The following is a 72,089-nucleotide window of genomic DNA, read 5'->3' as shown; positions in this document are numbered from 1 at the left end:
AGCTGGCAGGAGGCAGATTCAAGAGCAGCAGCTGAGAGAGAAAAAGCTAGCCGTACGGAAAATATCCAAACGTGTGATAATGACAGGTCTAATGTGCGACAAGCCATAGGTATCATCGGTGTGATCCAGGAGGTGACATCCGCAAAGCATGCAGTGTGAATGAGGTCCCCTGACGCTGTGAAAGGTGGTACTGGGCCAGACGTGGAAGGGAAAAAATGAAGAGAAATGAATGCAAGCAGATAGCACACAGGAAGGAAAGAGACATTTGAGAGCCAGGCCACAGCCACCCACTTGGTATTCAACATCAGGCCCCAGGTCTGTGACAAACAGGACACCAGTGCTGTAGGACACTCAGGTCTGGAGAGAAAATAGTAGGTGTCCTGTCATCAGAAATGCAGGGCATGAATCTCATCAAGGATGGTGACGTTGTGGCACAGAGTATGATCTTGAATCTGCCTATGCCTCACCTGAAAGCAATTTTGGAATATTTCCCTAGGCAAGATCAGTAATATCAAGTAATTCCAAGATGACTGAACCCTTAGAGGCTGGGAGCTGTGGGAAGAAGCAAAGAGCAACGGCCAGAAACCTGGCTTTGCTCCTGACTGTGCCACGTCCTCGATATGACCTTGGAGGTCACATCACTCTCCTGAGCCTCAGTTTTCTTCTCCACAATATGGAGACAATTATGAACAGACCTAAGAGGGTTTGTATGAAGATAAAATGAGGAAACATAACATGCAAGCTACTGCCAAATATACAAATATGTAAGTTGCTATTATTATTCTTACCAGTGATTTGCTCGGTGATCAGGAGAAAATTAGTGAGTTTTATTAGGCTCAGAAAGAGGAAGAACTAATAACTTCTTTGCTATGAATGAGAGGGAAAAAAACAAATGTTCTTAAGCCCCCAGGAAGATGATACTGTGTGAGTGTTCTATGATGGGTTTCTGTGCAATTCTCCCTCACTGCAGTCTCACATTCATTAAATTTTAGAGGTCCCCACGGGAGCGACTTGGTAAATGAAGAAGGTCAGGCCTGTGCCAGGAGCCCCAGAGGTTCCTAGGCCCACCAGGACCTCCATCTTCAGGTTCCACTCCTGGACCACCCATCATTGGCCTCCTGCTTAGTGTCTGGGACCATCCGAAATGAGATAATTCTTACAGGACCAGATGGAAAGGCTCAGCCAGAAGCCTTCCCAGGAAAGAGAGCTCCAAGGGGCTTCCAGGACTGTCTGAGAGCACCCAGCCCTGGAGCTGGTCCCAGGCACCCAACACCACAGGGAAGGAAAGTCACTCCCAAGAGTCTCCGAGAGCGGGGCTGGGAGGAAGATGCTTCTCCGCAGGTCCGTGCACTCACAGGTGAGCACAGCCTCCTAAATGTCCCTTCTTTGCTTTCCCTCGTTTGCTGGTGTGCAGGTCATGCTTTGGAAATAAGGTGACAAAGATCAGTGACCACAGCTTGTGAGCATCTGTCACATCTGACTAGGAGGGAAACAAAAAAGAAGCAAGAGAAAGCCAAGCAGAACCCGTCTGCCAGTCACCTCTCATCTTCTCCCCAAAGAGAAAACACTGAGGTCCAGCAAGCCTGGAAGCTCTTTACCTGAAAGACAAGTCAGAGGCCGCACACTAATATTTTTACTGTGTGTCTCCATGGCTCTAGATTCCAAACTGCTGTAACCCAGCGGTGCTTTCTGACAGGTGCTATTTTGTTGGGAACTGCAAGAGTGGCAACAGCCTACAAATTCCACATTAGGGGACTGCTTAAATGGGACATTCATACAATGCAGCATTGTGTGGACTTTGGGGGGGGGAAATCAGCAGCACTTAATTTCTGACATGGAAAGATCTCCAAGATAAGGTATCAAAATTTAAAAAGCAAGGTGCAGAACAGTGTGTATAGTTTGTTACCATTTATACCCTGATATTGTTGAATCATTTAAAAGGAAGAGAAGAATGTATGTGTATACCTTTTGCTTACATAAGCAATGACTAACCGTGGAAAGATATACAAGAAACTGGTAGCTTCTGAGAAAGAAAAGGGTGGGAGGACAACTTATTTTTACTCTGAATTTTATACCATAGAAACATATCTCCCATTCAAAAAAGCAAAAACTAAAATTGAAAAATAATGTCCTTGTTCTTCTTTCTGTGCTCCCAGCCACCCAAAATTTTAATGGACTTGATTCATTCAACAAACATTGTTGAGTAGTCTCCTGGTGAGACCCCAGCAGAGTTAATTCTTGGAATAGAGATTAGAACAGCACTGCCTTTTGTCTTGCTGGCAGCACCAAGAGTATGTTTTTAGAAGCTGGAGGCTCTCAGGATTCCTGATTTCCCTTGAGGAATCCAAGAGACCTGCCACTAAGGAAAAGAACTGCCCGAGTTGCAGCTCGAAGAAATTCTGCACACCTGGATCAGGGTGGCCCCTCGGCAGGTGGGTAATTGGGGGAGGCCTAGCAGCCTCTCCACTTGGATAGCTGAACCGGAATCTGTGACCAGAAACTTAAGGTGGAAGAACAATGACTTCCCCTAATAAGTCTTGTAAGGACTTGTACTTCCCCTAGGACATGTTCCCTTCTCCTGAGTTATTTCTGGTTTAAATATCTGACTTTGGCTGGCTGAATTACAGAAGTTCCCTCTTATCCACAGTTTCAGTTACTCGTGGCAACCGTGGCCCAAAATATTAAATGTAAAATTCCATAAATATTATAAGTAATTCATAAGTTCTAAATTGCTCACTGTTCTGCGTAGCATGATGAAATCTCACACTGTTCCACTTTGTCCTGCCCAGGACATGACTCTTCCCTTTGGCACCTCCACACTGTGTACATTAGCTGCCCCTCAGTCACCTCATAGCCGACTTGATTGTCAGGTCAACTGTCGCACTGTCCCAGTGCTTGTGTTCAAGGAACCCTCATTTTACTTACCAATGGCCCCAAACCTCAGGAGTAGCGATGCTGGCATATTGTTATAATTGTTCTATTTTGTTATTTGCTATTCTTATTAATCTCCTACTGTGCCTAATTTTTTTTTTTTTTTTTTTTGAGACAGAATCTTGCTCTATTGCCTGGGCTAGAGTGCTATGGCGTCAGCCTAGCTCACAGCAACCTCAAACTCCTCCTAGGCTCAAGCAATCCTTCTGCCTCAGCCTCCTGAGTAGCTGGGACTACAGGCATGTGCCATCATGCCCGGCTAATTTTTTCTATATGTTTTAAGTTGTCCAGCTAATTTCTTTCTATTTTTAGTAGAGACGGTGTCTCATTCTTGCTCAGACTGGTCTTGAACTCCTGACCTTGAGAGATCCTCCCTTGGCCTCCCAGAGTGCTAGGATTACAGCCGTGAGCCATCACGCCCGGCCCTAATTTTTATGTATAGGTATGTATAGGAAAAAACATGGTCTATATAGGGTTCAGTACTATCCACAGTTTCAGGTATACACTGGGAGTCTTAGATTGTATCCCCCACAGCTAAGGGGGTGAGGACTACTATATTGGGTTTTACTGTATTACCCTGGTTACTATATTTCTTAGCCCATTTTCCATTGCTTATAACAGAATACTTGAAACTGGGTCATTAATAAAGAAAAGGAATTTATTTCTTATGTTTACGAAGGCTAAGAAGTCCAAGGTCAAGGGGCCACATCTGCTGAGGGCCTTCTTCTTGCTGGTGGGGACTCTCTGTAGAGTCCTGAGGTGGTGCAGGGCGTCACATGGAGAGGGATCTGAGCACACTAGCTCGGGTCTCTCTTCCTCTTCTTACAAAGCTACCAGTTCTACTCTCATGATAACCTATTAATTCATTACCCCACTAGCCCATAACTTGATTAATCCATTCATGAGGTCAAATCACCATTTAAAGGCCCCACCTCTCAATACTGCCACATTGGGGATTAAATTGCAAGTTTTGGAGAGGACAAATATTCAAACCACAGCACCACATGGAAGCTCTTGGTTCTTATTAAGTACTTTCTCTAGCTTGTGTCATTTACTTTCTTTCCTGAGCCGCTACCAATGAAGAGGGGATTATGCCAACAGCTCTCCGTATGTTCATCCGGGTTCAAATCTCAGTTCATTCCTTTACGACCTTAAGCAGGTTACTCACTTCTCCACTGGGGTTGGGGGTGGGGGAAGCACCTGGCCTAGGGAATAGCACAGAGCAGCGGCTGGACAGATATTTGTTTCTTCCATCATAATATTTCCTCCTCACCCCACAACCACGCAGGATTATTACAAGCACTTCATTCTTTTCGAAGCACTTCTGTCTTCACCATCCCAGTCCCCCGAATCCCAAAAGCCCAGCCAACAGTTGTCTTCTCCACCTCGCAGATGAGTACCTAGGATTCGGCTTTCTTGAATGAATTGCCGAGTGACACATGACAAAGCACAAGAAGAAGGACTAGAACAGTGTCCTCAACCCTGTTCTTATGGCTCCTTCACGTTCCTCCCCTCAGCAAATTCAAATCCACAAGTGTTTGGGCTCCCACAATGTTCCATGTTATAAGTGATTTTTTTTAATTCAAAATTCCTTTTGTGCATGGAAAGGACTATCTAAAGCCATTTGATAATTGGTTATAATAATAACACTTTAAGTTGTAAACTTGAAACTTTTTTCTTAGACCATTAAATGCAATTTCCAAATATACGTTTACTTATATATCCACTAATATTTGTGTTAAAATTTAAAACAATCACAATTTATCTTTTTTTTTCTTTTAAAATATTATGGGGCTACAAATGTTTAGGTTACATATATTGCCTTTGCCCTGCCCAAGTCAGAGCTACAAGCATGTCCATCCCCCAGACGGTGTGCACCGTACCCATTACGTGTGAATACACCCATCCTCTCCTCCCTCCTCCCACCTGCCACTTTATCTTTGATTAATATTCTCAGCTCAAAAATTTAACAGATTAAATTCTCCCAGTTAATTTAAACACTGTTTAAAATCAAGTTCTCTTATTTCAAAGTAAAGTCACACACAAACACACACACACACACACACACAATCTAAGGAAGCAAATTCTGATAAACATTTAAACACTGTTTATAAACATAAGTAATTAAATTCTCCCAGCCACCCAGAATTTCAGTGGAATTGATCACAAATTTAATGTACCTGATTTCTCAAGCCCTTCAAATGCCTTCATAATCACTTAAACAACTCTTGAAAATCTAGCAAATTAAAATGTAAACATTAGTAACATCAAATGTTCTGCATTTCAGCAGAGTCAAATCAAACATAAGTTTAGCTAATTCAATTTAGCTAATCATCCTCAATATTTCAAGCCAAATTAAGCAGAGACTCTTAAATGTTTTAAACACCTTAAGTGGTATGCATATTCAATATGTATATATTCAAATATGTATTCAAATTCATATTTAATGGTATAATTATTATAAAAACTTGAATATCTATATAAATAGATCTTACAGAAAATTACCAATAGAGAGTGCAAAGCATACATCTATCTGAAAAGAATTATCTCAAGACATCTATAGCATCTGAAGTTATAAATTTATGGTTATCAGAGATTCGGGACCAGAGTTGTGAATTCAGGGATTTGGGCCAAAAATTCAAGACTGGTAAAGGGGGGAACATGGATGCTCTTCCCCAGGGGACTCGGCCCCCACCTTGCACATGAACAAGCTGAGCTCCTCCTGCAGTCAGGTTCTGCTGTTATGACAACAGGCCCCAGCTTTCAGCCTGTAGAGTTTCACAACCCAGTGAAACTGGGTTTCAAGATCTACTCTACCCCAATTCTTATCATAACCATTCTCTAATTTTTATCACCCGATTTGGGCAAATGGAATTCTTAACTCACCCGTCTGTATAGTAATTATCTTCTTTACAGCCTGGTTTGCTTTGAAGAGATTCTGTATCTTCGTTACAGCTTTCGCTCACCCATTCAACAACTGTTTATGGAGTGCCTACTATGTGGCAATCACTGGAGATACAGCAACAAATGAAACAGACTAAAATGCCTGCCTCCTTAGTCCTTGCATCTGTATGTCAGGAAAGAGATCATAAACAAAATTAATAAGTCAGGCAAGACACAGTGGCTCACGCCTGTAATCCCAGCAATCTGGGAGGCTGAGGTGGGAGGATCACTTGAGGCCAAGAGTTCAAGACCAGCTTGGGCACCATCACGCTGATATTCACTCAGCCAAGCTCTCGCAGTCTCAAGGTGAAGGGCTAAACCCTGTAGTCCCACAGCAAGGTGGAGCCAGAACAAGTTATCAGGTTTTGGAGAGCACAGTGGTGACTCTAAACCAAGGACGAGCCAAGGGCCAAATACCAGGAGAAGAAGGGTACAATTTAAAAATCTAAGTCAAGATGAGAGAAGCAGTATCGTGAATGAAGTCGGGGTCAGACCAAGTTACGACAACAGGTAGTGCTTTTGGCAGAAGCACAAATATTGGATTTCTTGTCCTTGAGTTCATTGGAGGTCAAAACTGGCTCGTGAGGAGCCAGGCTGAGGGTAAAGAGGTAATTTCCAGATCCCTCCAGACTCCTGCTTGTACACAGAGGTTATCTGGAGTTAAGCTTCTTTGGAAGATTATTCTCATATCCTGGTCCTACCTTGGCGTCTCTCCTCCACATCAGTAAGGAGCAGTGGCCAAAGACAGCACTTCTGAGGCCGAAATGAAATCTACTATTTTCCAACACCTGCTCTTTCACCTGTCTCTGTTCTTTACGAGCTCTCCACTCCCAGGACCAACACACAGGCGTAAGCACATTTGTCACTGGGATAGTGCTGAATTACTCCTGCAGAGTCACATTCCCACAGCGTCTGTTCGCTGCTGCTATCTGGCTGTGCCTCTCACCTCCCCAACTACACCGTAGCCTCTTTGTGGCAGGAATCAAACCTCATACTTCACGTTATCCGCCACTGAGACCAGCACAGTGCTAAGTGTTATACTTAATCAGGGATTAAGGGATATTTATTTACATATATTTATTTCACCTCTTCCTCTTTGGATTTTAAGCTTCCAGGCAGCAGATGATAGAAAGAATACCCGTTGTTTTTATTCTATAAGACTTAGGGCTTTAATCAAACACAGCTGCTACCTGGAAAAGGTCCTTTCCCAATTATGATAATTAATCGCTAATATTTATTGAACGCATGTCATGTGCCAGGCATTCTGTGAAGCACATTGTGCATACTATTTGATTTAGCTTCCACAACAATTTTATGAGTAAATTATGCCTATATCACATATGAGGAAACTGAGAGTCCAAGAAACCAACTTGCCTAAGGACATACACAGTTCACGATTGGTAGAACCAGGTCCAGCTGATTTCAAAGTCCATGCTCTACTATACAGCCTCAAACCTCTTGAGATTTTGCACAAAATTACATAACAAATTTACATTTCTACTGTCTCTAAAAAATCCAAAGTGCTGCTCCCATATTTTCCACCAAGGCCCAGCTTTCCGTTAATCCCGTAAAGCCTTGACTCCTACCAGGAGTTTTCAGTTTCTACACAGCGCCTGAAAGGCAACTTGAAACAGAAAAAAAGAAATGGACTAGAAGCAGCAGAAAAAAATCAGAAAACGAAAGGGCCCCTGGTGCTTCTGCCTTAGCCCCACCCCTCTTGCCACCACAGGGAGCCTCAATTCCATCCTAAGCCGGTTATCCCTTCCTCAGCCCCTTCCCAAGTCCCACCTTAACGCCAGCAGGGAGTTTTCATTGTGAGTCACAACAAATACTGAGACCACTTCTTCCAAGACAAATCCAGGCTGGTTTTAAGAGTGAACAAGATTTCTTGATTAAATCACAAATTCAGGGCTAGAAGAAACGATGTCACTTATAGTAGCCAACTTTAGCATCGTCTCCAAAGCCAGAGAAAGATTTGTTGCCCTAGGATCTCAATTTTTCCTTGTGAAAAAATGAGGGAGTTAGAAAAGGTGATCTGTGTAGGACACCTTCCCGATCTTGCATTCACGTGCAACCTGGACCCTCTTGGCAGCACCAGTGAACCTGTACACTGATGTGGTAAACTCCATTCACAGAAGCAAACATAACTCTGCTTTTCTTCCCTATCAGCATCATTAGAGAAATAAAGGTGGCCCAAACAGGAAGCAAAATGCCCTCAAAAAACCCTGGGGCCCTGGGGAAAGAGTAGATTATCAACTGGTGGCTCTTCAAAAGACCACCATTTGATCCAGCAATCCCACTACTGGGCATTTCTCCAAAGGAAGAAAAGACATTCTATAAAAAAGACATCTGCACTCAAATGTTTATAGCAGCACAATTCACAATTGCAAAGATGTGGAAACAACCCAAGTGCCCATCCATACACGAGTGGATTAACAAAAGGTGGTATGTGTATACCTTGGAGTACCACTCAGCCGTAAAAACAATGGTGAACTAATACCTCTTGTATTAACCTGGCTTGAACTGGAGACCATTCTTCCAAGTGAAGTATCACAAGAATGGGTAAACAAGCACCACATGTACTCACCATTAAATTGGAACCAGTCGGTCAATGCTTATGTGCACATATGGAAACAACATTCATCAGAAATCAAGCAGGGGAGAGGGGGGAGGAGGGGATGTGTAAATTCACACCTAATGGGTACAATGCACACTATCTGGGGAATGGGCACACTTGTCACTTTGACTCACATGGTATAAAAGCAATTTATGTAACCAAAATGTATCCCTGTAAAATTCTGAAATTTAAAAAAAAGAAAGATTTTTTAAAAGGCCACCAGAAAACCTGTTAATCAGCCAAAGCTACATTTATTAGGCCTACTGTAGTAAGAGAACGTATCACCTTGATAGAATCTTAGTAGTGTCTCCAAAGGCAGAAGTCAAGGGAAGATATTATAAGGTATGGGGGTCTGGAATCCAGTGGTTTAAGGTGGATCTTTCAAGGTAGGGAAGTAATCACGACTGGACTAAGTTTGTGACATTATAGTTTAAGATTGGCAGGCATGGGAAGAGAAAGTCCTAGAAGCAAATCTTGGTAAGTAAACTATTGTTTGTTGAGCAAATTGTTTGTCCAGGTGAATAATCTATTGTCCTGATAGGAGAGCTATTGGCCCAGAGGACCAAACTGTTTGTTCAGATAAATTGACTTGTTTGGATCCCATGAAGCAAACAGCAAGGTTATTTATTGGTTTACAGCCTTATCTTCCTAGGCCTCAATTTCCTGGAACAATTAGTCAAGTCATATTGCCACAGTAAGTCTCAGTTCTCAGTCCCAATAATTAAGCTAGGTAGATATAGATGATCTCAATTCTCAAGTCCAATTATTTTTAAAAACCACTATACTGTTCCCATGGAAATAGAACTTCACTTCCTCCCACCAGTAACACTGTGCCCAGGCTATAATGTGGGATATGTCTGCCACCCCACCCCACAGAATGAGCAGAGACAATTAATAGGGAAATCATTTCAGCTAGAAGGAGTTCACTGCCCTGTATAGAGAGCCCACCCATGCCCTGGAAGGTTCATGAATCATCAGTGCTATGGTTTGAATGTATCCCCAAAAAGCATGTGTTGAAAATTTAATTCTCAAAGCAACAGCGTTGGGAGGTGGGAATGAATGGGAGGTGTTCAAGTTCCGCCCTCGTGAATGGATTAATGCCAATTATAAAAGGATTTGAGGCTGTGAGTTTTGTCTCTTGCTCTCTCTCCCACTCTCTCACCATGTGATGCCTTCTGCCATGCTATGACTCAGCAAGAAGGCCCTCACCAGATGCAGGCCCCTCGACCCTGCACTTCCTGGCCTCCAGAACTGCAAGAAATAAATTTCTTTTCTTTATGTTACCCAATCTTGATATTCTGTTATAGCAACACAAAATATACTAAGACAATCAGCATTCTCCCCAAAGATCCAGGACACCCAGAGGAACAGGGGACAGCAATACAGTACTATGGTAATGTCAGATAACTTCAGGATTTTTTCACTGAGTAGAGACCAGGTCTAGTAGAGACCAGGTCTCCAGCCCCAAATTTCACTGGCTGCATATAACTTTTGGCAAGCACCTTCCCCTCTTTGGGCCTCTCTCCCTACTCCCAAACACTGTGAGCTACATGTAGCCCAAGAGTTCTTTCAGCTCCAGCTTTCTGCATTATTTGACATGGCTCCACCAGTGTATAGCTACACCTTATCCAAAAAGATACAAAGGCAATAAGGGACATTGGGCTGCTTATATATCCTTTACATGGGTTTTCCTTCAGATCATGGACTCACACTGCTCAGATCTATCACAATGCCGCAATCACAAGCAAGCACTCAGGTTATTGTCTTACCCATCTACCACCAAGTAATAAGATGCATAGCCCTTTGATTCTGCATCTTTCCACTTTCTGGAGGATCCTGCCGGCTGGTCTAACTGGTAGAACACGAATATTTTACTTCTAAGTGAGCTTTTCATTACGGATTTGCTGGCCAGTGTGCCTGAGGGCAGAGAGAAGAACTACTCCCCTATTACAGACAGGTGTGTTGACTGCTTGCGCTTGTTTACTAACAAGCAACTTAGTTTGGCAGAGTTTATAAATTGGGAAGAATTTAATCCAAGACTTCCATTCATTGCAACATATCACCTGTCAATCAGGTTTGCAAGAATGGAGTCTTATAGAACTTGCCTCTAACAACTAGAACCTTATCATATTTAAAAAAACAAATGATTGCCGTAGGTCAAATGGCTAGATACAGGTTCAGTAAGTGCAAGGAAGCTGCTCCACAGGGGAGGCAGGAAGAACCCTTACCTGAGAGGCATAGATGACCTGAGTTAGGATAGATGATCTAGAGCTGTGACCATAATAAGAAAGGAAGTTTGCCCTTGAAGAATATATCAGGCAGCTGAGGCTGCCGTGTTAACAAACACCCACATCTCATTGGCTTGCAATAGCAAAAAGTTTATTTCTCACTCATGCTCATGTCCATCATGAGTCAGAGATGAATCTGCTGCTTTTCACCCCAAGACTCAGAAGTAAGAGAAGCCCCTGTACCTTGGGCTTTCCTGGTATCATAGCAGAGGGAAAAGAGAGGAGGTGGGAGACCAGAGGATGGCTCCTAAGGCTTCTATGCTCAGAAGTGACACAAATCACTTCCATTCATACCGGGCCAGACCAAATCATGTGGCTAGGCTTAATTTAAGTGAGAAGAGAATGTATTGTCTTCTTATCCAAGAGCTGCAGGGAGGAGGAGCACTGATTGTTAGGCATCATAGTAAACTACCACAAAGAGGCTGAAGGAGGCTATTGCATATTCATGAGCAGAGGATTGATATTATTTAAAGAAGATGCAACAGACAACTTAGGCAGGTTGGAATGCGGTGGGGGAAGGTGAGTGGACACAGCACTGCTTCACCTCTGCAGGTGAGATTCAGCAGGTCTCTCCCAGGTGAATAAAAGCCGCTCTTACCTGCAGGAAACATGGCAGTCCAGTCCCTCTTCTACTGAGACTCCCTCCCAGACCAGTAATGTAGGGACTGAATTTCTTTTACACAAACAAGTTGTTTGCCTAATGAGGCCCTTTGCTTTGCCTGGTGATTTCCCCTAGGAAGGTGCCAGCCTCCCCAGGGAAGGAACCTACCTTTCTTCCTGCCTGGGAGAAACAGTCTCTCTACACCATGTTCTCACTGGACTTCCCCCCCGCCCCCATCTCCCACACCTCATCTCAGAGGTGTCTATCAGAGAGTCATTGATAACAGTGAAAAGCTAGAAATACCTATTCTCAACCAATGGAAACCAGTTAAGTAAATGGCGTCACACACACACACACACACACACCCCTCAAAACAATAAGCAGCCATTAAACATGATGATGTAGGCTATTGTTTATTGACATGGGAAAATGCCCAGGACATCCTGTTGAGTGGGAAGGTAAGTGGTAGAATATAACTCTGTGTATGGAAAATTATAATCATAGGCACACTGAGAGATTTATATCTAAAAGAGCACTCACCAATTCCCATTATCTGCGATGATGAGATTTCAGATGACATTTTACTTTCTTTTTGTCTCTTATCTATCTTGCTTACATTTTTTTTACAACTTGCATGTGTAATTTTTATAAAGACAATAAGGCTATTTGGGGAGGATGGAGAATAATGTTTTTTGAGATAGAGAAATGTATTTTCAATATTGCTAAGTGAATTAAGCAATTATAGTATAATTTTAGACGTATATCAAAAAATACCATCAATTATGTTTCCCAAGGAAATAACATTTGGAGAAGACACACCTAGATGTTCAAAGTGTTGATTACTGAGATTGTCGCATTTCCAGTCACTGTCTGTTGAGACTTAAGGATTATGTTGACACATTCCCTACATACCTCCTACCTGGACAGTCTTTGAGGCTCATTAAACTGAAAGAGAAGCCATCAGGGAATGGCTGCTGTAAATGAAGAGGCTGTGTCCTGGTATTGGTGAAGAATCCCTGCTCCTCAGGGGTTCCCAGACACCTGTAGCAAGATCTCTCTGGCATTCCTTAGGGACAATTTGCAGCTCTGGGTCTGCCCCTGGGAGAGCCAGTCACAAATTCCCACCGGCACATTTCTGAACCCTAGGGGCCAGCAGGAAGAACAAATGCCAGATGAATCTTAAGACAGGTGTCTTCCCAGCAACAAAGACTCTCAAAACTTTGGTACAACAGGCTGAGAAGTGCTCTTGAGAAAGCTGGTCAGAGACAATCAGTGAAAAGGGGAGAGAAACACCCCCCCCCAAGAGGTCTCCGACAGCAAAGCTCACGAGTGAAGGGTCTCTGTTCAGCCACAGGTAAGTGGGCTGGGGGGTGGAATCCCAGCACCAATGGGGGCTCAGCCTCCTTTATCCTCCCTTCCTCATACGTCATGCTCAAAGTTCTTCAAAACCAGTCACCAGCCCCAGCACACAGGTGAATGGGAAAACAAAATTGGAGCTCAGAAGCAGTGTGCAGTAAATTTGAAATTAACTTCCTTAGGGTTCTGTCCTGGGGCCTCTTGTATTTAACAGCTCACACTCTCCCCAGCACATCCTAACCTCTCTTAGCTTCAACTGCCAGCTCTATTTTGTACACAAGAGACCTTGGAGTCCACTGTGACACTGTTCTGCTCATGCTGGCATCTTCAGCCCAACTCCTACATCTCTCAAGTTCACTTACCCCTGGCTGCTTCCACCACCCCCACTCCGGTTTAAGCTACGAATCCTTCCCAGATCCACTGACCTTCTCCAGTCATTTCCCCACAACTGTATTCGGAGTGATCTTGTCAAACAGCAAATAGCACCATGTCAGTTCCCTGGTGAAAACTCTTTAATGGTATCCCATGAAAAGACAAATCCTTTAACATGGTCTAGGGTTCCGGACAATAGTTTTGGCTCTAGAACCTGATTACCTGATTTCAAACTCCAGCTCTGCCACTTCCTAGCTGTGTCGTTGGGCAAGTTACTTACCTTCTTTTTGCCTCAGTTTCCTCATATGTAAGAAGGAGATACCAGTAGTGCCTCCCATAAGGTGGTTGAGAGGATTAAATGAAATTAAAGGTATTTGGAACAGTGCCTGACACGCACAAGCTCTCAATAGATGTTACAAAGCACTGCCTGCCTGCTCTCCTTGCCTTCTACCTACCCCGGCCTTTATTCAGCTCCTCTTCCCCACCAGCATCCCTCAGACCTCAGGGTCTTTGTACACACTGTTCCCACTCTTCCCTCTGTGGAAATATCTTCCTAGGAAAAACCTTCCTTGACCTCCCTGAGTCAAATCCCCCAGTTTCAGGCTCATAGCATTGGATATACCTCTACTTCTGAGCTATTGTCCCAGTTGTAATTTTCAATAACTTGTATAATTATTTCATTAATGTTTGTCTCTCCCTCTGAACTTTAAATGCCACAAAAGTGGGTGCCTTGTCTGTTTTTTCCTTATCATTGTATCCTCACCTCCTACATAGTGCCAGGCACACAGTACATGCATGATAAATACATTGTGAATGACTGAATACATGCCAATGACCCTCAGACCTCCATCTCTTATAGAAAACTGCCTGCTAAGCTTCAGAACAGTATACCCCCTGCCTCTTGGACCTCTGTGTTTGACTCTGCCAAACTCGCCCTATAAGAAATGGAATTCACCACACCCTTCCTCAAACCTGTTACCTGTTGGAGTAAATGACACCACTGTTTAGGTTGTTAGCCAGACCAGGAACATGGAAGTCATCCCGGACCCTCCTTTGGCACATGCATCCAATCAATGAGCACACACTGATAAATCCATCTCCTAAATATTATTAATATTTCCTCAATCTTTGTAGCCTTAAACTGAGGGCAAAGATCATGTCTACCTTGATCACCATTGTGTCTCCAATACTAATAATAGGACTTAAGTATTTGCCAGTAAATAAAACAACACAACCCTACTCCCTGCCTCCTCTCTGGCTTCCCTCAAATTCATTTTCTCAGCTTAGTCTCACCATGTCACAGTCCTGCTTAAAACCCTTCAACAGCTCTCCACGTACAGGAGTCTGCCTTCAAAGCCAGTCCTCCAGAAGCTGGACAGTTTTTTCTCATGGTTAACAATGACCTGGACTGATTAACAAATGTTTATTTTAAAAAAGGAAAGAAGAGATAGTGACTAGATGACCCTGGTGGTATGAAAATTTCAGTTTCTTCTCCCATTCACTAAATCTCTATCAAAAGAAAAATTATTTATGAAAACAGCTGATACCACAAACTACTAATCACTGTACTTTATACAAAAATATTAAAGAATACAAGGTATAGCCCAAACTGGTGAGCTCCCTTCCAGTGCCCAAGGAAAGAGCAGAGCCATCAGAGAGAGAAGCGTAAACCATCTGTGGTTCTGTAATATATCCATGGGAACAGGAGATCTTCAGAAATTCTCGGGGACCCTCCCATCTTCAGGTGGCCTCCACTTTCATACACCTCCCCTCTTCTGGCCTTGGTAAGGCCCCTCTCTTCTGTCACGTCAGAGCACCTCAACATTCAGCCCAAGTGCATTCTCGTTGCCATGGCAGCCCCTCGCCAAAGTCTCAGCAGGGGAACTGGAGGAAGTTGCCCTCCTGCTCCTTCAACCAGAAATTATTACTTAGGGATCCTAGAGTCCTCCAAGTCTTCATCACACTCCATCGTTACATCCAACTCACCCCTTAACACAATGGTGTCAGTTGGCTAGAAAGCTGCAAGCCCAGCTCATGGAACCATAGAAGAGAAAGACTAAGAGAACTGCCCCTGCAACTTCCTTATTTTCTCTCTGCTCAGGTCTTAAGGACCACAATACATAGCATCTCTCTTCCCCATGCAAATTCTGAGCCAATTAAGAGATAAGATGTGGCATCAAGGCAGATAAGGGGGCAAAACATCACTTGCATCACTAATGAAACTTGGTAATGCAGAACATGATTCATACCTAGGGATGAGTGACCTTCCTCAAACTGAACCCCAGGATTAGACAGACTTAACAACCCAGTTTTAGGATCTACATTACAGAGGAGCAGAAGAGAGCAGAACCTGTGCTTCCGACAGGCAAAGAAGAGGGCAGAGCAGAACGATAGACACCCAGTTCGTTATCCCAACTCACCAACCACATCAAGCACTTCTTCAAAAGAGAAGGGGCAGGAATGTTACACAGTGGGTATCTTTCTATAGGGAGGGAAACACCATGAGTGAAGAGGCAGCCTCTCTGGTGCCCTCCAAAGCTAAAATCTGCACATATTGTTAACATTTCAAGAGGCCAGGAGTCGTTGTAAGATACTGATAGCACAAAGCCATGTTACCAGCTTTGATTAGAGGCCCCAAATTTCTAGATATGCTGGGATGCTCTAAAAGAGGCTCTTCCTTATTCCTCCTTCCTTCCCAGCCTCTCTCAGACCATACAGAATTCCAAACATTTACCAACCAGTACATCACGAGCCCTGATCAGCCAGAACAGACACCCAATCAGAGGAGATGGTGGCCGGTACGCTATAGAAGAGCTTACCCGCTGAAGAGCTGCCTTGCCTACTTGAAAACCTAGACGATGAGAATGTTGAGAGGTGAATTCTTGGGAGCATGAAAATGTCTGCAAGATACTCCATGGATAGGAGATTAAAAGGATAAACTCTTTGACCTTTGCTCTCTGGCTAGAGATCTCCACCTCCACTTCTGCCTTAAGAACTGTGTTCGTCGCTGAACCCCAATGCCACAAGTCTGGCATGTTCTACTGCCTTTGGTTGTTCCTAACTACAACACAAGCCCTTGGTTCTTTGCCACGGTTTTGTCAAGTTGGAGTTTCTGTTGTAGCTACCTGTTCTCACAAATATCGTTTTTAGCAGTGAACAATGACACAGACTTTATCGTCCTTTATTTCATTTTCTCTCCATGGAGTATTAGCTCAGTAAATAGAGGGAGATTAGTGAAGCCCCATCTTCTGACAACAGCTCAAGAGGTCTTTATCAAAGCACCACATACTCACTAGGCAGAAGCATTCCTAGCCAGGTGTATTCATTTTCTGTGGCTGCTGTGACAAATTACCACAAACTGGGTGGCTTAAAGCAAGAGAAATATATTCTCTCACAATTCTGGAGGCCAAAATCTGGCATGAAGATGTGGGCAGGCCCATGCCCCCTCTGTAGCCTCTGGGACAACTTCCATGACTCTACCTGTTTCTGGAAGCACAGTTGTTCCTTGGCTTGTGGCAGCCTAACTCCAATCCCTGCCCCGTCTTCACACGGCCTTCTCCCTCTGTGTCTGTCTCTTCACATTATGTTCTCCTCACTGTGCCTCTGGTTTTCTAATAAGGACACCAATCACATTGGAGTAGGACCCACCTCAATCAAGTAGGACCTCATCTTTTTTGTTTTTTGTTTTTTTTTTTGAGACAAGGTCCTGCTTTGTCACCCTGGCTAGAGTGCCATGGTGTCAGCCTAGCTTACAGCAACCTCAAACTCCTGGGCTCAAGCAATCCTTCTGCCTCAGCCTCCCAGGTGGCTGGGACTACAGGCATGCATCACCATGCCTGGCTAATTTTTTTCTATATATATTTTTAGTTGTCCAGCTAATTTCTTTCTATTTTTTAGTGGAAATGGGGTCTCACTCTTGCTCAGGCTGGTCTCAAACTCCTGAGCTCAAACGATCCACCCGGCTTGGCCTCCCAGAGTGCTAGGATTACAGGCATGAGCCACCGCGCCCAGCCATGACCTCATCTTAACTTGATTACAGCTTCAAAGACCCTATTTCCAAATAAGGTCACATTGACAGGTACTAGGGCTTAGGATTCCAACATATCCTCTCAGGAAATACAGTTCAACCCACGACACTAGGAGAAATGACAGCTCTGCTGAGTCACCTCACATTCTGATGATTTGCAGCATCTGATTTCCTGTGTCCCTGGCCTTGGGGACTGGCACTGTTGGAGTCTTTGCACCCAGATATGACCCAAACTGATCCTTTCATTTATTCCCTCTCTGAGACAACACACCAAGCCTCCAACGCCCACTACTGATGCTGGTTCTCCATAAAACAGGAAATTTGGGGACAGAAAATGATTCTAACTACATAGTGAGGCTCCGATTACTAGAACAGACTGAGTTTTAATCCCACTTTTCTTACGTACCTTGGGCAAGTTGATAATCTCATTAAGTATAAATAGGCATGAGATTTAAATCAGAAGGTATGTATGAAGTTTAAATAGCTCACACATGGCTCACAGTAGGTGCTCAATTTGTACCAGTTTCCCCTAGCGCTGCCCACTCTGGGGGCATTACTAGGGCTCTGGGAACTGATTCTGACTCTAGGGTACAAGCACATCTCTTCTGGTCTCTCTGCAGTGACATGTGCACCACGGTGGGGAACTGCACCCAAGTCACCTGGTTCCTCCTGCTGGGGCTCACAGAGCAGGAGGAGCTCCAGGGTGTCCTCTTTGTGCTCTTCCTGTTCGTCTACTGCGTCACCCTCCTGGGCAACCTGGGCATGATCAGCCTGATCCACACAGACCTCCGGCTCCACACGCCCATGTACTTCTTTCTGAGCGTTCTCTCCTTTGTAGACTCCTCCTTTTCCACGGTGGACACCCCCAGGCTTCTGGAGAGCTTCCTCACCTCAGGCCAGGCCATCTCCTTTGCAGGCTGTGTGGTCCAGATGGCCCTCATGACCCTCCATGGCACTGCCGAGTGCCTGCTCCTGGCCATCATGGCCTATGACCGATTCGCAGCCATCTGCCACCCTCTCCTCTATCACACCATTATGTCCCAACGTCTGTGCGTCCTGCTGGTCGCAGCCACCTATACTGCTGCTGTGGCCAATTCAGCCTTGCTGACTGGGTGCATCTTCAAGCTGCCCTACTGTGGCCCCAATGTCATTAACCACTACTTCTGTGACATCCCCCCTGTGCTCCGTCTTGCCTGTGCCGATACTACGGAGGTTGAAGCCATCATCTTCTCCTCATCTACCTTGCTCATCCTCTTCACCATCATGGTTATCCTGCTCTCCTATGCCTACATCCTGGTGACCATCTGCAGGATGCGCTCCCTGGAGGCCCAGGGCAAAGCACTCTCCACCTGTGCCTCCCACCTCACCATCATCTGCCTCTTCTATGGCACCATCACCTTCATGTATGCTCAGCCAAGCTCTCACAATTCCATGGAACAAAACAAGGTTGTGTCTGTCATCTACACTGTGGTCATCCCCATGATGAACCCTCTGATCTACAGTCTGAGGAATAAAGACGTCAAACATGCTTTAAAGAGGAGATGTTGTGGCAAGCTGCCTTCCTAACTGAGTGTGGAGCGTGCTATCCCAATCCATAACGTGGCAGCCACAACACAAAGCATGGGTAATATTAACACTTAGAGCAAAATATGTGCCAACACTATTTTAAAGACTTTACACATACCGGCTCATTTAATCTTCACAATAAGTGTATTAAATGGGAGCTATACTCATCCCTTAGGAATCTGAAGCACAGAGAAGCTGAGTAACTTGCTCTGTTTTCCCAAGTGCAAACTAGACAGACACACCCATCTCAACTGGTTAGTGTTAGACTTCTACGAGGGGTAGAAGGGGCTCACGGAGGGTCTACCATAATCAGTTGTTCACAAATCATTAGTTTCCTTTCTTCCCTGGGGAAACCCCTCCATAGGATCAAATACTCTTATACATCAATGTTTTTTAAGGGTAAGACCATATCATGTAGCTCTGATATTATAAAGCATTTTATTGAATCATGAGAAAGTTCTTCCCTCTCTAATTCTCTTTTTTTAACTCTTCTGATTTTGTCAAGTTCAAATCTCCATTTGGGGCTAGTTTGACTTTAAACCTTCCCTAATTTTGTCTCCTTTTTTAACACAAAGAGCAAGCCCTAGCACTTAACAGTAATAAGCTAGGGTTTAATAGTTTCATGTTGTTTTCATTTTTATTTATTTTTATGTTACATTTTATTTACGATTCTGATTTTTTAAAGTTTTTAAGTAAACAATTGTTCAGAACAGCTCAATTTTTAGAAAAATCACAATACAGGTGATATACTGGAAAATATCACAAAGGGGGCAAAAAAATCATGACCTTACTCACCTCCCAAAGGCCCCACCTCCTAATGCCATCCCCTTGGGGAGTTAGGATTTCAACATATGAATTTGAGAGGGACACAAACATTCATACTTTAGCAGATCATGTTTTAAAAATCTATATTCCCATTTTCTCTGGGAAGAAAAAATGCAAGAGATCATTCCACTAGTCTTATTCTTGGCATAGCCTTAATCATCTGGTGCTGAGTGGTAGCTATTGTTTTAGACAGACACAGAATCTCCAGTTCCTGCTTGTGATATGATGAAATATATATTTGGTCTTTGTCACCAGTTCCTGGCATATAACTCCTAAAATCTTTGGAATCTCCCAAGTGTTGTCTTTTTGTCTGCCAGTGTTGACTGACAGCTGTTCACAGGCAAGACAAAGACTGGGACTTTTAGCCCCAACCCTCAACCTCCTGGGAGAGGAAAGGAGCTAAAGTCAAGTTGATCACCAATAGCCAATGGTTTAATTAATCATGTCTACAAAATGAAGCCTCCATAAAAACCCAAGAAGATAGAGCTGGAGGAACTTCCAGAATAGCTGAACACCTGGAGGTTCCTAGCGGGTGGGGACCCAGGGAGGGCACAGAAGCTCCATACCCTCCCCATACCCTCCCCATACCTCACCTATGCATCTCTTGATCTGTATTCTTTGGAACATCCTTTATAATAAACCAGTAAACATAAGTTTCCCTGAGTTATGTGAGCTGCTGCAGCATATTAATCAAACCCAAAGAGGATGTCATAGGTACCTCACCTTGAAGCCAGCCAGTCAGAAGTTCTGGATGCCCAAACTTGCAACTGGTATCTGACGGAGGGGCTGGTTTGGGGACTGAGCAGTCAACCTGTGGGATCTGACATTATTTCCATGTAGATAGTGTCAAATTTGAATTGGAGAATACCTAGCTGGTGTCCACTGCAGAACTGATGGTTGGTTGGTGGGGAAAACCCACTCACACACACATTTGGCCATAGACGTCTTCTGTATTGTGGTGTGACAGTAGAGGAAAAACTGAGTTTTTCCAAACACCCCTCAACCCACTTTTTCCCACTATTCTTTATTAGAGTTATCATTTTTTATCAATCTCTGAGTTTTTCATTATACTACAGAAAATCTATTATATTCACATCTCTAGAAAAAATAAGAAAAGATAACATGGATCTGGAGGGCCACATGTCTCAGGACAAATAGCCAGTGCCTAGAACAATACCTGGCACCCAGAGATGCTCAATGAATACTCTTTGAATAAATGAAGAACGTATTCTCTTTTTAAATGTAAAGAATGTCACTATAGATTTATTATGAACACTCTCTCCCAAAAAAGTTTGTCCCTATAGAGAGAATGAAATCTGTTTTCCATTCATTTGAAATATCTGAGTGACTCTTACAGGCATTTGAGTTTATAACCCCTGGTCCATGAGGAAAATTCTAGAATCCTTAGTATTAACTTACAAGAGACTGTCCCAATCTAACTTTCCAGGGAGCAGCCCACACGTTCCACCAAATGCCTACCTACAGCCACAGGCCACCACCTGTCCTAGCAGGCTGTGCGTTTTCACAGACGTCTTCCTCTGCTGACATCTTCCCCAGTGCCTGGAATGTACTGGAATATACTTTGTCAGCCTGACAAATCTCTTTATCATTCTAGTCCCAGCCTAAATGTAACCTCTTCTGGGAAACTTCTCCAGCTCCTACAGATAGGATTCATCGCTCCTCCCTCAGTGCTCTGGTTTGCTTTTGTTCAAGAAAAGATTGAAAAAAAAAACTATCAGAAACGAAAAGAATTTTTTTTCTTACTTTCAAGCAGGGAGCCTGATTCAGTGCAAAGTTCAGGAAAGCTTTGGATCTGAGAATGCAGAAGGAGAAACGGGGTAGTTTTCTAAAGCTAGAAGACCATGAATTGTCTCTTTCCCAGGTTAGGAAAGCAAAGTTTCTGGGTGTTACTGACTGGCTGCCAACACTTGGGTTTTAATTAGACAAGATCTGGTTCCATTAAAGGTGGTCTTCTATGGACACCTGTGGTGGCCAGCTCAGGGTTGTGGCATCTGGCTGCCTCTGCTGAGTTCATGAAGTGCCTGAGCAGGATGGAGGCACTCGGGTGGCAGTGTGCAGTGTGCAGTGTGCCACAGGAGACTGGGAAGGGTTAATGACTAACCTCCCCACTAACATTCACCACACTGCTCTGCAAATGTCAGCTTTGTTTTTTTCCCCTAGTAGACATGAGTGCCTGGAGTGTTTTGTTTGTTCTTTAATCTTATGTCTTGGTCACCCAGCCCCTGGCCCAGAGAAGAGAATGTTCACTATTGCTTGTTGCTTCACTTAAATTGCTTGTTGCTTGAGCTAATGCAGCAAAGTACCTAGCATAATGTCTGGTACAAAACAGATGCTCAGGAAATTATAGCTCTTGTCCTAGGGACACATAAAGGCAAATACTGAGCTGGAATCTTTCTCCCAGGAACAGGCAGGAACGCTCCTAGATAAAGCCCAATACAACTGCTACAAAGTCACAAGGCTGCATCTTTCTGGTAAGGAGCCAGTACCCGTCACCTCCTAATCAGCAAACTGCACTCGGGAGACTTTTTCCCACAGAGACAGCAATCTGGAGACAATCACCAGCTCCCACCCAGCAGCTCTTCTTGGGACAGACTCTACCTAACCGTTCATGGGCAGTGGGAGTGGGCCAAAGTTCAGAGTCTCATTTAATCTTAGGTTTCGTTGTTGCCTGCATTTCGTGGCAGTTTGTAACGCAGTTAGGAAATTGTAACACGAGGATGCCGCCCAAGCCTGCAGGATCCAGAGCACCAGCTCTTTTCACAGCTCTGGGCAACCGTCGTCATCACCGAGTCCCGGCCGTTTGCCATTTTAAAGACTCTGCTCCCACCGAGTCCTCTCTAAAGCCCATCCATAATCATTTCACATGTGTAGGTTTTGTGTCCCCGCTAGACTGTAAACTCCCTGAGTTCAGGGAGTGGGCCTTACAGAGCTGGGGTTTAGAATTAGTGCACAGTGAAATCTGCTTGGAAAATTATGGAATGGACCTGTCCAAACGCCAACAGCAGTGCTCCCCAGAGATCTGGGTTTCTGCAAAAGTAGGAGACAAGTTTATAGATTTTATTACCTCCAAGAAAACCCTATCAGCTTCCTCCCTCGGGGGCTCAACATCTGCTCAAAAATTCTCCTACAGTAGGTTCTGACCAGGGACTTCTGAGTTCCAGGACAGCTGCAGAGGAAGGTGGGATCAGGAAAAAAAAAAAAAAATAGGCAAGGTAAGAGAGTGTGGGAAATAATTCCAGCCCCTCTGGACCAATCCCCGCTCTGGACCTCTCTCCCCAGAGGGCCTGTCTCCAGCAGGCGGAGGTCTCCACCTGGGCCGTGGGGCATGTGACTCACACCTGGAGAGGAGAGCTCCTTGTCTCTCCACCAAAATGAGTTCAGGCGGCTTATAGGCATGCAAGGGCCATGAGTCACTGACGATCAAGAAAGAATTGGGCATGGGAGAGGGTGGGGCAGGTATTCTCTGTTGGGTCAGCATCCAGAGATGCAAAGCCTCCCTCCTGACCCCAGCTCAGGACCATCCAAAGGCCCAAGGCCCTTCCTAGGCCTAGGCCAGGGTCTCTCAACCTTGACACTATCAACCTTTGGGGCTGGATAATCCTTTGTGTGCACTGCAGAATGTCTAGCAGCATAGACGGCCTCTACCCAAGATGCCAGGAGCACCCCTCCACCACCCAACAGTGGCAACCAAAGAAGCCTCCAGACATTGTCAAAAGTCTCCTGGGGCTAGGGAGGAATCGGCCTGGCTGAGACTTCAGGTCTTGGCCTGTTGCTTGCTCTCCGCCCCTTCCTCGTGCAGAACGTGGGGTCGGGTCTCAGTCTCATCTCCTCTCTCCTATGGCTGCTTTCTGAGAAGTCCCTGAAGATTACCCGTTGGGCCTCTATCGCATAAGAGCTTTACTGCTGCTTTCAGGGCAGTGGGTGAGAAGGAGTAAGTAATGATCGTGGAGAAGTAAAAAGTTCCTGAGCTTAGAGAGGGAAGGAAGAGCCAGGAACCTGGGAGTCCTCATCTTACAGAAGTTGAAAGTCCAGGGGAACCGAGGCAGCGCTATCCAACAGCTTCATGATGGAAGCCTCAAATACAGGCCATGAGTGTTAATTTAAAATTTTCTACTAGCTACACTTCTAAAAAATAAAAAGAAACAGGTGAAATTAACTTCAATAATATGTTATTTAACTCAATACATCCAAAATACAGTCAATATGTAATCAATATGGTTAAATAAGCAATGAGATATTTTACATTCTTTTGTTCCGTACTGAGTCTTCAGCATCTGAAGTGTGTATCTGCCGTTTACAGCTGATCTCAGTGTGGACCAGCCACTTTCCTACTGCTCCGTAGCCACATGGCGGCTAGTGGCTACCACACTGGACAGGGCAGGACTGGGGTTTCCTTACAGAGAGTGAAGGTCGCCTCCACCCTTCTCCCAGCACCACGGGCCTTCCAGAGGCGGAGACCTTTGCCACGGGGTGAGGCAATCTAGTCCCCAAGTAAATACAGTATTTGTACCTCAGAGAACAAGATGCCCCTTTCAAGTGGCCCCTGCCCCATCCTGTGCAGATAAATCAAGCAGCCTGCAGGCTGTCTCCCTTGTCCTTTTCAGACACTTAGACTCCAACCATTTTAGCTCTTGTCAGGAAGAAGGTCATAAATCCCAAGGTTGTAAATTAGCCCAGCCCTACCCTACACATAGACTGTCTCCCAGGAGTCAGGCCTCCGCCCAGCCCAGCCCGCACACACCCAGTCCCTCCCCTGGCGCCGGGTTTGCTCACTGCTTGCCCAGTGCAAAGCTGCAGCTCCACGAGGCCCTGTGGACACCTCCTGGTGCACCATTATCGATTCCCTAACCTTTGGCCCATATCTACTTCCTGGTAAACAGATAAGGTGCTCGGGTGAGCTGAGCACCTTAAATGATAAATACCCAAGCAGCACTGACAAACCCCTTAGTCAAGGCAGAAGGCCTGGGATGGGGCCCTGGTGGAATGTACGGCCTCTGGTTACAGCAGGATCCTCTCCTTTCCAAGAGTTTCATTTCTGCCAATCACCTTCTCTCCTTGTTCTGCTAGGATGCACATCCTGCCATCAACTCATCCAGGCTCAAACACAGACCTTTCAAGGGCTTGGATGGAAAAAGACAGAACATACTGAGGCTGGGATCAGCTAAGGGGCAGAAATTCCAAAACTTTCCAAGTTTGTTTTCCACTGGTTATCTTTCTAGATAATGATTCAGCAGGTTTTTAAAAAAATCTTGATACCCCTACTACACAATGGCTGGCATATAGTAAGATCTCAATAAATGTGTGTATGAAGCTCTTGCAGATGGCACATAGAGCCTATGCCCTGGGATGGAAGGGGGTCTCTGAGAGATCTCCGTGTTAGAAGCCCAGGAAAGAAAGACTCTTTATCTGGAAACTAAACCTTTATCCACAGAGGCCTGGGTGGACGGCCAGATTTATGACGGGACAGTTCCAGCATTCACCTGCACCAAGCTGGCAGCCCAGACCCCCGTTGTTGTGTGGCTGTGAAAGCCCCAAACCCTAACTGTGAAGACCTGTATCCAGTCCCCTCCCCCTTGGGACCACTGCTTCAAGTTCCACTTATTTTTCTGGCTTTTAGGAGCCTGTTCAATTGTGGATCTTGAGGATTTTCTTTCTTTAGTTTTGAGCTCAGTCTATCTTTCAGATCATTTTGTGATTTTTTTTTTTTTTTCTGCACGTCTATGTTTGAGATGGGAAGGAGCTCGTGTTTCTGCTGTGTCTCATACTGACTGCAAGTGCCAGGCTGATACACTAATATAAATCTGATCGTCTAAATTCCCTGCTCCAAGGCCTTCAGTGATTCCCCATTTCCTTCAGTTAGAGTCCAAAGAGCATAACGTAACATGCAAGATCCCTCAGGATCTGCCCTGGGTTAATTTCCTGGGCTGCTTCTTGGGCAATCCCATCTTCACACCGTTTACTCCAATATCACTAAAATATTTGCTGTGTCCCAAATCAGCTGCAGTCTCTCACATCTCCCAGCATTGAAATATGCTACCTATCTGCCTGGAACTTTCTTTCCCTCCTCACTCCTACTCAACCCTCATAATTCCCTAGAGATGCCATTGTCCACAACAGACATTCCCTGACATCGATCCTGCAAGCCTAAATTAACCCCCTGCCTCCACTTTTGTGTTCTCTAACTCTGCCCAAATCTCCCCTCACAGTATATGGTACTATAATTGTCTCTGGTCATATAATTTTTGTTTGTTTGTTTTCTCGGGGAACACCCACCTCGTCCACCAGGTGAAATCTCCAGCAACCATTTCATTCTACAAGACCCTGCCCAGAGACAAATCCTCCATGAGGGTGACCAGCCAGAGGCTTCAGGGCTCCTCACTTGCCCAGACTCTTTCCAGGCCCTGGAAAGGCCACAGCTATGCGTCTACATGGTCATATATTCTTCTGTAAAATTTTAAGACAAATATATTTTAACCACAGTTGGTTAAAACAAACCACTGAATCTTTCTGCCTTGGTTTCCCCTATTACACTTTAGAGTGGCTGCAGGCAATGTGAGGTCCAGCTAAGGGGAAGTTGAAGTGGGAATACACTACATTTGGTTTGACTGCATCCAATTATGTAATGTGTAGACACTTTCATATTTATTGAAAGTACTGGTAGTTATCCCAGTGGAGAACAGCTTCCATGAGCACTGGTATCATCCACTCTGCCCTGCATCATGCACAAAAGTGCAAAGCCACAGTTCCAATCGCTGCACTCATGTGACCTACAGCACCCACATGCATGTGGACAGTGGAGGGAAAACAAAGTCTGAAATGTATAGTCAGAAGGTGATCTATGGAAACCTCTTCCAACTCGCAGAGTTAACTAATACAAATATTGTGTGATTTTTTATTTTGCAATGTCCTTGTATTTGCCCAATTTAGAGCATTTTAAATTTGTCATGATTTATTTTCTCATTCATTCCAAGTTATAGTTTCTTGTGGGTAATCTTGTATTCTTTTTCTAAGGGAGGGCCTCCCAAATGGTATAACCTTCCAGCCTTACAGAACTTGCATTTGTCCCTGACCCTATCCCCTTGTCACAGCTGACCCAAGCTGGACCCCATATTCTTTCACACAGGGATTTAGATTCCACTTAGAAACTGGGATTTCAGTGTGGCTGGAACTGTAACACGGAAACTCCGGAGCCAGGGGCCGAGCACGTGTCTGTCCATGGGTGAAGCACTGGAGAAAGCCAGTGGGCAGAGTAGCCAGAGACAGAGAGTTCTGTTCACATTCCAGACTCTGGTTCCTGCCTTCCCCCTTCCCCTGGAGTCTGTTTAGTTATCTATTGCTGACTAATAAATTACCCCCAAACTTAGCAGCTTAAAACAACAAACATTCATTATCTCACAGTTTCTATGAGTCAGGAATCTGAGAGCAGCTGATCTAAGTGGTTCTGCTCAGGGCCTCTCATGAGGTTGCAGACAAGACGTCAACCAGAACTGCAGCCAACCCAGGCTCCCCCAGGGCCAGAGGAGGTACTTTCAATGTGGCTCAAGCACATGGCTGTTAGCAGGACACCTCAGTTCCCTGCCAGGTGCACCTTGACACAGGTATGCTTCAGTGTTCTCACAACATGGCAGCTCGATGCCCCCCCACCCCCAAGAGAATGATCCAAGAGAGAGCCGGGAGGAAGTCACAAGGCCTTTTATGACTATGATTCTGTACTCTCAAAAATGCAAACATTGAAGTCCTAACCTCCAGTACCTCAGAATGTGACCTTATTTAGAGATAAGGTCTTTACAGAGACCTTTAATCAAGTTAAAATTGGGTCATTAGGGTGGGCCCTAATTCAATATTATTAGTGCCCTTATAAAAAGGGGAAATTTGGACACAGAGACAGACATGTATACAGAAAGAACAACATGTTAAGATGAAGGCAGAGATCTGAGTGACATTTCTACAAGCTAAGAAACATCAAAGATTGCCAACAAACCACCAGAAACCAGGAAAGAGGCACTGAATAAATTCTCCCTCACAGCCCTCGGAAAGAACCACACCTCCCAACACCTAGGACTTGGATTTCTAGCCTCCAGAACAGTGAGGAAATAAATTTTTGTTGTTTAAGCCACCCAGCCTGTGGCACATTGCTACAGCAGCCTTAGCAGACTCATACAATGGCCAAGTCTCAGAAGTCACACATCATCACTTCTTTCCTATTCTGTTTGTTACGAGTGAGTGGCTAAGTTCAGCCCATGATCAAAGGGGAATTAAGCTCATCTTTTGAGAGGAAAACTATTTGAGAATTTGTGGACATATTTGAAAGTCACTATCAGGTTTATGAGATACTGTTGAAATCTTGTGATAAATTCTCTTTTGTTTAAGCTAACATCAACTGGATTCTTTAGTTCTGCATTCAAGTCTTTATTAAGAATTTATTCACATAGACTGAAAGTGAAGGGATAGAAAAACTATTCCATGCAAATGGAAACCAAAAGCAAACAGGATTAGCTCTACTTATATCAAATAAAATAGACATTAAGTCAAAACTATAAAAAAAAGACAAAATAAGGTCATTATATAATGATAAAGGGGGCAATTCAGCCAAAGAAGATAACAATTATAAATACATATGCACCTAAATCTAAAAAGCAAAGATCTATTGTTAGATGTAAAGGGAGAGATAGATTGCAATACAATAATAGTAGGGAACTTCAATACCCCACTTTCAGCAAAGGATAGATCATCCAGTCAGAAAATTAACAAAGAAACATTGGATTTAACATGCACTCTAGACCAAATGAAACTAACAGACATTTACAGAACATTTTATCCAACAGCTGCAGAATATACATTCTTTTCAACTGCACATGGAACATTCTTCAAGATACATCACATGTTAGGTCACAGAACAAGTTTCAACAAACTTAGAATAATTGAAATCATACCATGTATCTTCTCAGACCACAGTAAAATAAAAATAGAAATCAATTTCACAAGGAACTCTCAAAACTACACAAATACGTGGAAATTAAATAACACACTGCTCAACAATCCTTGGGTTATTGACAAAATCAAGATGGAAATGAAATTTTCAAATTGAGCAACACAGACAATATGAGCTTCCAAAACCTGTGGGATACACTAAAAGCAGTGCTAAGGGGAAAATGCACAGCCTTAAATGCTTACATCAAAAAGACAGAAAGATCACAAATTAACAACCTAAAGTCACACCTCAAGGAACTAGAAAAAGAAGAACCCAAACCAGACCCAAAGCCAGCAGAAGGAAAGAAATAACAAAGCTCAGAGCAGAACTAAACAAAATAGAAATCAAAATAAACAATACAAAGGATCACTGACACCAAAAGTTGGTTCTTTAAAAAGATAAACAAAATTGATAGACCAGCTAGATTAACCAGAAATAGAAGAGAAAGGACTCAAATAAGCTCAATCAGAAATGAAAAAGGAAACATTACAACTGATACCACAGAAATACAAAATATCATCCATGACTGCTACGAAAATCTCTATGCACACAAACTGGAAAATCTAGAGGAAATGGATAAATTCTTGGAAACACACAACCTCCCAAGCCTGAATCAGGAAGAAATAGAAATTCTGAATAGACCAAGAACAAATAACAAGATTGAAACAGTAATAAAAAATCTTTGAACAAAAAAAAGCCTGGCCCAGATGGGTTGACAGCCAAATTCCGCCAGACCTACAAAGAAGAACTGGCACCCATTCTACTGAAACTGTTCCATAACATTGAGAAAGAGGGAACCCTCTCTAACTCATTCTCTGAAGCTAGTATCACCTCAATACCAAGCCAGGAAAGGACAAAACAAAAAGGGAAAACTACAGCCCAATATCCCTTAATGAACATAGATGCAAAATCCTCAACAAAACACTAGCAAACAGAATCCAACAGCACATCAAAAACATAATCCACCATGATCAATCCACCTTCATCCCAGGGATGAAAGGATGGTTCAACATATTGAAATCAATAAATGTAATTCAACACATAAACAGAAGTAAAAACAAAGACCATATATGATCACATTAATAGAGGCAGAAAAAGCATTCTGTAAAATCCAGCACCCCTTCATGATAAAAACCCTCAAAAAATTAGGCCAGGTGCAGTGGCTCACACTTGTAATCCTAGCACTCTGGCAAGCCGAGGCAGGCAGATCATTTGAGCTCAGGAGTTCGAGACCAGCGTGAGCAAGAATGAGACCCTGTCTCTACTAAAAAAAAAAAAAAGAAAAGAAAGAAAGAAATTAGCTGGACAACTAAAAATATATATAAAAAATTAGCCGGGCATGGTGGCACATGCCTGTAGTCCCAGCTACTCAGGAGGCTGAGGCAGGAGGATTGCTTGAGCCCAGGAGTCTGAGGTTGCTGTGAGCTAGGCTGACACCACGGCACTCTAGCCCGGGCAACAGAGTGAGACTCTGTCTCAAAAAAATAAAAAATAAAAAATAAAAAAAGAATGTAGAGAAAAGGGAAGCCTTACATACAGTTGGTAGGGGTGTAAATTGCTACAGCCATTATGGAAAACAGTATGGAAGTTCCTCAAAAAACTAAAAATAGAAGTACCACATGATCCAGCAAGCCGACTACTGGGTATGTATCCAGAGGAAATAAATCAGTATTTTGAAAAGACAGCTGCACGCCCATCTTTACTGCAGTGCTACTCACAATAGCCAAGATATGGAATCAACCTCACCAACATTTATTATTCAACCTAAGTGTCTTGACAATAGATAAATGAATAATGAAAATATGGTATATATGCACAATGAAATACTATTCAACCATAAAAAATAATAAAATCTTGTCATTTGCAAGAACATTAGGAGGACATTACGGTAAGTGAGGTAAGTTTGAGGTTGCAGTGAGCTATGATGACACCACTGCACTCTAGCCCAGGAAACAGAATGACATGCTGTCTCAAAACAATTAATTAATCCATTAATTATGTCAAAAATAACAACATGTTCCACTTGCATAGCATTTTAGATCTCATGTAGCACTTTCCCAATAAATGCCTACTCCAAAAACCTGTGGTAGATATTTGATTCTTATGCCTGTACATAAGCATATAAAACTTTTCATATAACTTCATACATTTATATGTGAAGTTATATGAAAATACATATGTACCTCATGATGGACTAAGTGTGGAGATGGTGTGACGAATAAGAAAGTCCCTGCCTGCAGGGATTCTACAGTCTTGCATTAAAATCCTGTCAGACTGTGTCCCAAGTTGAAGTTCAAAAAACATCGCTGGTGGCTATGCCTATATCCTTCAGCCTGTCCGACCTGGGTTATATTTACCAAGCATTTCCATTTTGGGGGCACTGAGGCCAAGAGCCTCTGGGGAGTGGCCGTTTTAACAGGAACCAGATGGTGAGAGAAACACAGTTGTCTGAAGTTTAATTTTTATGTTCTGTGAATACTTTTTCCCCTTTCATGCTGCAGGGGATCTGGGCCAGACTGTGAGTGGTGAAGAGGAAGAGAGAAATGAAAAACTAAAAATGACAAACAGGGGAAGCAATGATACGTTCTCACTTGAGAAATAACCGAGAGGAGATTGCTGGGGGTTGCTGTGGGTGTATGCAAATGATATGTAAGTGTGACATCCATGTCAGCTCAAATTGTTGTAGCCCTTTTATTTTACATACGGTGTGGGGGGGGGGCCGCTTTGGAATATGCTCCTGGAGTCCACTATGCAAAATTATTGACTGCCAACCTCATGCACCTTCACTGTCTATTTGATCATGAATGAAACATGCCCCCACTCTACCCTTAGTATCTCCTTTCGAGGGACAGAGTTGGATGCATAATCTTTAACATTTCTTCCAGCTTTTACGTATGTTCTTGGTACAGAGAGTAATAATTTCCTTTGCCCTCAATATTTCCAATAAACTAACCCCAGAGTTTGAACACTCCTAGAAAGCCCAAATCATGGTGGAGATATGAAAAAAAGAGAGATAATAAGAAAAGAAAGTTGTGGGAAAGAATTAACCACACAGAAAAGAATAGGAGAAACTAGAAAAGAGCGATGTACGTGGCACAACATTGTAAGGAATGTCCCACAATTTCCTAGGATCCACAAAGATACAGAGCCATAGGCCATCGGTGTCTTCCCAGTAGGTGCACCTAACAATACTATGTGCAAATTAGGTTATAAAATTTTTTTAATTGTTGAGCTGAGCAAATTCCATAGAATTTATTGTCTCTGTAGCTAATAAATTGTCTAGTACTAAAGGTGTCTGAGTAGAGATTTTATGCCCACCTGGTGAGGAGGTTGAAAAAGATGAATCATGCATCAGTCAGTGCCTTTTGGAGTAAACCCTGATATCCCTTCAAATCCTGTGATTCTACCTTTCTGTGAAAGTTTTATCAGATTATATTGAACTGAATTTTCTGAAATGCTCAAGTTTTAGACCTGGATGCCCATGAGTCTGTGTTAGTAAGTCGTCTCATAGCCTGCTTTGCACCAGCTCCAAACAATGTTAGGTTATTCCTTCCATCTCCAATCCCTGCTCATCCTTTGGGGCCTAATCTGGGGAAAAGTAACAACTTATCAGATTCTCTGGTCCTGTGCCCTTCCTGAGACTCTGTCAGTCAATTTTCAATTCATTTCTTGGTTCCTTTCATTTCCCCCAAAGTCATTCCCTTCTATTATTTAACCGATAAGTATTTACCGAGCACCACTGTGTGTCCTGCTGTGTTTGGAATTATATGGAACACAGAGCTTGCACACACTGGTTTCTCCCTCCAACATGCCTATAGTTTGGATGAAGAGGGAAAACATGTTTAATAATTTTCAAAATGGGCTTAAGGCAGTTTACTGCCAAGAAATAAATGCCATATCCAATGTGGAAATGCTGTAGAATTTCAGAAGAAAGAAATACTGCTTTCAGTAGGGTGGTCTGGGGGAAAGTAAGTTTAAATTGGACATTTAAGTATGGGAAAGATAAATCTTGATTGGAAGAAGGAAGGGCCTCATAAGCTTGAGGAAGCAGAAGACAGGAATTAGAGAAGTGCATTACATGCCAGGGTTGGACGGGATGCAGCTCAGGGCCAGTCCGTGTTGAGAGGCATGGCAGATAAGGCTGAAGAATTTTGTACAGAATAAAGGCAGCTATAACTGTGTTTCTCAGAGCTGTCATCCTCAATCTTGGAGGCTGTGATTCAGCCCCATTAACACTGGGGGCTATTTATGACTTGGGGAGAAAATGTTGTGAAGTTACCAGCCCTCAAAGGCTTATTCCAGCTACTTCCTACTCAGCACCATCCTCAGAACGAAGCATGTGTCAGCAGCAGCAGCAAGCATTGTTTGCAGGAAGGTCAGCAATCAGCCAGCTGGGAGAGAAGACGGGGTGGGATGCAGAGGCTTGGGTGAGAAAGGTAGATGTAGGTGGAAGGTTGAGGTGACAGCCTGTGAGAAGGGTGGAGAAGAGGAGGTGAGCCTGAAATATCGTCATTAGGAAGCAGAGATGTGTACAGACAAAACTACTTGCAAACTGCCATTGTATTACCCTTTGTGGGGAAAAAAAATTTTTTTTTAATTACTCACAACTTGCTGCTTACAGCACTGTACCGTTTCAGCACCTTTGTGACTGGACAGCACTTCCCCGGGCTTACTCGTCCCTTTGGCCACTCTGAGTCTGTATGTGATGTCTTCCTCCAATTCTACCTGAGATTCACCTTTTTCCTCTTCTTTCCAATGACCATCTCCCCAGCCATCTACTAATCCTCAGCAGGCTGCTCAAATGGATGACTGTGACCTCCTCAGAGATGCCTGCAGTTAGCAACTCAATGAAAATCTATTCTAATAGGATAGAATCAAATAGGTTACTCTTCTTTGTCTTTGTTTCCAGGAAAACAAAGCTATAGTTGGCAATTTTGGTGAATCTACTTTGCAATCTATAGTCAATATAAGCTAACATCCAGCGGGAGCTTACCAGGTAGCAGGCATTATGCTAACCTGCATACTTTGCAAGCTTTAGCTCATTTTCTTCTCCCAACATTCCTTATGAAGTAGGGATTTTCAACCCCACTTTGCATGTGAGTAACCTATGTAACAGACATTACATAATTTATCCCATGTTACACCATCCATAAATATCAGAAACAGGATTTACATGGTTTAAGTGATTTCCAAGGCCATGTTAGTGTGGACAAGAGGATTTTAAGTGAAAGACAAGTTAACAAATTTATTTTAATGGTTACACATTTCTCTTAATATGCATTAAAGATACAGCTGTTACATTAAATCTGTGGATTTTTAAGGATGTTGTTTCTTAAGATAGGCCTGGATTTACTTTATTTTTAAATTAGTTGGTTTTTTAAAATACTAAGTAAATATTACAAGTATCATGTAAATTTGGCAAAAATCATGGCTGACTTTTGTAAAACACTGCATTAGGCTAGACATTGCATATTATTGAGTGATATTTCTGAGAACTTATCCAATCCCCGATCTTGTCGATGCCACTGTAGCATATAATTTCCCTATAAAATGCATAGTCAACAAAGGCACACTGAGATGCAAATGCTAGGGGCGCAGCTAAATTCACTCACTAGGAAAGTGACTCATTCCAAACACCGGTAGGGCAGTGCAGGTGGTTCAAATTCATATCTCAGCAAAATCGCAGGTTTTATCTCTGATAAATGTTCAAGGTTCCGAATGTCCTCTGTAATCAGGTCCTACCAGGTACCTATTTCAGCTTCCTTTCCATCAATGTCTCCCGCCTGGAATCATGGAACTCCTGGAGATACATGAAGATGGTGAGAGAGGTATCTTAGAGCTACTATCAATATTTCCAAAGGCTGATTAAAGTAACACTTTGGTAAAGCAATATAGGCTAATTAAAATATCAAGTGTTGTTTGTAGTTGGAATAATATAAACTCTGTGTAGTAATTCTAATTTTTATGTGTATTCAAAGCCTAACTGATAGTCTTTGATGTATAAAATGGAAGCTGCATTAAATTAATAAGTGTATTTTTGGGGTGGTCACGATATTTTAGTTTATGGAGTTTATAGACATGGAGCAGTGCTTTGAGGTAAAAGGCAAAGAACTGTTCTTGTTAATGGTCCCAGGTTTGTTCTATCTGTTAATGTCTTATTTTGTGCTGCACTTTGTTCTAGCCAAGGATTTTCTGGATGTAAAGAACAGAAAACTATTCAAGTTAAGCTCAAATAAAGAGGAGGTGTACTGCAAAGACAGCACAATCTTGCAGCAGCTAAGCACATTGGGCTTCATGGGGCCTGGATCTGGCTGGTATCTGCAAAGCTGTCAAGGTTGGAGCCTCCATGCCTCTCTCTCTCTTACTGAGGATGAATGGTCTCCTATCTCTGCTTCTTCTTGTGTGCCCGTCCCTCGCTCCTCTCTGCAGGGTGGTGTCTGCCTAGCCATGCTGTCTGCTCCCCCATTAATGCGGCTTACACATGGTTCTGGTTGCCGTGGTACCAGCTCCCTGCCTGATCTGAATGGGCGTCTGAGTTCAGCCCCCACAGTCACATTTATTCCCTGGATTCCTGGGAAAAGACCAGATTGAAGATGCCTATTCCTGATCCAACCAGCTGTACCAGACAGGAGACCATCGCATGGTACAAGTTCCCAGAAGAGGGGGCTATGGTTAAGCAGGTATCCCAACACACATCCACTACATGCTTTTATTTGTAAAAATATCAAATCTTCTTGCAAATGTCCACCATATAAATCTAAAGTAATACTAAATATTGAAAATAAACTCATCAAATATTTATTGAGAACATGGGATGTGCAGCCACAATGAGCTCTATAGATGTTACAGCCTAGTTAGGAAGGAAAAAGATTTACACACACATATGGTTGTTGACATACATGTGGCCCCAACAATAACCAAACCAGGAAGTCACCAAAGTGAGAGGTCAGTGATCAGAATTGCTTCCCAAAGCCAGCACTTCCTTCTTTCTGCCTATTTTTACTGTGTCACCTGGTGGTGACTGCCTTTCTTCTCCACTTCCCCTTCACCTGCATCAATATGAACCTTGTCCCCCTCTGCTTCCCCACCAAAATATTTCCTGATTATACCAGCCAGAAGTAATTTCTCCATTCTCTGACCTTTCATAGTACTTTAAGTACCTTTTTTAGGGCACTCCAATCTTTCTGCTGTTCATTATATAATCATTGAGGTACATGTCATATCTCTTCCACCAGACTGCAACCTTCTTGATAATAAAAGCCATATAATAGACAAAGGACCTAGTGCAGTTTCTTGCATATGGTAGATATTCAATTAATATCAAATTAATTAATAAATGAATGAATGCCTGCACAAATGCATGAATGAGTGAGCACTAGGTATTTATATGTAAGGAAGATTTGAACATATGCTGGAGAGAGAAGATATTCAAGGCAAAATAATATAAAATTTTCACTTTTCCTTTATAGTGAAAGCAGTTTAAATATAGACACCAAATCCACTCAGGGAATATTTTTTGACCTCAGCTGTTATCAGTGGATTAAATATCCATTCTTGCCTTCCCTACCAATCTAAGCCCACGGTTACATATCCAACAACAATTTCTACCCTTTCTCTTAACTGCCTCAAACTCTAGAGGCTTTAAGAGGCCTGTTTCTGTCTTTCTCAGGCACTGTTGTGAATAGAGGTGACCCTGTGATCTACATCTGGCCAGTGAGCTTTAGGAGAAATCAGCTAGCTAGCTCTGGGCTTCTGGGAAAGTTATTTCCTCACTGACCAAAACAAATCTGCCACAAAACTTTTTGTTAAATAAGGAATAAATATCCTTATAGCTTCTATAAGACACTTTGCTTGAGTTTTCTGTTACTTATAGCTGGACAAAGGTAATATACCCATATAACAAATAACTCCATTTAATTCAGCAGGTTTTCATTTTAAGCTCCTCAGATCTAAACCCTATTCTCTTCTCACCTTCCACGATATTTGCCATCCTCCCATATATCCTAACTCTTTCTTCTGTCTTTGCCCCTTGGGAAATATTGGTCCTTCCTCTGCTCTATTTTACATTCTGTGGGTCTGTAAGAAAACATCTGCTTGATTAATTTTATTCCGAAATAGAACAGGAAGGCAATTAGAGTTTATCCGTGCTTTACAAACATTGTCTCAGGTGAATCTTTACAACCATACTTTGTGGTAAGTACTTTACCCGCATTTTGCAAAGGGAAAACCTCAGGCTAATTAACTTAACTAAGGTCATACAATTTGTAAAAGTGATGAAGCCAGATTGTCTTCACCTGTTTAATTGCCACACTTTCTACTTCACTGAGCTGTCTCCCACCTACTCTCACTTCCAAGTAAACTGGTTCCTTTGGGCTTATGCTGTTTGAACAATCAACACAATCCACATATTCACCCCCATTTCTGTGTATCTGTATCCTTCACCGTCAACACCTGGTTATCAGTATCCATGAGGAGACAGCAGTTGTGCAGACATTCCAAACATAACTCAGCCTTGTCTTGGAAACCCACGGGGTAATTTGTTTTGATAGCAGATTTTCCTTCTAATCAGGTTTTCCTCAGGCGAACACGAAGATAAATTGGAACTTTCTAAATACGTATCCAGTAATGGGTGGGTGAAAAAGCCCAAGGTGAGAAAAGCAGCCACGTGGTAGGGTTAGAAATGACAGCAGGTGGGTAGTGGTCCCTTTGTGGACAGTAGAAAGTTGGCCACACAATCATGTCCTCAGACCCTGAGCTCAGAAATCAACACAAGTCAGAAAAGATGAGGACGATGAAGGAAATGAGGGGAAAAGAGAAGAAGAAACAAGCAATAGCTACAATTTAATGAGCATCTGCTATGTGCCCCAGGAGGTGCTTCCACAAGTAGCATGTTACTCAACTCTCACAGCAAGCCTGGGCATCAGGTGCCATTACCTCCCCTCTCTTTCTTATTGTGATGAAATATATATAACATAAAATTGATCATTTTAACTATTGTAAGTGGACCATTCATCATTTAAGTATATCCAGTGGTCCCCAACCTATTTGGCACAAGGGCCGGTTTCACGGTAAACAATTTTTCCACGGACTAGGGATGGGGAGGTGGGTTGTCATGGGTGGGAGTTTGTGGTGTGGAGCTCGGGTAGTGATGCAAGGTTGGTTTCCTAACAGGCCACAGACTGGTAATGGGCTGTGGCCCGGGGGTTGGGGACCTCAGTGTACCGTATAAATTGTATATAATACAATTTAAGTATATTCACAGTGTTGTGCAACTATTGCTATTGTCCATCTTCAGAATTTTCTCAGCATCTCAAACAGAAATTCTGTGCCCATTAAATAATAATTCTCCATTTCTCCCTTCCCCCAGCCCCTGATAATCTCTATTCCACTTTCTGCATCTATGAATTTGCCTATGCTTGGTATCTTGTATAAGTGGGATCATATAATATTTGTGTGTGGTCTATTTCACTTAGCATAAAGTTTTCAAGGTTCATCCATGTTGTAGTTATATATCTGGATTTTAATCCTTTTTAATGTGCATTGTACCAAACAGGTAAGTTTTTATCCCTTACCTCCTCCCACCCTACCCCCTTCTTAGTTTCCAATGTCCTTTACACCATTTTATGACTGTGTGTACCCACCATTTAGCTCCCACTTATAAGTGAGAACATGTGGTGTTTGTTTTTCCATTCCTGAGATACTTCACTTAGGATAATGTTCTTCTAAGAACATCCAGGTGGCTGCAAATGACATCATTTCATTACTCTTTATGACAGCCAGATTATTTTAAAGCAAATGTCAATGTCCTATCATTTCCTAGTACTTTTTTAAATGCCCATATATGTCCTTTTTTTTTTTAAATACTGATGCCTCTACTTTGAGCATGCTCTCGGTCTTCCCTTCCAGTAAGTAGTCCAGGCCTGACTCAGAGGCACCGCTGCACCATCACACTGGGGCTGAGAGCCGGCTGAACCAAACTCTGTGACTCCCTTTAGTTCTAACAGTCCATGATTCACAGAACCATGAGCGTCCTCACCCCAGTAGCCTCAGCTGAGCCCACCATGACGCAGTCTCGGGAGAGCAGTATCAGCCGACACAGGGGTCAGGAGGAACCCAGCCTGCCAGTGGCAGAGCATAGTCAGAGAGAGAGGAGAAAAGGAGGGGTGGGCAACACCTGGGAGGTGATCGGTGTGTGTGTTTGAGCCTGGTGACAAATCCCTGGGCTTCTCCTTATGCCCATCGGCATTTCCTGTGCTTAGAAGTTAGCTTCATTTCGGAAAATATCATTTTTTTAAATTGTTAATATAAATAAACTACCCATTCTGTTAACAAGGCCCCCGGTGCCTCCTCTGATGATTTCCCAGCTGCCAAAGCCAGGAGTGCTCCCTGGGAGGGTCAGGCCCGAGTCCCTGCCCCAGGGTGACCCCCATTCCCCTGGAGGTTCCACCACAGCCTTTGAAAACAATGATGAAAGATTATGGCGTTCTCTGCTTGTTAAGGAAAACAAAAGAAAAACATAAAAACAAAAGATTATGGCAAGAAAAGGAATTTGCCTCTGGCCCTAGCTCTGACCCTGGCCCACAGTCATCTCCTCGCCAGTCTCTGAATTCAGCATCCCCAGTTTGTTTGATCAGTATTAGGGCCCACAACAGACCCTCAACATCCAGCAGAGAAGCCCCCCGTGGGTTATTTAGTGGGGAAACTGGGCAAACGGTCCCCCATGTTCCCGCAAGCTCCCAAGGGACAAGATGACTTTTCTTCGTCCAGACTTGAGAATCTAGGGAGGAGGCAGGAAGGCTCGGACCTGCTCCTGGTAAGCCATGCTACTACATACCGCCAAGACTACAGCCCCAAATCCGATGCCTCAGGGAGACCCTAACCTCCCTCTGCCTCAGGACCAAAATAAGTGCCCAAAATCTAGAGGGGATAATCTCTCCTTCCCTAAGGCTGAGCCTTCCAGGGCCCCAGGAGAAGGTGTGTGTCAAGGTCCTCCCAGAGCGCTAACTAAGCCTCCAAAGCCACCAGGGACCAAGCAGGCCTGGAGCTAGCTTTATAAACTCAGGCAGGACAAGGGTGCATCTGGAGATTTAGTCCTGAGTGCCATGTTCTGTTCACCTGAGCTATGTGTCTTGTCCTCAGGCCTGGATGTGTGGCCTCCCAGAAACAGCTTTAGGGGGAAGAACCTGAAAGACACAGGCTGGAGAGGGAGTCCCAGAGCCACCCCACGTGGTTGGGCTGAGAGGACCTGGAGTCCCCTCTGGAGGTTATCGGACTGGGGAGTGCTGTCTGCTAAGGTTGGTATTTGTCTATGGGAAATTCTACTGAGTTCCACTGGAGCTGATTCAGAAAGCTGAGGTTGCCTGTTCTCTTCCTCTTCCCCTCCTCTGAAATCCATACCCACCCATCCCTCACCCAGTCAGCCCCTAAGCATTTCCTGAGATCCCGTGGTATTCAGGGGTCCCAAGCAGCGTCTTCCAGCCCCCCAGTTGTTATGTGTTCATAACCAAACTTGATGGACACTAACGTATGTCCAGCATCTCCCCTGTTTCCAGAAGTGTGCTCAGCACATTGACACACTGTCTTTCAGGCTCCACAGAACTGAGCAAGCTGAGGCTCAAGGAAGTTAAGGAACACTACCAAGTTTTCTGCTTCCTTCCAATGCATCTTCCGCCTAGTAAGTGTTTACTGAGATTAATTCCCACCTCCAGGCCTTGTTCTTCCCCATCTCCTCCACCTGCCGCATCATTCTCATTCTTCAAGGCCCAGCCACATGCCCCCTGGTCCTGAAGCCTTCCCCGTTCACTCCCTGCTCAATCACGCTTCCCTCAGTGGGTTCCTACTGCTGCAGGGTGGGCTCCACACAACTCCACTCTTTCTCACGGGGGCAAGTGTGTCTCTCAACAAAATTTTGAGATCTTAAATGGCCGAGGCCATGTCTTATGCTCTTTCGAACAGCGGTTGTTTACGTGCTTTGAACGATTGTAACTATTTAAATACTTTTGAATAATAGTAGTGTTCAAATACTCGCTATTTCCTTATTATAAAACTTAAAACAACCTCTGCTCTTAGAAGCTATAATGTGACAGGGAAGCAAAACCACCCAGTGGGGGGAAAGAAAGACTTGGAAACTGACAAAGCGCTGTTATACAATTCTAAATACATCTGTGTGAGTCAAAATCAACTGTCAGGTTACAACAGTTCACAAAACGAGAATTCAGTTGGGAAAAGGAAGTCTGGCTAGAAGGGCCAAGGGATGGTTTTGCAGGATTTATGGAGGAAACCGGGAGGTACTTTGCGAACGGAGAACCTCAGAGTATGTCTGGAAAGCTATTGGCCAAGGTGACCACAATTGAGAATTATTAATGGGTGTGCCTCTGGGGGAATCAAATGGCCATTTGGGAGTTGGGATGGCAATAGCAAAGGATTAGGAGGGAACATGGTCTTGGGCCATGGGAAGATGCGGGGAGAGGGGGATTGAGAAGGAGAACAAGAAACCTCACTTGCCGGCGAGGAGGATCCAGGAGCTCAGCCTAAAAACAATGCTGAGTATGACTTTGTGTATGCGTGTGTCATCACTATCAGAGAAAAACGAAAGCAGTAATATTCACTGTAGATCAGAGACTTGTGCACATTTGGATTTGGCCAGAACAAAGCCCCTAAGAAAATTAGCAAAGAAAGAGTAAACGTAACTCTGAGCTGAGCAGTAAGTGGGATCTCGCCTGTGAATAGCCACTGCACTACAGCCTGGGCAACACAGCCAGACCTCCTCCTTTAAAAAAAAAAAGAGGATCCCTGAGGCGCTGGGTGGAAAACTGGAGCACAGGGCAGGAGGCCGACTTTGCTAGGTTAAACTTCATGGCTGAATCATATGATAGGATTTTGCCACACCACCAGAACGCTGACTCTCAGGGTTGCGTATTCTGACCTTTACAGTAAATAGAAGGTTGTTCTCTGAAGGGCATGGAGGTTCTGGTGGATTCTTCTGCAGTCACGTAACCACAAGCCCAGCTCTGGGAGGAAGGAGAGGCAGCAAGGCAGAGGGAGGGTCCTGGGAGTCTCAGGAGCTGACTCGTTCTTCTAAGGCCACAGTCTTCAAATACGGATGTGTACCCCCTAAAGTACGTGAAGACTTTTCAAAGGGTTCAAAGGCAAAACAATTTTAAGGGAACCAATTTCCAGAACTTCAATGTCCATACCTACTCTTTCCTAAAACCAATGTCCTTGAGAACACATCTGTGATGGGAACACTGTACATCTTTGTCATCTCCCTCTTCATGGTTGCTCTCCTCCCATATTTGAAAAGAAATGCATGGGGGGGTTTTGTTTGTTTGTTTTTGTTTTAAGACAGAATCTTGCTCTGTTGCCCTGGGTAGAGCGCCGTGGCATGGGCCTGGCTCACAGCAACCTCAAACTCCTGGGCTCAAGCGATCCTCCTGCCCCAGCCTCCCAAGTAGCTGGGACTACAGGCACACACCATGCCCAGCTAATTTTTTTCTATTTTTAGTTGGTCAGCTAACTTTTTCTATTTTTAGTAGAGATGGGGTCTCGTTCTTGCTCAGGCTGGTCTATAACTCTTCTGACCTCAAGCGATCCTCCCACCTGGGCCTCCCAGAGTGCTAGGATTACAGGCGTGAGCCACTATGCCCAGCCAGAAATGCATGTTTCTAACCCATCCTGAATCTTACAAGAAGGTATTTCACCAGCACATGCAAACTTCCAGGATACCAAACTTCCAGGATACCACACAAAGATATAATTTGATAAACAGGTGTTGAAAAGTAAATGACTTTAATAATTGCCTATAAAGTCCTTTAAATCAGATGGAAATCTTCCAACAAAATGGAGGGAAGGTCTTTTCAAATTAACAGATGATAGAGAATTAAAAATAAGTTTTGATGACACATCATTATGTGACTCTTGGAATTAACTAAGGAGTTCAATAAATTGAATGGCATTACCATGATAAAAATCCTTATATCCCCATCTATTTATTTACATTAGCAAAGTTTCTCAGAACTTAATATTTCATATACAAAGTATTTGCCAGGGATCACTGCGTGAATGGCCAAGATACTGAAATAGATCCTGTCAGCTGGACAGAGCCTCCTAATCAGGTATAGAGTATCTTTTTCTCTGGACAAGTTCACGTGGATTCTTTTTGTGTTTCCTGGGGCACACTGACACAAAGGTCCACACCCAGGCAGGAAGCTCAGGGAAGAGGCACTCACTGTCAGACCTGGGACCAAACCTTGACTTGGCTGATGAGAAATCAGAGGCCCAGAGAGAGCATAACTGCCCAAGGTAACAGAGCTAACAGGCAACAGAGCTGGAAGTAGAAAGCCAGTCTCCATCCTGTCAGTCTAGTGCTCTTTCTGCCATACACTGTACCTGTTACAACAGGTGAGAATAAAGGTGAAGCTGTTCTACATTCTTCTGCACAAGGACACCACATTCCTCTTTGTCCTCAACATAAACCTGTTTGACACGGATGAAGAAGTTGATGAGTTTTTCCTACTGATCTTCAGGATGTAGCCCAGACACTCAAAGAGAAAGATACGGGTGCGAGCAGAAGTGAGTGGAATGTGTGGGGAGGAAGGAGAGGACTCTGGGCATGTCCAGTCATCCCATGGATTAATATCTTGGAGAACAATCAAGCACACGCTAAAACACCATGTCCAAGCTGATGACCTCCCAGGTGACATGACATTCAACTCAATGGATTTGCAGAGGACAAGGTGGTTGTGATACAGAGGATGGGATGCCCTGAAGCATGTTTAAATACAAGACAGAATGAATACTGACACTTGCTACCACATGGGTGAACCTCGGTAACATTAACCTAAGTGAAAGAAGCCATATGCAGGCTGGGCACGGTGGCTCATGCCTGTAATCCTAGCACTCTGGGAGGCCATGGCAGGTGGATCACCTGAGGTCAGGAGTTCAAGACAAGCCTGAGCAAGAGCAAGACCCCATCTCTACTAAAAATAGAAGAAATTAGCCAAGCATGGTGGCACATGCCTGTAGTCCCAGCCACTCAGGAGGTTGAGGCAAGAGGATCAGTTGAGCCCAGGACTTTGAGGTTGCTGTGAGCTAGGCTGACACCACAGCACTCTAGCCCCAGTGACACAGCGAGACTCTGTCTCAAAAAAAGAAAAAAAAAGAAGCCAGATGCAAAAGGCCATATATTGTATAAATCCATTCATATGAAATGTCCAGAATGGGCAAATCCAGAGACAGAAAATACATTAATGGTTGCCAGATGCTGGGGGAAGGGGAGAATGGGGAGTGACTACTAAGGGATATGGAGTTTCATTCTGGGGGTGATGAAATGTTCTTGAATGAAATAGTGGAAAAAGTTGCACAACTTTGTGAATACACTAACAATCACTGAATTGTATACTTTAAAATGGTGACTTTTATGGTATGTGAATCATATCTTGATTTTAAAAAAAAGAGTGAAATAAGTGTCCAATAGAGTTATAAACATATTGTATAGATAGAGGCACAAGAGATCAGGGAAGAGGCCTCACATTTATGGATTACCTGCCACGTCCTAGTCATGCAGATAGTTTACATTCATTTTTCAGTTCTGGCCACACAGCAGCCCTGAGAAACAGGCATATTTTCTTCATTTTACAGATGAGGAAACTAAGGCTCATAGATACAGCTTATCCAAAAATATACAATTAGTTAGTGCCACAGTCAGAATTAAGACTCAGGTCTTTTTGGCTTCATAGCCCACGTGCTTTCCACTATGGCGCAGTGCTTCCCATTAGCGTCTTGTAAAAGGAGCCTCATACTTGCTTGGTGTTCTCCCTCATCATACCTTGCACGGGGATGGACATGCTCTAGTAACACTGCTTGAGTGATTATCAATTGTCACCTCTGCAGATGACACCCGGAGAACTAGCCCTCACCAGCAGCAACCACACCCCAGTTACCAAGTTCATCTTGCTGGGATTCTCCAACTATCCAGACCTCCAAGAGCTTCTCTTTGGAGGCTTCCTGCTCATCTATGCCATCACAGTGGTGGGGAACCTGGGAATGATGGCACTCATCTTCCTAGACGCCCGTCTCCATAGCCCCATGTATTTCTTCCTCAGTGTACTCTCCTTCCTTGACGTTTGTTACTCTTCCGTGATCACACCCAAGCTCTTGGTCAACCTTCTGGCCTCTGACAAGTCCATCTCTTTCAAGGGCTGTGTGGTCCAGATGACCTTTTTTGTAATGCATGCGACAGCTGAGAGCTTCCTGCTGGCCTCCATGGCCTATGACCGCTTCGTGGCCATCTGCCAACCCCTTCATTATGGTTCTATCATGACCAAGGGGACCTGTCTCCAGCTGGTGGCTGTTTCCTACGCCTTCGGTGGAGCCAACACCGCTATCGAGACTGGGAATGTCTTTGCCCTGCCTTTCTGTGGACCCAACACGGTAAAACACTACTTCTGTGACATACAACCCCTTCTCCACCTGGCCTGTGCCAACACAGCCACAGCAGGAGTGATCCTCTACGTCTTCTCTGCTCTGGTCACCCTCTTGCCTGCTGCAGTCATCCTCACCTCTTACAGCTTGGTCTTGGTGGCCATTGGGAAGATGCGCTCAGCAGCTGGGCGGAAGAAGGCCCTCTCCACTTGTGCCTCCCACTTCCTGGCCATTGCTATTTTCTATGGCACTGTAGTTTTCACCTATGTCCAACCCCAAAGATCCACTAACAATACCAATAACCAAGTAGTGTCTGTCTTCTACACCATCATAATTCCCATGCTCAACCCCTTTATCTATAGCCTCCGCAACAAGGAGGTGAAGGGCGCCCTGCAGAGGAAGCTCCAGATCAACATCTTTCCTTGCTGAGCCCCGCGAGGTTGTTTGTTGCAGAGAAAGACACAGCATCTTCCAAATCACATTATGAATTGACCTAACCAAGACCAGCCCTGGTTTTGATGAAGGTAGAAGAAATAAAGGAGAAACAGCAAATATACTTTGTACAGAGCACTAGAGTTAACAAAGCATCTTCTTATTCACTATGATATTGAATTCTCACCACCACATTGTGAGACAGCCATTGTTACAATGATCCCGTTTTACAAATGAAGGATACATGACTCAGAAAAAATAAGTCAATCACCTAAAGTCATAAAGTTAGTGAGAGAATGAGTATTTGACATCAGGGCTTCCACATCGAGACCAGAGATATTTCAAATACACCACAGCTACAACTTAAGTATCCATTGGCAGCTCATCATAACTTCCAAGAAACATCAGACAAGGCACAGCACAATCATTTGTTTTGCCACTGATTTAGTGAGTTGGGAGTGGGCAATAATTGGCTCAGTTCTTTTTTCCTGTTACAAAAAGAAAGATAAACAGGATAGAGATGTCCTTATTTCTTATTGCAACTGCAGTATGCTGAGCTGTCCCAGTATAGCATCAGGATCCAGAGAGATCTTTCCTTGTACATCTGTATTCTAGCCAGATGTATGTGCCTGTCTCATAATTCTCAAGTGTGTGTGTGTGTGTGTGTGTGTGTGTGTAATTGGGCAGTTACAGCATTATTTTAGATACTATGCTTTGGGAGACTGATTCAAATTTTTTTTGTATTTAGCTTGAGTATCTTTAAATATACATGTCATATGGTGAGTACATATGTTTTAGAGAATCACATTAATGAAGGTGAACTTGAGGCCCTAACAGGGTTGAACATTGAATTGGAAAGCATGCTCTTAAACTAATGCAAAGTCCTAATCTGAACTAAATTGCCTTCAGCCTGTGATTTTTGGATTATTCCAAAGATTTTTTCCCAGATATATCTTAAGAAAATTATTCTAAATACAGGAAATCTTGCTATACAAGCAAGTCTAGAAAACAACCTAAATGTTCAAAAGAGAAAAGGGATTCAATGATTCATCCCATAATGGATTATGATGCAACCATTAAATACTATGCTTATAGGCCACGCATAGTAGCTCACGCCTGTAATCCCAACACTTTGGGAGGCTGAGGCAGAGTATCGCTTGAGGCCAGGAGTTTAAGGCTGCAGTGAGCTATGATCAGGCCACTACACTCTAGCCTGGGCAACAGAGCAAGACTCCACCTCTAAAAAAAATTTTTTTTTTAAATTATGCTCATGAAGACTATGTAATAATATGAAAAACAGCAGGCCAAAACATCTAGAATGCAATCACAACACTGTAACAAAAATGAGTAGTGGAAAAACACACAAAAATGTAAAGGAAGGTTGTGTTAGAAGGATAGCACAATGGGAAAAATGTTTTCCTGTTTTTCTCAAAAATTTTCCAAAATTTTTTAGTGAGCATGTTTGATTTTGATACTTAATTCTAAAAATGAATAATTTTTAAAATCCTTTCCAGGAAGCTGAGTGTGAAAATTTCTCACTTTTGTCTTCTTTCATTCAGCAAATATTTACCAAATTCCTCCTATGCTCCACCTTCTCTTAACTTATTAACTAAGTTTTTAGTACATGCCTGCAACTGAGGTCAGGACTAGGACACTGTGATAAAGAGAATTAGTAAAATTAACCTAATTCATTCATCTGGAAAAATATTGACATGTAGGCCCTAGGTGGATTAACAGAACACATATTAGGCAGATAGTCTATGCTACAGTAATAAATAAACCCCAAAACGTCAGTATCTTCATACCACAAAGGTTTTCACCTATGCTGAATGTGAGACACATCAGGTGACTGTCCAGGGAAACTTATCCAGCCAGGGACTCCGTATCTGAGTCCCTTACATCTTGCAATGCCACCATCTCGCTCTGGATGCTCCAAGATCTTAATAATGGCAGCAATGGTCAAAGGCACGTAGAGTGTTTTTAAAGACTTGGCCTGAGGTTGGTTTATATCATTCAACCTATGTGTCATTGGCCTAAAACCAGTCTTATGGGCTCAACATAGCAGCAAAGGAGACTGGAAATATAGTCTTCTTTTTCACCAGGGAGAGGAAAAAGAAATAAGATTTAGCAAACACATAGCTTTGTCTATAACTAGCCAATTGGACACTTGGTTAGGCTGTCATCTGTAAGAGATACTAAAACATCACTTGACTAAATCAGAAATAAAATGCTGGTTAACTCACGTTTCTACATAATTGAGGTGGACTATTTCCTTGGGTGAAAATTTAAAAACCTTCCTTGCCTGGTCTGACCTATCTCTGTTGAGTAATTTTTGAATTACACACCCAAGTTGTGTGGTGCCACTCACTACAAGCAGAAAAACTAACTCTGAGACCAGTGAGTTGATGGTTGCCTGAAGTTGGAGGTCACAGCTACCCTGAGTTCTAAAACTAAATAACACATATCACAGTGATATTTACTAAGAGTGATTTTATCCAAGGTTAAACCCGGTGATGTATTACCCAAGAAGTGGTACACACACAAACACATACATTCCTGAAGACAGAATGTTAAAAAACACACCAAAAAAAAGCACTTTAAAAACATGAAAGTCAGAAAAAAAAAAAGCAAAAGTTAAATACACATATGATGTGACTACTGTACAATTTAATTAATAGAGGATAACAGAGCAACTATCAGTTGCTATCCACCTCGACAGTATAGATGTTGAACAAATATTGACAGAGTTTCAATCTGAAGAATGATAAATTATTATACTGCCCCATTCACTGCTGTAGCCCCCATGTCTAGAGCAATGCCTGGCACATCATAGCACTAAATAAAAATCTGTTCAATAAATGAATGAACAAGCATCTACATGGTATTTTCCTTGGGCCAGTAGAACTGTCATCACCTGAGAGCTTTTAAGAAACGTATTAATAGAATCTGGGACCTCACTCCAGACCTACTGGATCAGAATCTGCATTTTAACAAGATCTCCAGGTGATTTGTGTGAACATTAACATCTGAGAAGCACTGATCCATATGACTCAATCTGTCACTTATTTTTAAATACATAGTTTTAATTATGTTTTGGGGGGGTGGTTTGTTTGTTTGTTTGTTTTGAGACAGAGTCTCGCTCTGTCACCCTGGTTAGAGTGCCGTGGCGTCAGCCTAGCTCACACCAACCTCAAACTCCTGGGCTCAAGCAATCTTCCTGCCTCAGCCTCCCGAGTAGCTGGGACTACAGGCATGTGTCACCATGCCAGGCTAATTTTTTCTATGTATATTTTTAGTTGTCAGGTTAATTTCTTTCTATTTTTTAGTAGAGACGGGGTCTCGCTCTTGCTCAGGCTGGTCTCGAACTCCTGACCTCAAGCGATCCTCCTTAATTGTGTTTTAAAATATTTTTAAATATATATGAAGACAAAGACAAAGATGAAGACCACAAAGATGACAAAGGACTAAAACCAAATCCAGATATTTACACTCAAATCCCATGCTATTTTCACTACACCATGCCTCATGCCTTTGCCCCAAGGCAGTAAATGAACTGATTGCAATGAATTTACCCATTGCTTTTTTTCTCTTTTCCTTCCTTCCTTCCTAGTCTCGCTCTGTTGCTCTGGGTAGACTGCAGTGGTGTTATAGCTCACTGCAACTTCCAACTCCTGGGCTCAAGCAATCCTCTCACCCCATCCTCCCAGAGTGCTAGGATTACAGCTGTGAGCTACTGCACCCAGCCTGAATTTATCCATTTCTAATGGTCATGGTGCAACTGGATGGACCAAAGTCCACGACAAAAATAGATAAACTACTAGAAGCTTCAGTGGCTTGTTCATTTTTATTTAGATATTTCAGGAGAGAGAGGGTGGTTAGAAAGTTATTTTCTTATTCAGACAATCTCTGCCTTTAATAATACATAATGCTTTCCTGAAGAATGTTTTGGAAAGTGGAATGGCTAAAATTTGAACTTTATACTTAAATATTTAATTTGGTGGGAGAAGGAGAAGGAAGAGAGGAAGGGAGGGTGATTTAATTTTCAATTAGCAATAATCTCACGTTGGATAAACCTCATTGGCTATGATACTGCCACTGCACAAAGCTAAGGGAGGGGAATTTAATCCAGAAACCTAAAGAAAACATCATGAAGTCTCAAACATGTTCTAAATGCTTAATTTGATTTTACATCAGAATGTTACACACTGTATAAAGAATATCTAAACTATTAAAAACATTGTACTTTAAATATTGACAGTCAAATTTAATTTTCTGGTGTAACCTCACAACTCAAAATCCTTCTTCATTCAGTTTACTTGAAATGATATTTGGTACATTCTGTTTCTCAGGGCTTATAGAGCACCAAGGAGTAAGGGTGGGACAGAAAGAGATAGTGCCTGGTCCTCTGGTCCACTTATGCTGGCATTTACATCCTTATTTCCATTTGGTTTCCAGTGGCCAAACCATGAAGATCATAGTTATGACTCCATGTTCCAAAAGGAAAGTTTCTCTATGCTCTCAGCTACTCCTTCTTCCCTCTCAGAGGACACTGAACACATCTGTCCATTCTCCTAAGGCACTGCAGGTTGATGGGAGGGTTGTCACAGCCCTCTCACCAGGCCCTGCCACACAGCCATTTCTTCTCAATGCATCCTACACTTCTGAGAGGTGCAGAACTCTAGGGAGTGGGCCACAGGACTCCTCCCTCAGGACTCACCAGACTCAAAGCTCACTTTTCCTCTGACTGTCTTCACTTTAGGAGCCTAGGGAATTCTTATCTAGTCCTTAAGAGAAAGGAAGGCACCGGAAAAACTAGCTCTAACTGATCAGATATTCTGTGATCACATGCCTGTGGTTAAAGCTTGAGTTTATTCCCTGGGTTATTGATGCTTCTAGCTTTTGAAGTTCAAAAGCATTTTAATCACAGAGGTTTTATCTCTGCCTTGAGTTTCCAAAACCTATTTTAAACTTCAAAGGCCAGAGACTGATTTCTCTGGTATCTGCACTATGCTACAACAACCCTACCCTGAGGCATGGCTGCCAAGAGGTCAGGTTGAATATGGAAGGACTACTGGGTAAAAAAAAAAAAAAAAAAGTATGTTATCTGAAAAAAAATGTTGGTATATCAAAACAATATTCTCTTACACATAATTGTAAAGATCCACACATTTGCTTCATCACTACACCTTACTTTTTAGCCACAAACTTTGCCAATGTATTTAGAATATTTTGTACATGTGTTGTAAGTTTTGTTGTTTTCCTTTATAATTGAACACAGTTGTCAGACTTGCTTCAATTCAATGACTCAAATTTACTGTTCTTGGCATTCTAAATAATATCTTCCTTTGTCTCAACTGTAAAATCATTAACATCAGCACTTTATTTTTCCATATTCCACTATTCTTTTATAAATAAGGGCAAATATTCAATAAAATATTCAAGTAATTGCACAAACATTGCCATATTTAGATGGCAATACTGCTAAAATAAAACTATTGGCTGGCAGACAGCAGGACCATAATGTAACTTGAAATAGCTTTTTGTCTACTGAAATAAGAAAGTCAAAATTTGGTATAGAAAAGAAGTATAGAAGTGTTGATGTATAATATATGAAAATGACAGTCATACAAAAGTTAATAACTACCTGTATTCTATACTCTGGTTTCTCTTCAGATCATATAATTACCTGTATTTTGATTCATTGATTTTTGTTCACCTTCATTTATCTTTACATCTCTTAAATATAAACAATTACAACTATATTTTTAACAGCTTTATTAAGATACAATTCACATATCCTACAATTTCACCCATATAAAGTGTACAATTCAATGATTTTTAGCATATTTATAGAGCTGTGCAACCATCACAATCAATTTTAGAACATTTCCATTACCCCAAAACGGAATATTTTCATGTACCAATTAGCCATCATCCTCTAATCCCTCTATACCCTTCAGTCCCTGGCAATCACTCATCTACTTTCTGTCTCAATAGATTTGCCTATTCTGAACATTTTATATGAACGAAATCATAAAATAGGTGTTTTTGATTGGCTTTTTTCACTTAGCAAAATGGTTTTTTAAATTTTTTATTTTTAATCCTCAATGTGATAATATAGCAAAATGTTTTCAAGGTTCATCCATGTGGTAGCTTGCATCAATACCTCATTCCTTTTTATGGCTGAATAATATTCCACTGTATGGACATACTACATTTTATTTATCATCAGTTAATAGACATTGGGATTGTTTCCACCTTTGGCTATTATGAATAATGCTGCTATTAACATTCATGTACAAGTTTTTGTAGGAACATATATTTTCAATTCACTTTTTTTTTATATCTAGGAGTGGAATTGCTGGGCCATAGGCAAACTCTATGTTTAATCTTATGAGGAATTGTCATACTGTTTTCCAAAGTAGCTATATCATTTCATATTCCCAATAGCAGTGTATCATGGTTTCAATTTCCCCACATCCTCACCAACACTTGTTATAATCTGCCCTTTGTTATTATAAATATCCTAATGGATATGAAGTGGTATCTTATTATGATTTTGATTTGCATATTCCTGATGACTAAAAATCTCAAGTACCTTTTCATGTGCTTACTGGCCATTTCTATATCTTCTTTGGAAAAAATGTTTATTCAGATACTGTGCCCATATTAATTGGGTTGTCCTTTTATTATTGAGTTGTATGAGTTCTTTTTTTTTTTTTTTTTTTTTTTGAGACAGAGTCTCGCTCTGTTGCCTGGGCTAGAGTGAGTGCCATGGCATCAGCCTAGCTCACAGCAACCTCAAACTCCTGGGCTCAAGCAATCCTTCTGCCTCAGCCTCCCAAGTAGCTGGGACTACAGGCATGTGCCACCATGCCCAGCTAATTTTTTCTATATATATTTTTAGTTGGTCAGATAATTTCTTTCTATTTTTAGTAGAGATGGGGTCTCGCTCTTACTCAGGCTGGTGAGTTCTTTATATATTCTAGATACAAGTCCTCTAACAAACATATGATCTTCAAATATTTCTGATTCCATAAGTTGTCTTTTCATTCTTTTGGTAATGTCCTTTGATGCCCAAAAGTTTTTAATTTTGATGAAGTCCAATTTATCTATTGCTATGGACTGAATTGTGTCCCACCTCAAAATTCGTATGTTGAAGCCCTAACCCCTGACATAATGGTATTTGGAGATGGGGCCTTTGGGAGATAATTAGGTTTAGAGGAGGTCATGAGGGTGAGGTCCTCATGATGGGACCAGTACCTTTATAAGCAGCAGCAGAGAGTTCTTGCTCTCTCACTCTCCATATAAGGACACAGTGAAAAAGTAGCTGTCTTCAAGCCAGGAAGAGAGCCCTCATGAAAACCTAACCACACTGGCACCCTGATCTCAAGTTTCTAGCCTTCAGAACAAGGAGACAATAAATTTCTGTTGTTTAAGCCACCCAGTCTATGGTATTTTGTTATGGCAGCTTGAGCTAAGACTTCTGTTTTTTATTGCTCATGCTTTTGGTGTCATATCTAAAAATTCATTACCAAATCTGTCATGGAGATTTACCTCGTGTTTTTTTTCTAACAGTTTTATAGTTTGAGCTCTTACATTTAGATCTTTGATCCATTTTGAGTTAATGGTTATATGTGGTGTGAGGTACATGTGGGTATCTGTTTGTCTCAGTTTCCTTTGTTGAAGAGACTATTCTCTCTCCATATCAAAAATCAATTGTCCATAAATGTATGGGTTTATTTTTATACTCTCAATTCTATTCCATTAAGCTATGTGTCCAGTCTTATGTCAATTTCACACTGTCTTGATTACTATAGCTTCATAGTAAGTTTTGAAATTAGGTAGTATGAGTCCTACAATTTTGTTATTCTTTTGCAAGATTATTTTGGCTATTCCGGGTCCTTGCAATTTCCATATGATTTTAGGATCAGCTTCTTCATTTCTGTCAAGAAGCCAGCTTGAATTCTGATAGGGACTATGTTGAACCTGTAGATCAATTTGGGGAGTATAGGCATCTTTAAAATATTAAACCTTTCTATTCATGCACATGGGATGTCTTGCAATTTATTTAGATTGTCTTTTCTTTCAACAATGCTTTGTAGTTTTCAGAGATTAAATTTTGTGCTACTTTTATTAAATTTACTCCTAAGTATTTTTGACACTACCATAAATTGAAGTTTTAAAAATTTTATTTTTGGAATTGTCATTGTAAGTGTATAGAAATACCACTGATTTGTTTTTGTTTCTTTTCTTTTTTTTTTTCTTTTGGCTAGTCAAGTGAAGCAGTAAGAGTGGAGAAGGAACAAAGAAATCTGTAACTGGTTGTGACGAATTAATTGTAAACACCACTGCACTTGGACCAGCTGAAATACAACTGATTGCTAACAACTTTATTGAGAAACAATTCACATACCATACAATTCACCTATTTAAAGTATAAATATACAATTTAATGGTAGAAATACAATTGATTTCTGTATATTATATATCCTGCAAACTTGCTGAGCTGATTTATTAGTTCTAACAGTTTTTTTTAGTGGATTCCTTAGGATTTTCTGTATTTATGTTCCCTGTGAATAGAGGTAGTTTTACTTTTTCCTTTTCAGCCTGGTTTCTGTTTTGTTTGTTTGTTTGTTTTGCCTAATTGCCCTGAATACAAACTCAAATACAACAGAAGTGGTGAGAGCAGACACTCTCTTTTCCTTTCTGATTTAAGGGTGAAAGCAATTAGTCTCTCTCCATTAAGTGTGATGTTAGCTGTAGGCTTTTTGTAGATGCCCTTTATCACGTTGAGGAAATTCTCTTCTATTCTTAGTTTGTTGAGTGTTCTTATCATAAAAATGTGTTGGAGTCTCACAAATTTTTTTTTTTTGCATTTATTGGGATGCATCTGTTATTTTTTGGTTTTCTTCTTCTATTGGTTGATTTTTCAATGTTAAACCAATCTTATATTCCTGGGATAAGGCCAATTTGCTCATGATGTACAATTTTTTTTTATATATTGCTGCACTCTGTTTGCTAGTATTTTGTTGAGGATCTGGGGGTCTATATTCATAAAAGATATTGAACTGTAGTTTTATTTTCTTTGTCTGGTTTTGGTATCAGGGCAATAGTGACCTCATAGAATGAGTTGAAAAGTGTTCACTCCTGATTTTTTTGGAAGAGTTTGTGAATATTGTTATTAATTCTTCTTTAATATTTGCTAGAGTTTAGCAGAGAATCAAACAACAAAGGTTTGAAGGGGTGTGGGGAAGGATTTACCAGAGAAGCAATCTAGTCCTGAAATTTTCTTTGTAGGCAGTTTTTGATTTGTTCAATCTCTTTACTTGAGAAAGATCTATTCAAACTTTTTTTTTATATATATATTTTTTTGCCCTCTCAACCCAGCTTTTCTCAACTCTGGGGAGAACCAGAAAGAGAAGGCCATTTTCAAACTTTGTTTCTTCTTGAGTTACTTCTGGTAGTTTGTGTCTTTCTAGGAATTTAAATGTCATCTAAATGATCTAATTCATTGTCACACTATTGTTCATAGTATTACTTTATAATCCTTTCATTTTATTATGTCAGTAGTGATGTCCCCCTTTCATTTCTGCGTTTAGCAATATGAGTCTTCTCTCTTTTTTCCTGGGTCAGTCTAGTTAAAATGTTTGTTGATTTTGTTGATCTTTTCAAGGAACTAAATTTTGGGTTTGTTGATTTTTTTTTCTCTATTGTTTTTCTGTCCTCTACTTCATTGATTTCCACTCTAATCTTTGTTATTCCCTTTCTTCTGCTTGCTTTAGGTTCGGTTTGACCTTCCTTTTCCTTAAACGTCTTAAAGCGAAAGGTCAGGTTGTTGATTTGAGATCATTCTTCTTTTATAAATAGGTGCTTATAGCTAGAAAGTTCCCTTTAGGTAGTACTTTAGTCATATATCCAATAAGTTATACTTTTCTTCATTTTTATTCATCTTAATGGATTTTCCAATTTATCTTGATATTTCTTCTTTGACACATTGGTTATTGAATGTATTAGCTTCCATGTATTTGTGAATTTCAAAAATTTCTTTCAGTTATTGATTTCTCATCTCATGCTATTGTGATTTTTTTTGTTTTGTTTTTCAGCTCTTCATACAGCCGATGCTACTGTGATTGAAGAACATATTTTGAGTAATTTCAATCCTTTTAAATTTATTGAGGTTTGTTTTATGGTCTACCATATGGTCTATCTTGGAGAATGTTCCATGTGAACTTGAGAAAAATTTATATTCTGCTACTCTTGAACAGAGTGTCTGTTAAGATTATAGTATTCAAATCTTCTATTTCCTGTGGATCTTCTACTTGTCCTATCTAGTACAAAAAGTGAAGTACTGAAGTCTCCAATGACTACTATCAAATTGTCTAACTCTTCCTTCATTTCTGTCAGTTTTTGTGCCATGTATTTTGGGACTCTGTTGTCAGGTATATATATAATTGCTATGTCTTCCTGATAGATTGGCCCTTTTATTATAAAAATGTGCCTTTTATTTCTAGTAACATTTGTCTTAAAATCTGTTTTGTCTGATATCATTATAGCCACAATAGATTTCTCCGAAGCTCTGTTTTTCTTCATTCTTTTTTTCTCTTTGCTCATTGGATTTCGTAATCTCTATTGATCTGTCTTCGAGTTCAGTTCTTTCTTCTGCCAGTTCAAATCTACTATTGAGTCTATCTAGTGGGTTTGTTTAAATTAGTTATTGAATTTTTCAATTCCACAAATTCCATCTGATACTTCTTTATAACTTCTACCTCTTTATATTCTCTACATAATAAAACATTATCATCATATCTTCTTTTACTTCTTTAAGCATGGTTTCCATTAGTTCTTTGATAATGGCTACTCTGAAGTCTTTGTCTGTTAATTCTGACATCTGTCCCTCTCAGAGACAGTTTCTACTGGCTGCTTTTTATATTGTATATGGGTCACACTTTCCTTTTTCTCTGAATGTTGCATAATTTCTGTTGAAACTGAACACTTCTGATAATATATTCCAGAAATTCCGGATACCAGTCCCCTCCCTCTGTCTCTAGTGCTTGTTGTTGTTTGCCTATTTGTGTATTGATTGGCTGGACTATTTAACAAAATCTATTTCCTTCATAGTGTGAAGCCTCTGATGTTGCTCCTCAGAGGATGCAGCATTGGGCATGTACACAATCACCCTAGGATATCAGTGATGTTATTTTAGCAGGGCTCTCTTCTACTGTCTCTTCCCTTTATCACTCCCAGACCTAAGGCTTCATTAATTGCCAGCTAATTGCTCTATTATTTATGATAATGCCCTGTGACATAGATTGCTCCACAGCTGATCCAATTAAATTAGGACTCCTTTGCAGGGGTAGTTTTAAAGATTGATGTTTGAGGTTTGTTCTGTCTCCAGGGGGGCTCTCTTCTTAGCTGTCCTTTTTCTGATTCTCTCCACTAAAACCAGTTGGTCCATGGCTTAGCTTGTATCTCTCATGAAGCTACCAGGCTCCTCTTAATATCTCCCTAACAAAACCACGATTGCTTTTGAGAGCACCCTTACACTTGAAGTTCCCTACTTTCTATTTCAAATAAAGTCTGTTCCTTAAGGGAGAACTTTAGAGTTCTCCGTTTAGAGCCTGCCTCTCCCCCTAGGCAAAATATCAGAGCCACAGTTCCAGAACTGGGGGACAGTGGGGTGGAGGAAGTGGTATACTTCTCTTTGGGTGACATCCCTATTTATGCAAATTAACTTGCCATCTTCCAACCCCTCACTCTGCTCCTTGACTTTAAGTCCCCATCTGTCCTTGTTGTATTCAGAATTGAGCTCAGTTTTATACTGAAGTTGCTTATTCTTACTGCAACAGTACTGAATAAAATCTGTCTTTACCGCCTTTACCTAGTATCCAGCTCTATTTCTATTTAACACTCCTCACATAGATGTTCCAGAAGTGGAACCCCACATAATATTTTGAACATTCCATGTCATATGTAGTTTCTAAGTCCACAAATCATAGAATGAAAAAGTTAGAATTGTCAAATGCATTACAAGAGTATCACACATATATTACTAAAATATTACTAGTTGTACTATGTAATACTAGAGCATTACATGAAGTATCACATTTATTTTCATTTCCTTCCAAATACCTACCCATCCTGATGTCCATCTCTCCATTCTTGATGCCTGTCTCTCACAAAGCTTTTCCCTGTGATTTTAAAGTTTCCAGAATTGTGCATGCCTGCAGCTGTTATCTCTATAATTTTTCTGCAGGTTTCTTATTTCTCTTCTCAGCACATGATTAGCTACCAGAGGCAGAGACATGCAGCTCAACTCATGTTAGTGGTTGGATCAGCAGCACGACAGTGCCAAGTGGATAAAAATACAGCAAATATCTGAGACCTGTTAATGTATGTGGCATAATCATACTCCCAGATTCCAGGCTAGACCCACGAAGCCAGCTCTGCATCCTTCAATAGATGCTAATAATCCAAGGTATTCACAGAGGATAAAAGTAGAAGTATGGCCCCATAGAACTTACCACAACTGAGAAAAAATAGCCTCATTGTCAAGATGTAAGCAAGAAGTTTTAAAGAACAACTCGGAATGATGTTCATTCAAAGAGGCTAAAGGAGCCTGACAAAGTACTAATACCATTCCCATTTTCCCTAACTTATGATAGGACTCCCCCTTCTTCTCTGCCTTTGGAATAGGCACAGGTTTTCCAGAATACCTGGAAGTTGGACAGAATAAGCCTAGGGTTGTTATTAGACTTTAATGGTAAGAATCACAAATGCTAACCATGTTTCCTTTACATCACTGCCATGTGATCAAAGCAGGACCAAAATCCAGCATGATATAATGTAAGGAGCCTTGTTTGATCAAACAATTCCAATTTCGGAAATCTATACTGAGCTTCTTCCACACATATGCAGAGATACAGGTGAAATAATTTTCAATGAAACATTATTTGAAAGAGCAAAAATTTCAGACAACCAAAATGTCCATCAACAGGAGAAAGATTAAATAAATTTAGTGGGGCCATATAGCAGAATACTGTGCACAGGGATTGACAGGGGCAGATGTTCAAATTATATTAAGTTGCAGGACAATACACACAGAATCATCACTATTTGTTTAAAAAAGAAAAGGAAGGAAGGGAGGGAGGGAACTGTGTATGTAGTGGTATCTCTCCTTATGCCCATAAATACAGAGCAGGGGTTCTGAATAAAACTCCTAACAGCAAATATTTTTCTGTAAAAATAAAAATAGGAGTGGGGCAGAGAGGGAAAAGGGAAGACTTTGATGCCTTATTTACTTCTTTGTTGTTTGAATTTCCTACTCATTAAAAAAAGTAAATAAGTAAGAAAAAGCATTGACATCAGGCAGAACGGAGTTGGAAATTCAGCTCTGCCACTTACTGTGTGGCCTTGGACAAGTCTATCCTCTCTGTCTCAGTTTCATCGTCCCTACAGTAAAGACATCAGCGTCAAGCTCCTAGAATGGTGTGTCACCTAAGTGAGATAAGGTATGAAAAGGTTTCTATTACAGTTTCTGGCATACAGTTAGAATCCAGTAAATCTTAGTAAATGTTCACTTCCCTTCTGAGTAGATGACTGTGTATTGGGATTTGAAGGGCACTGGGAATGCCTCCTCCTACCACTGGCACTACAAAAAATACTACTAATAACAAAAATTAATATGTATTGAACTCCCAACCAGGTGTCAGGTACTTGTCCAAGTGCTTTACAGGTTGTCTGTCATTTAAACCTCACAACAACCCTGTGAGATAGGCAGCATTGTTGTCCCCATGTTAATAAGGACAAAGTCAAAATTTACAATCAAGTTTTCATGACTCCAAAGTTTGCATTCCTAACAACAATGTTCCATTTGTTGACATATTAAAAGACCTTGATATGTCAGCAAATTACCAATTTAGACACCTTTAGGCAATATATGAATACCTTTGTCAACACATTATTAGATATTAGCATTGATACATTTTTGGCTAATTTGATAAGCCCCAAAAATGGGCTTATTGTTTTCATTTGCATTCATTTCATTACTGGCAAGAGTAAACAGTTTTCCATATATTTATTTGTTCTATAGCCTTTTAGGATTTATCTGTTCAAGTCTTCTGGCTAATATGAGCTTTTCATATAATGAACATAATGATTTATCATATTTGCTGCAAATATTTTATTTTTTTAAATACCTCATTTTATTTTGGCTATTTATGTAGATAACTTTTAAATGTCTGTATAGTCTAATCTATCTTTTCCTTCTTAATTTATTCTATCATTTAAAAGTTTATAAGTTAAAAAAATGAAAATATAAGCCTAGACTGGAAGAAAATATTTGCAAAATAATTATTTGATAAAAGATTGGTATCCAGAATATGTGAAGAACTCTTAACACTCAACAATAAGAAAACAAAACTCCAATTTTAAAAATGGGCAAAAGATCTGAAGATACCTTACCAAAGAAGATATACAGATGGCAACTAAACATATGAAAAGATGTTCAATATCATACATAATTAGAGAACTGCAGATCAAAGAGAGAGAAAACAAGATACCACTACACATCTACTAGAATGGCTAAAATCCAAAACATCAAATAATAACACCAACGCTGGCAAGGATGTGAGGCAACAGGAATTCTCATTCATTGCTGGTGGAAATGAAAAATGTTATAGACATTTTGAAAGGCAGTTTAGATTACAAAGCTAAACATAGACTTATATATGATTCACCAGTTACACTCCTTGGTTTTACCCAAATGAGTTGAAAACTTATGTCCACACAAAAAAATGCACATAAATGTTTACAGCAGTTTTCAGAATTGCTAAAATTTGGAAGCAACCAAGATGTTCTTGGTTTTGTTTATCTAGGTAAATGGATAAAGTGTGGTACATCCATAGAGTGGAATATTATTCAGTGATAAAAAGACATGGGCTATCAAACCACAAAATGACAGGAGGAAACTTAAATGCATATTGCTAAGTGAAAGAAACCAATCAGAAAAGGCTACATACTGTATGACTCGAACTATATGACACTCTCAAAAAGATAAAACTTTGGGAACAGTAAAAAAGATCAGTGGTTGTCAGTGAGTTGGGGGAAGGGAGGGAGGATGGAATGAATAGTTGGAACGCAGGAGATTTTTAGAGCAGTGAAACTGCAATCAGCCCTCTGTATCTACAAGTTCAGCATCAGCAAATTCAACCAACTGTGGATGAAAAATATTTGGGAAAAAAATTAAAAATAACAATTAAAAAAATACAAATTTAAAATTAAAATCATTTGTCCATTTCTAATTGGGTTGTTTTCTTATTGTACAGTATAGCAACTATTTACATAGCATCTAGGTATTTTTTTATTGATACAATAAATTAGGTATATTGTGCTGGCTTCGGTAGCACATATACTAAAATTGGAACGATACAGAGAAGATTAGCATGGCCCCTGCGCAAGGATGACACGCAAATTCGTGAAGCGTTCCATATTTTTGAATGGTCATGCTTGAAGGTGCAGACCTGGGGAGGTGGGGGGGGGGAGGGGATGGAGGTATGACTACATGATGAGTGCCAGGCGCACTGTGCACTGTCTGGAGAATGAGAACAGACGCGCTTGGGACTCTGACTCGGGGGGATGGGTGGGACATGGAAAATGTATATAACCTAAACTTATGTACCCCCATGATGAGCTGAAATAAAAAAATAAAAAATGTTAATAAAAAAATAAAAAAATAAATTAGGTATTGATCTAAAGTATATGAGAGGATGTGCATATATTATATGCAAATACTACATCATTTTATATAAGAAATTTGAGCATCCATGGATTTTGGTATCAGCAGGGGTCCTGCAACCAATGCCCCACGGATACTGAGGGAGGGACCCTGGATTCTGTATGAGACCACAATGCTGGATACAGGTCGTTATACATTTTTCAAAACCCATAGAATGTACAACAGTGACTGAATCCTAATGTATACTATGGGCATTAGCCAATAATAATGTATCAATATTGGCTCATCAATCGTAACAAATGTACTACATGAATACAAAATGTTAATAGTAAGGAAAACTTGAGGGGAGGGGGATATATAGATATATATATATATATATATATATATATATATATAGGAATTCTGTATCTGCCACTTAATTTTTCTGTGACTGCTCCAAAAAATAGTCCATTAATTATTTTTTTTAAGTTTACAAGTTCTTCTCTCCCAAATTTAATATTCAGGTTTTTTCTTGTTAAATGTTACCTTTTTAAATTTAAATAAATGTAGTATATGAGGGGGAAAAAATCTAAAAAGCAATTTTCTCCTATTTATTAACCCTATCATCTCAACACTATCTATTGACTTTTCTTCCTTCCTGGCATTGCTTTGTGATGTTTTATCATAGTCTTGGGTATAGTAGGACCTATTTCTGCGCTAGTCTATTTAATATTTTGAATTACAACTGATCTCACCACCCAAGTTTATCCTTATCCTTAGCTTCCTATGTCCCTGATTTCTGCAGTGAACCTTAAAATGATTCTGTTTCCTTTCAGATCATATGCAGTTTCACTTAATGATGGAGACACTGTAAGACATTCAAAGAGTAAAGCCACCCTTGCATGGGGGTGGAGGGAGGCTGGGAGAGGGGGCATGTTAGGAGCTAAGGGTCCAGAGTTGGCCAACAAGGACTTCTACTTACCAAGAGAAAATTTTATTCCAATTTTGAGACAGGTACAGCATGGAGAAAAAAATAACAGCAGTAGTCTTAGAAGCGACGGGGCCAGAGGGGAAATAACAGCAGCCATAGCAGAAAGAACAAGAACAAAGGAGGCAAGTCTCTGGAGAGTTTAGAACACCAATGGCAAACTGGGTTGGGGTTCAGAGTCCAAACTCTGTCATAATTATTACTCGAGCTTGAATAGCCTCTGAGAGGATGTGGCACACAATTGAAGAGTTATGCTTCCAGTATGAACGAAACAGATCCCCCTCCCTGGGGTGAGAAATTGTTTCCATTTATCCTCTCCTCTGAACCCTATTTTACCTACCTCCATTGTAAAACCCTGCTTACGTGCAAACGCTTTCAAGCATTTTTTATATGCAGTGCAACTTCTAAGTGCGGTAAGACAGACATTCCCATTGATCTTGACCCAGCAATTCCTCTTCCAAGAAAAGAATCCAGAAGAAAAAGATTTAGGCACAAAAATGTTTATTATAGTATATTTATAATACTGTATATACATAGGTATTATACTTAAGTATCCAACAACTGAGCAAAAGTTAAATAAATCATGGTATATCCATTTGATTAAATATCATGCAGCCATGAAAAAAATATGATTTTGAAGAATTGGGAAATGTTATAAAACAATGTTAGACAAGAAAAGCAGGTAACTGTGTTGTATATATTGTATAGGCTCTATTATGTTGATTTAAAAAAATAGACAAGCACTAGATGGAAGGATGCCAAAATATTAATAATGGTTGCCTCTGGATGGCAAGACCCAGGATTATAATTGACTTATCTATCCTCTGCTTTGTTTAAAAAAAAAAAAAAAGTGACTTTTCATATTTTCTCAATTGTTTTCAATTATTACATTTAAAAAAACTTTGTATAGCCAGTGAAAAGAATCAGTTAAAAGGAAGTTACCCAATATGACCTCTGCTCTGTCATCAGTTATGAACATCAAAGTAGCTGGACCTGCTAGGATGCAGGTAACTCTGCAAACCTTTTTTTACTATATCCCTCTACTCTGCTTACAAAGTGCCCTAACTCTGGACTGCTGGCTACCACACAGGAATAATACACCTGACACGAGGGAAACGTGCAGAAGCACAAGACTCTGCGCTTCGACAACAGGGAAAGTTCCAGTCTGGATTGGGGGAAGATGAGCACAGAAAGAACAGATGAGAGATGGATAGAAGGAAGGGAGGGGCCATGGCTCTCTGGGAACATAACTTGGCTCTCTGAATTTAGAACTATGCCTGGAAGTAAAGAAGATCTGGGCCCATTGTCAGACTCTAGAGCTTCTCCAAGAGGCTTCATTTCAGCCCTAGAGGAAAGTAGTTCTTTTTAGATGAGGACAAGGACTCCAAAGTTTGAATCCCTGTAGCCAGAGTTAAGTGGCTGAAAGAGGAAGAGGAGATAGACTATGACGATAAGCTGAGTCTTTAGAGCAGAATTTCTCAAATTATAGTGAACTTAAAAATTACCAGGCAGACTTTTTAAATTGCTGATACTACCACCAGAAATTCTAGGGTAGGACAGGGAATACTACATTTTTATCAAGCAACTCTCTGCCCCCAAGTCTTCCTGATGCATTAAAATTGCAATAGCTTTAAAATTTTAGAGACTCTCATTGTAGGCAAAATACTATGTGAGTGCATTTTCTGGAGAAGATCCATAATGATCATCAGATTTTCAAGAAGTTTCATAATTCAAGAAGGCTAAGAACTGTCTCGGTAAGCACAAAAGGTCAGAACTAAAGAGGCCTCATTCAAGCATCAAGTCAGAAGGGCAAGAGAACAAGGTTAAAAAAATACACACACTCAAGGATGTACCTAAATGATTTTCATCTAAAAGTCTGGAATGTTACTAGCTTATTTTTATTAGCCACAAGCAACTTGGTGCACGGGTGTTCATGTGCTTTAAAGGCACAGGGGTCAGCGGAGACATCAGCTCTGAGGGAGATTAATAGGAAGGTCAGTGGATTTTCCTAGTTGGACAAGACTCCAGGGTTTTGGAAAAAAGATGCTTAAGTGTTGCGGCTTTACAATCTGGAGTTTAAGCATCTATAAGAAGGTAGAGTTCTATCAAGTAGATGTGGTGGTGCACATTGAAATCAGCTATGAGGCAGGAGCAGTGTTGATAGAAGGGGTCCCTGTGAGCCCAAACAGCTGGCATCATTCCCTACCTCCCCACATTATCAGTCATGGCGCACAGAACAGACTAGATCCTCTGACCAAAAAAGATGCTGAGACATGAGTTCTTCCGGTGCTCCACCAAGAGTCAGATAGGAGAGAAGGAAGCTGGGTTCCTGCTTGTACTCCAGCAGGTGCTCAGAGGGACTGGCTTTGTTGTTACGAGGAGTGAGCATATTTCTATACCCCCTTTGTTGTCCTTCCTAAGACTGTGGCCTGGGAAATGTTATATTATCATAAAATATTTACCTCCTGGACAAAATCTTCCTTAGCTAAATTCCTCTCAAAACACAGGTATCATTCATTTGCAATACTGAATTGGCCTCCCAACTGATTTCCCTACCTCTGATCTGCACTACAGCTCAAGTAACAGTCTTTAAAATAGGCAACTGTTCCCTCAATGGCTACAGAGAAATTCTTTAAAGCCTTAGAATCCTGTTTTTTTAAATGAAATATTACCCAGAAGCCCAATCTCATAACAGTTGGAAGCAAAGTTGTTCTTGTTAAAAGTGTAGGTGACCCAGTGTCCCCTCTATCCTTGTGTTGCTCCAGAGGCCTCCCTCAGAGCCCGCGGTCTCTCTCCATGGTTGTTTGAAACCCATTTGCCTGCGTATGGCAGGAAAGGAACCTCATAACCCGAGCACCATCCCTGCCACCGCTATGCCCTTCCCAGCCCTGTTCCCACTCAGTGTTCCCTGGGTGCCTCTGTGCCTCAGCCACATGCAGGTATTAGATCCCAGATATGCCATTTTTAAAAATTTTTCATTACAGGGAATTTCAAATATATGTAAAAGTCAAATGGAGTACTATAATGAACCTTGATATACTCATAACCCAGCTTCAACTCACAGCTAATCAGGTTTCCTTTACAGCACCATCTACTCTTCCCCTGAGCTACTGAGAAGCAAATTTCCTCATCGTAACATCTCATCCATTAAAATTTCAGTACATTTCTCAAAGTGACAAAGAATTAATTATAACCTGCAATATCTCTACCACATCCAAAAATAATAATAGTAATCCCTTAGTCACATCAAATATCCAGTGTTCAAGTTTCCAGTTGTTTCATATTATCTCCTTTTTCTTTTTTTGAGACAGAGTCTCACTCTGTTGCCTGGGCTAGAGTGAGTGCCGTGGCATCAGCCTAGCTCACAGCAACCTCAGACTCCTGGGCTCAAGCAATCCTTCTGCCTCAGCCTCCCCAGTAGCTGGGACTACAGGCATGCGCCACCATGCCCGGCTAATTTTCTATATATATTTTTAGTTGTCCGTATAATTTCTTTCTATTTTTAGTAGAGACGGGGTCTCGTTCTTGCTCAGGCTGGTCTCAAACTCCTGAGCTCAAACAATCTGCCTGCCTCAGCCTCCCAGAGTGCTAGGATTACAGCTAGGATTACAGGCGTCAGCCACCGCGCCCGGCCAGTATCTCCTTTTTATATCAGGATCCAAATAAGAACCATGCTTCGAGATTGATGGTTTTCTTTTGATCTATAGGTCTCCATTTATTTTTGCTGTAATTAATTTATTAAAGGAATTGGGTCATTTGTAATTCCTTCTATTTTGCTAATTACATCCTAATGGTGTAGTTTAACATTTCCCCCAACCTCTGTACTTCCTATAAAATAGTGGTTGGATCTAGAAGCTTGATTAGACTCAGGCTTGATTTTTTTTTAACTACTTCATAGGTGATATCGGTCTCTTTTTGTTATGTTAGCAGCTGTTGATGCTCAATGCTTAAGATCCATTCATTAGGGTTTGCAAAATGGTGACATTCTATCTCAATCACTCCCTTGTTTATTAGATGAAATGTTTCTATAAAGAGAAACTTCCCCTTGCCTATTTGGGTACCTAGTGAACCATATTCTTTTTACACCTCTGTACTTTTGCACACTATTCTACCTGACTTGAATGACTTTGTAGAATCCTAACTATCCTTTCAAAGCAACCCAAATTATCTCCTCAGTAAAGCCTTGCCCTCCCTCCTGGCAGAGTTTACTGCCTCCATCCCTGGAAATGGAGCTCCTCAAAAACAGGAATAGACTTAGGCTCTAGCATCTGTATAGTTATTGGCCAAATAATTGCAGAAATGAACAAAATACAGTCATGCACCACATAACGATGCTCCAGTCAACCATGGACCACATATATGACAATGGTCCCACAAGATTATAATGGAGCCCAAAAATTCCTATCATCTAGTGACATCATAGCTATTGTAACATTGAGACAGAAGTACAATGCATTACTCATGTGTTTGTGGTGATGCTGGTGGAAACAAACCTACTATGCTGTCAGTCACATAAAAGTAGAGCACATACAATTAAGTACATAATACTTGATCATGATAATAAATGACTATGCTAATATTTACCATACTATACATTTATTGTTAGAGTGTATTCCTTCTATGTAAAAAAAAAAAAGTTACCTGAGAAACAGCTTCAGGCAGGTCCTTCAGGAGGTATTCCATATGAAGGCACTGTTCTCATAGGGAATGACAACTCCTTGCATGTTATTGACCCTGAAGACCTTCCAGGGAGACAGATGTGAGGAGGAAGACAGTGATGTTGATAATCCTGACTCTGTGTAGACCTAGGTTAATGCATGTGTTTGTGTCTTAGTTTTTAAACAAAAGTTTAAAAAGAAAAAAAAATTAAATATAAAAAGCTTATACAATAAGGATATAAAGAAAATATTTTTGTACAGCTATACAATGTGTTTGTTTTTAAACTAAGTGTTATTATAAGAGTCAAAAAGTTTTTTAAAAATTTAAGTTTATACATTTAAAAAGTTACAGTAAGCTAAGGTTAATTTATTGTTGAAGAAATAAAATTTGTTGTAAATTTAGTGTAGCCTAAGTGTACAGTATTTATAAAGTCTACAGCAGTGTACTATAATGTCCTAGGCCTTCATATTCACTCAGTACTCACTCACTGACTCACCTAGAGCAACTTCCAGTCTTACAAGCTCTGTTCGTAGTAAGTACCCTATAAAGGTATACCATTTTTTATCTTTTATACCATATTTTTACTGCATCTTTTCTATGTTTAGATGTTTAGGTACACAAATACTTGCCATCACATTAAAATTACCCACAGTATTCAGTACAGTAGCATGCTGTACAGGTTTGTAGCCTATTGGGCTCTACCATAGCCTAGGTATGTAGTAGGCTATACTGTCTAGGTTTATGTAAGTATACTCTATGATGTTCACATAACTATCTCTATCATTAAGTGAGGCATAACTGTAATAAAGGAGTCAGAGTTTCACTTTTAAAAAGTCAGTTTCACTTAAGAGACACTACATAGATTTACAAAGCAACTGGCAATGATCTCATCCCGAGAATGAGTTACTAGAATTTAAGACACTCTACAGGAAGTAAAGGTGAAGTCAGAGCTGAGTTACCAAATGTCCACAGTGAGACATTAAACAGGCCCAGAGAGGAAAGCTGGGGGCTCAAAAGTACAAAGACATGGTGGAAAGTAGGTTGAGCCAGGGGCCTTCCTAGGAATTCCACCAGAAACAAGTTAGAGGCAGGCTGTAGCCATTAAATGGCTGGCTAGGACTCAAAGCCAACGGCCTTCCACTCCCTGTCTCTGCGTTCACTTCACACAGTACCAGACCTGTAAGCTTTGGGGATGACAGGCAGAGTATCCTCTATTTTCAAATGAAATACAGGTTTAAAAAATCTGCGTTATGTTCTGAGGGAAGTGGGGTGATGCTTACCATCTCTGCATAGGAGCATGGAACAGTAGGAAGTATATTTTCAAATCCTCTGGGCAGGACAGGTGAGGTGAGGTGAGGAGGTGGAGAGGCTGAACCATCTAAGAGGCTGGGGCAGAGTGGCCATACCGTCTGCCCATCCTAACCACAGATCATGGGCTCTGGACTGAGGTTCCATACTGGAAGAAAGGCCTCCTGAGGAAGTGAGCTGCAGGGCTCCCTGTTGACCACAAAAAGATGGCCCACAAGCAGGAAGACATCAGGCCTAAACAAAATTATGGCAGAGACTTACAATGGCAAAATAGGCAATCGTGAGAAAAATAGGGTAGACCTATATATGCAGTAGAGTATAAAGATGTCCGTGATGTATTTTGGGGGGAGAAAATGCAAAATATGAACATTATGCATAAAATCATTCCATTAGAAATAAGTCTATGATGTATAAGCACACAGGGACGATATCTGGAAAGATATCCAATAAATCATTAACAGTAATTATCCCTGGGGAGGTGCCATAAAAGAGGGTGGAATTTTAATTCTATAATCTGATGTATTAAATTGTTTTTTAGAAAGTCTTATAGGCTCTTATAATTATTTATTTCAGAGACAGGATCTTGCTCTGTTGCCCAGGTTAGAGTGCAGTGACCTGATCATAGCTTGCTATAACCTCAAATTCCTGGGCTCAAGAGATCCTGCCTCAGCCTCCTGAGTAGCTGGGACTATAGGCGTGCACCACTGCACTCAGCTAATTTTTAAAAATTTTTTGTAGGATGGGGTCTCACTGTGGCCCAGGCTGGTCTCCAACTCGTGGCCTCAAGTGATCCTTCTGCCTCAGAATACCAAAGTGCCAGGATTACAGGTGTGAGCCACCATGCCAGCAGACTCATATAACTTAAATCAAGATTTTTAAAAATAAGGCTGGCCACAGGAGCTCACACCTGTAATCCTAGCACTCTGAGAGGCCAAGGCAGGAGGACTGCTTGAGCTCAGGAGTTCAAGACCAGCCTGAACAAGAGTGAGACCACATCTCTACTAAAAACAGAAAAAAATTAGCCCGGTGTGGTGGTGCGTGCCTGTAATCCCAGCTACTCAGTAGACTGAGGCAGGAGGACTGCTTGAGCCCAGGAGTTTGAGGTTGCATTGAGCTAGGCTGATACCATGGCACTCTAGCACAGGCAACAAAGAGACTCTGCCTCAAAAAATATATATATTTTTTAAAAATAATCAATGTATGAGGCAGGGTAGGGTCAGGGTGTGTGCTGAAGGTGCACATCCTCTTGCTGGAGGTGGAGACTCCTGGCTGGTGATGGGCTCTGTGAGCAGAGGGCACCCATTCATTATCTCATCTATCACTGCTGGCTACTATGTACTTGTATGTTCAGCACCTACTATGCTCTGTGCTTGGTGTTTTACTTGCATTACAGGTGGAGAGCTGCTCTGTAAGGACAGATCCCCAGCCTGCACTGGTCCCATTTGACCTCTGAAAACCTGAGTTGATGTGGCAACAGGTCTGTTGGAATCAGGGTGAGCAACAGGGTAAGAGACAAGAACTAACAAGAATAAAGGAAATACAAGTTCTCACTCAGTCCTGCCAGTTCACCAGGACTCAGGACTATCTTGATTAAGCTGGGAATCTGCTCTGCAGGGAGGACTCATCGGTGGGGTAACCTCCCATGAAGTGGCTTCCTTCTATCAGTCACAAGGTGGAATATGGCTCCGCCCTATTGGCTATGCTCACCACTCTTTGAGGGACAAACTTCTGAGCAGAGAGATACAAAACCAGAGATTTGTGATTCTTCAAAGACTGCCTGGTAGTACAGGTCTTGAGTGGCAGCAACTAGAGACCCAGTAGAAGAGAAATGAAGAGGAAAGCAAAGAAAGAGAGGGCCAAGGAACAAGCAAGAAGGGAGCAGGGAAAATAGGATGAGACAGGACAGTCGGATACAGGCCTGATAGTTGGAAGAATCTGAACTTTTATTGCCCATTTTGCCCAACTGACAAGGTGGTCTTTCAGGATTCTGAATCCTAGTTTTATAACAGATGGAAGGAGAATTAAATGGAAGACTGAATTCATGAACCCTCTAGGGTTCCAGATCCTAGACCAAGACCCAAACACTGTAGGAAGACTGGAAGAAAAATTAACATATCATCCAAAGATGAAACTGGTCAAAGCAAATTCCATTCTGTTTTCCTTCTGGTTACTTCTTTGCAATGGGAGGCCACACAGCTTTCTTAAAAAAAAAAAAAAAAAGTCCCCTGGTTTTTCAGGATCTCCTTTCCTTCCTTAAATATTTATGTACAACCAAGGTTCAAATCTAAACCCTCTGCTCTTCTTACATTCCCTGGGCCACCTCATATACTCCCATAGCTTAAGGTACAACCTATAGGTTGACGTCAGATCCATATCTAGAATCCAGGCTTCTCTCTCTTGAGCTCTAGCCCCACATGTCCAACTGCCCATTGGATACTGCCACTTCGATGTCACCTCAAACTCTTTACTTGTAACAAAACTTTCCTTTTCCAACACATCCTTCTACTTGTCACTGTCTGTTGTCTCTGTCAGTGCCTGATACCAACCAGACACCATCTTTAACCCTTCCCCAAGCCCTCACTCTATATTCTGCCAATTCTACCTTTTAAGCATCTGAAGCAATCCAGATTAGCAGTTTAAAAACAGAGTATGTCTAATCAAACAAATCTGATCAAAATCTGATCTTTGCCACTGAATGTAACCTAAGGCAAGTTACTTAAACTGCTTTAAGATTTCATCTCCTCATCTCTAAGATGGGGATAATCATGAAGTTATAGTAAATATTAAACAGGAATAATGCATGTGAAGTCTAGAACAAAGCTTAGCCTCCAAATATTTGCTACTATATTTTGTTCATGTCATTCCCCTACTATAGGGTTGATGTGAAAATTAAATGTCAATATATTCAAAGTACTTAGAATAAAGTCTTACACATAGTAAGTACTAAACATTAGCTATTACCAACATTACCGAATAGTTCTGAAATTAATAAACGTTTCTTTCTACACTATGACCTAGTCTAAGCCACTGTCACCTCTTCTCTAGAATCTTGCCGCTTCCTTCAATTGGTCCTCCGGTCTTTCCTCCCCATACTGTTCTCTACAGCTAGCAATCTGGTGACTTCACTGCTTAAAACTCTTTGCTCTTAGGGTGAAGGAATTTACCAAAAGTTCCTTGAGGACAAGGGCCCATGCTTACTACAACATGTCTATCACTAGGGCCTGGAATATAGCAAGGTATTTAAATATATGCAGCTTTTAATTCATTCTTTCATTCAGTTAAATCCCTTCATATCTCCCATGGGCTCTGCCTGAAGATTACCTCTTTCTCTTTCAAGACTGCAGATGCACAGAAAAACCTTGGTATCTTGTGAGGAAGTCTTTTCACATCCTAGTTCAGAAAAGTCTATGCAATGTCAAAACACACTACCAGACTTAACAGTCACTTCCACCTGGGCATGTCAGAAAGTAATCTCTAAGCCCTTAATATTAATTTCTGCAAGGATCATTCCTAAAGGTCCTAACATTTAAGCACTAAAACAACCTAGACCAAAGAGGTATAAGTACTCACCAAATGAAATGCTATCTTTTCCTAATCCAGTGTGGACATATATACTAATTACTTTTTATTTCTGGTTGCCCTTGAAATCATCCCTGAAGTAGTTAGACACAATAACTGAGCAGAGTAATCACATAGCTAATGCAAATATAAATTATATACCCATATATGTAGAAAAGAAATACCTGGTGGCAAATACAACAACAATAATATAATAATATACTTACTATGTGCCAGGTACTGTTTCAAGTGCAGCTACATTCATTATCTCATTTAATCTTAACAAAGTGTAAGCATTATTATTCCCATGATGAAAAGCACCAAAAGCTTAAGAAATTTGTCCAAGGTCACACAGTGAAGTAGCAGAGTAAGGCAATCATTCTGAATTATCTCAAAAATCTGTGAGGTAGATTTCAGACATACTTACCCCAATAAAAAGAAATAAAGGATTAAAGTAAAAGGCATTTTACATTAGACAGCACATCTTGA

General features: G+C 41.5%; 2 protein-coding genes and 2 non-coding genes across 4 annotated transcripts; 3 read left to right on the top strand and 1 right to left on the bottom strand.

Moving 5' to 3' along the window:
* Positions 1-17,759: 17,759 nt before the first annotated feature.
* LOC123642137 (olfactory receptor 476-like) lies at positions 17,760-18,701 on the top strand. The gene is made up of 2 exons (XM_045557048.1): positions 17,760-18,328; positions 18,410-18,701. Exons 1-2 carry the CDS (start codon positions 17,760-17,762, stop codon positions 18,699-18,701), a joined length of 861 nt encoding a protein of 286 aa, XP_045413004.1.
* Positions 18,702-44,409: 25,708 nt separating this feature from the next.
* LOC123642136 (olfactory receptor 1020-like) lies at positions 44,410-45,369 on the top strand. The gene has a single exon (XM_045557046.1). It carries the CDS (start codon positions 44,410-44,412, stop codon positions 45,367-45,369), a length of 960 nt encoding a protein of 319 aa, XP_045413002.1.
* Positions 45,370-49,336: 3,967 nt separating this feature from the next.
* LOC123643024 lies at positions 49,337-49,479 on the bottom strand. The gene has a single exon (XR_006736602.1). It is a non-coding gene; the product is annotated as a U4 spliceosomal RNA (small nuclear RNA).
* Positions 49,480-60,760: 11,281 nt separating this feature from the next.
* On the top strand, positions 60,761-60,867 carry LOC123643033. Its single transcript, XR_006736610.1, has one exon. It is a non-coding gene; the product is annotated as a U6 spliceosomal RNA (small nuclear RNA).
* Positions 60,868-72,089: the final 11,222 nt, after the last annotated feature.

This window comes from Lemur catta, chromosome 7 (genome assembly GCF_020740605.2).
Source record: "Lemur catta isolate mLemCat1 chromosome 7, mLemCat1.pri, whole genome shotgun sequence".
Classification (NCBI taxonomy): Eukaryota; Metazoa; Chordata; class Mammalia; order Primates; family Lemuridae; genus Lemur; species Lemur catta.
The sequence above is the reverse complement of the archived record's forward strand: the minus strand, read 5'-3'. Positions and strand labels throughout refer to the sequence as shown.

Excerpts from the sequence above, each read along its gene's own strand:
- LOC123642137 (XM_045557048.1), top strand. The coding sequence starts at position 17,760 with ATGTGCACCACGGTGGGGAACTGCACCCAAGTCACCTGGTTCCTCCTG. Across the intron at positions 18,329-18,409 it reads CCCCCTGTGCTCCGTCTTGC|GCTCTCCTATGCCTACATCC; the intron begins CTGTGCCGATAC and ends CATGGTTATCCT.
- LOC123642136 (XM_045557046.1), top strand. The coding sequence starts at position 44,410 with ATGACACCCGGAGAACTAGCCCTCACCAGCAGCAACCACACCCCAGTT.